The 72,089-nt window shown below is 42.5% G+C and overlaps 1 protein-coding gene across 1 annotated transcript; it reads left to right on the top strand.

The window, feature by feature from the left end:
- Positions 1-32,895: 32,895 nt before the first annotated feature.
- On the top strand, positions 32,896-60,237 carry KLF9 (KLF transcription factor 9). The gene is made up of 2 exons (XM_047767759.1): positions 32,896-33,412; positions 56,826-60,237. Exons 1-2 carry the CDS (start codon positions 32,908-32,910, stop codon positions 57,053-57,055), a joined length of 735 nt encoding a protein of 244 aa, XP_047623715.1. The 5' UTR covers positions 32,896-32,907; the 3' UTR covers positions 57,056-60,237.
- The last annotated feature ends 11,852 nt before the right edge of the window (positions 60,238-72,089 follow it).

Below are 72,089 nucleotides of genomic sequence, written 5' to 3'. Positions count from 1 at the left end.
AAGAAGAATCAGTTTGTCTTAAAGAAGAAAAGTACTGATATACCTAAAGGGCTATTCCTTGGAGTTCTTCTGCCCTTTCTTCCTGCTCTTTGTTTCTAAAGTTCCCCCTCTTCCTATGGAGGGTGCTAGGGGGAAAAAATATCTGCAGCACCTGTAGCAAAGCACCTCATGCAGGGGAGAGAGTGACAACTGTAGGAAAGCACTATGACAGTCTTGGGTGCAGGTACATGAAAAAAGAAAATGGGACTTGTTCCATGAAAACTGGTTAAGGGCTGAATCAAAGAAATACCATCTGCTTGTACTTTTAGCCATTTCACTACCCTTACACCAAACATTAGATCTTGCCTGAAAGTGGTGGAGGGTTTAGCATAACAAAGTAATGTCCAATTTGATTACGTAAAATTAAATGTCTCTCATGAAAGACTGCACAACTTCTGAAGAAGGGCTCATGTGCATTACCCTTGGGTAGGTAAAACCATTCTAAAAAAATATGTGGTGGCTTGAAAAACGTTAAAGGATTGAAAATCTGGATTACACCCTTGATACAGGAGTGACTGCTGACCTGACCATGGCTCTTAGAAAGATGGATTTGTACATTTTTAGACACCATAGATTTCTTTCTGTCTGGGCTGCTTCTGAGCATTGCACATTTTGATAAAATTTTAAAACAACACAGCAGGTAAAAGAATAAAGGCTTTTCTCTCTTTTAGTCTCAATATAACTGTGTATGAAGGGCAGAGAGCCAAAAAGTTCATGTTCAGAAACTCAGGTGCTATTTGTAGCTTTCTAATGAGCAAAAAATTTAAGGCCTTTTACTCATTCATTCATTTTATTATCACAAAACTTGTGAAGATAGGCACACAGTAGGTATTCAGTGAGGGATTTTTGAATAAATGAATGTTTAGAGCTGGAATGAATATCCAGCTTTCCACAAGCACTGAGTGACTTTGGGACTGGCCAGTGATAACTACTGTGTGTATACCCAACCAGGAACTAGAAGCAGAAGTTCTTATGTGCTGACCCCAAAAGGAAGCAATTGACTAGATAAATAGGACAGACTCATTCAGAAAGACTGCTGAACCCAACAAATATAGAACTAATGCATTGGAGAGATGAGAGACCTGGGGGGTTATACACCCAAACTTCCCTGCCATTGCTTGAGGGCTGTTGAGGGACAAGGGAGTATCATGTGGGGCCTAGATTCCTGATCCTTAGAAACTATGAGATGATAAATGTTTGTGATTTTCATCTACTAAACTTTGGTGAAATTTGTTACATGGCGTGGATAACTGATACAGTCGTGATTGCATTGGAAATCCAGTTCAATTATTTTTGTACCCAGAATATTGAGTTTTTTTAAAATGAGCTTTATTTCACAAACCACAACTACTCTCTTCACCCACATTTGTATATGTGCCCCAAAGCATTACATTCTGTCATCTCATGTCTCTTCACCCCATTATGAATCTTCTGACCAGCTCTCTGACTTTGTGTAAGTTAAAACCAACAATTTCCCAGTGGGAAGCAGTCCCCTTTCTGCATCCCTCCAACCTCACCATGGGGCTACCACCAATGATTGTTATGACCAGTTGACCACAATCTCACAGAATCATAAGGGCCCAATGAGATTTCTTTGCTATAAATTTAATAATGTCAAAAATTGTATGCCAAATTAGAGAGGAAATCCTTACTATCTTTTCTCTCCCTTACTAGAGAAGACTAACAGAGGCTAGAGTCCTCTGACGTCTTTCATTTTTATTTATTATTTTTATTTTTATTTTTTTGTCTTTTTAGGCCCGCACCCATGGCATATGGAGGTTCCCAGGCTAGGCGTCTAATCGGAGCTGTAGCCATCTTTCATTTTTATGTTGCATAATGAAACTGTTCACCATAGAGAAGCATAAGAATACAATAAACCCAAAACCCTTTTTTCATCCCTCATCTTCAATAATTATCAACTCAAGGCCAATTGTTATGTCTTTTCTTGCCTCCCTTACTTCACCATACATTTAACCCTCACCCTGACCCTTTGGATTATTTTAAAACAAATTTCAGACATCACATCATTTCATCTGTAAATACTTTGGGAGGTATCTCCAAAAGATGAGAAATTGAGAACTCTTTTTATTTAGCATAATCATGATGCCATTCTTATGCCTAAATTTTTAAAAAGAATTCCCTAATATCATCAAAGGTCCAATCAGTGTTTTATTTCCCACTTGTCTCATGATTTGTTGGGGTTTTTGCACAGTGGGTTTGTCCAAATCAGGATCCAAACAAGGCCTACATGTTGCATTTGGTTGATACGTCTCTCAAATCTGTTTTAATTTAATTCTCCCTCCATCTGCCACTCCCTACCTACCACACCCTGCACCAGAGGTACATTTTGAGGCAATCTTTCCAACCTTAGTAAACATGCTGTTTTCTGATTTCCACTAGTGACTCATCTCTCCTTAGCCACAAATAACAGCACCCTGGACCCCCTTCTTTAAGATATAACTTTAAGAGGTAAGCTTGAACTTGGGTCCATTTTATCAAAGTATCAAAATTTATCAAGGAGAGATCGTCTGATTACACATTACCCTGGAGGAGATAGAAGTCAATTTCACACTACAGTTGATATAACACTTTTAAAAAATGCTACTAGTGGGGGAATGTTTCACGAAAGTCAATATTTTGGTCTGTTGATGCTGCCCTTGCCATAACTTTTAAATAATAAATATGAAACAAGAAGTTGTTTCAATAGCAGTTCACATCAGTTATATCAGGCAGCCCTTCTTCTAAACCTCCTTAAGATTTTTCTTATTTTCTCTGAAGTGGGTTAAAATGAATAGCTTCACAGGAAAAAATCTCACTGAGGCCTCTTCCCAAGTTTTTCCCAAATGTTGATGCATCTGTGGAGAGTTGGTGTGAAGTGAAAACACAGGGAGTAACTGATACCTGCGAATTTATTTGGGTCACCATGATGCTATTAACTGCAGGGTTTTGACAGGAATGCTGTGAAATTTCCTCCCAAGCCTGGTGTCGCTTAGGACCCAGGAGGAAGCACATTCTCAGGGCCTGTTTACTCTTCAAACTTGTCCCCCTGGGCTTGCACTTCACCTCTGCACTTAACACTTGACCAGACAGAGCTGGGCACTGCAAACTTGGAGGTGTGAGCCTCATTATGGCTTTTCCCATAGTGCATGCCTGGGATTTGTCCAGCCTTGGAACAGGCGAGAGTTCAAAGCAGATGGCACCTTTTCATGACTTGAGTCAATTAACAAGGGATTCCAAGCCGGCCTGGAAGGTCCGGCTGCCAGAAGGGCCCTGGAGCAACAGCTGGAATAAAACTAATAAAAACAACTACAGAGCAATTTGCGAAAATGTCAAGGCCAGCACAAACACACTGACCCTCGTAAACCTTGACCTGAACTTGGAGAGGTTGGCCCAGGCTGCCTTCAGGATGGTAGAGGGGTTGGGGGTTGCTGCCTTCTGACCAATTTCCAAAACTGTCTAATGTCTTGCTCCACCGCCTAACCTTCTCCTGATAAGGCTTACTCCAGTGGACCAGACATCTGGGTGTCTACCGTTTCCTCTGGGTAGACCCTCTCTCCCTCTATGATGAATGAAAGTTTCGAATATATCAGAGGTGGCTGGAGCTGGCAATTCTAACAGGCTGTTTAAACACACACACACACACACACACACACACACACACACCCAACCAGCAGCTCCTCAAGCCCATAAAGACACTCAGAACCTAAATAAGTAAATGTTAGGATTCCAGGCTTCTTTTCTCTTCTCCTCCCTCCCTTTAAATGGTCCGGGGTGTACTCACCACTGTTTACACAAAAGCAAATGCCTCTCTCAAGATAAATGAACTTTCTGTAAAGTCACAGCTGTATAAGCTGCAAAAAGTTACAGAGGTGATTAATTGATCAAGACCAGAGCTTAGCTTATATAGACACAGGGCAAAGGGCAGGCCAGTTCACAGCTTTGTAACTACTGTAGGTATTGAACCAAATGACTATTTCAGGACCCCTAAAGTCAGTCAGACTAAGGTGAGAAAAAGTTAACCTAAATAGGAAAATGGAAAACAAGGAGATTTGCTTTTATTTCATATTAATTTGCAAATGGGATTTTTTTTTATGAGGATAGGGGTTCTCCTGGGGTCAGAGGGTAGGTGGCAGGACAAGAGGACAGTGGCTGAGAGAGAGCATGAAAGGCGCTGCTGGGATCCTGACAATGTCACACAATTTCCAGCCCAGCATGATGGTCACACCAAAATTTGCATTGTGATCAATCACAGAGATGTGCATTCCAATTTTGTATGCTTTTCAGTATGTGCAAGTGCTTTGCAATTTTATGTATGTATGTGTGTGTGTTCACATACACACACGTATGTACTTTGTTTCCAAGATTAATTGTTCTAAATAATACACAGTCTCTAAGAACAGTTTGCAAAATCTTACTATTAAGTAGTTTCTTTCTTCTTATGGACTCTCTGTACCTTAAACTGTGTCCCTTGACCACCTGCTTCTGAGTTATCCAGGATGGCTGTTATAGAAGCAGAAAGATATAGGCTTGGGGGAGGCGAGAGAGGCGGGAGAGAAGAGAAGTGGTATCTTTGGAATTCATTATCCAAGCCAGAAAAGCAAGAACCATCCTTTGCGCCTCCCTCTCCTGCACTAGCCACATCCAGCTATCAGATCCATTCTATCACCCAGTACAAAATACAACCCAGCCTCTCCACTGCTGCCTTTCTTCCCTGACCTGCTATGTTTCTTGGTTCCAGTTCTTGCTCTCCACCCATTCAACCTCTGCACTGCTTCCAGGACAGTATCTCTAAAACACAAACATGGCTATAATAAAAGACCCCTTTGCTAACGCTCCCACATACACATACAGCCCAGGTCCTTAGCCAAATCTACAACTGTGCCGCTCCACCCTCCTCTTCCCTGGGTGTACCCATGGCTCCTACATCTCCAGCCTGTTCTGCAGTTCACAAAGGCACCGTGTTCTTTTCCACCTCCTTATCTTAGTTGGTTTTGTCTCCTCTGCCTGGAAGACCTATCCACTCCCCTCTTCTCCAAGAAAAGTCCAATGCAGATGTCTCCTTATCTGCCTTCCTTTCCTGCTGCCTGAGACCCTATAAGTTCCTCCCCTGCCATAGTGTCACCACTAGAAATGTTGCCTCTCTTCTTAGGGAGAACTTCCCTACCAGGTTATAAGTACCTAAAGAAAGAGATCCTGCCTTGTTTCTCTTTGAATTCCTAAAACCTTGCCCAGTTTGAGACACATAGTAGGTGCTCAATATGTTTCTTCCACTGAATTTAATTGACTCTATCAAAAAAACAATAGAACCTATCACTTGCTTCCTCAGCCTTGGGATCTCTTCCCTAAACTCTTTGGTTTGGGTCTCTTTCCAATCAATGTGAACACTTGATCATTTCTGGCCTACAAAGATGCTGCCACTAATGCAGTCTCTAGCTACTAAACCTCTTCTCATTGGCCAAGCTTGGGCCTGAGCAGCCAACACTGGTGCCAGCAGCTATAACCATGACACACTTCTCCTGCCAACAGCACCCATGATCCAGGGGTAAGATGAGCATGGTGACTGGAAAGCATTTGGTCTCTGCCAGCCTTCGATGGAGACTTTTCTGGTCATCAGAGAAGCAGCAAGCAATAGATAGAATTACCCTCACCTGGCGCAGAGGTGACTGGCGGGATAGTTATCTCCTTCTATAACAAACCACCTTTTCTTCCAACTTTGCAATCTAGACTTCTGCCTCCATTGCCTGGAACTCACCTTCTTGGAGGTTGATCTTCTAGTCTAAGAAGGCTAGAGAATCATCTTAAAATGCTTCGAGTTCTGTGGGCAATTGTACTGACTCAGGCTGAGCACAGCATTCATGCTGCTTGGGTACACACATGACTGAAATCTGTGGGATGGGCACTGGGTCCATAAAGTATTATGTTAAAAGATTAGGATAATGGCTAACATTTTGAATTATACATGTTCACGTCAAATAGGACATTGGGTAAACCTCAAGGCATCACAGGAGCAACTTAGAGTTCTATAAGTGCTCCATCCCATTTTACACAGTAGGAAACTGAGGCTCATAGAGGGGGAGTGGCTTGCCCATATCACACAGCAGGTGCATACTAAGCCTCACTCCATTTAAAGTTCTTTAAAGCATCCTTCAATGCTTAAGCTTGAGGATTTACTGGCAAAAACAGAATCCAGGGTGTCCCAACACCTCTGCCTAGTCCATCTTCCTCTGCTCAGTTGCTTTTAAAAGAGTTGCATTTCTGATCCCTGGCCTGTTTTTAAAATATAGAATCCTAGTCCTTATATTACTGTTTTCCATTTCAGTAGGATGAGCTCAAGAATCTGTTCTGTTTTTTGTTTTTGTTTTTGTTTTCAAAAAACAAACAAACAGAAAAACTAAAAACCTAATTCCCCTGTTAGGCAAAATTTCTGGACCACCCTGCTAGCAGCCCTTTTTAGGTCTTTTCCAACCTGAGATTCTATGCTTCTGTGTCATATGGCATCCCTCACCTCTGATATACTGACAATACATCATTCCTAATTTTAAAAAAGAAATATACAATCAGATGTATGGGTTTGCTCTCCAGACTTTCAGGGGAAAGAAAAAAAAAAAAAAGCATCCAGACAGAATGTTAAAGGCATTCAAGGTCACCAGCAGACTGCCTCCAACCATAGAAGAGCCCAGGAGTTTTAACTCACTGACCATGAGGTGATGCTGCCCTATAGAATGAGCAGCAAAAAATGAGACCTGTGACCCTAAATGACTCAGCCATTGCCCTGCAAGGTGAAAGTCAATTAATGTCTGTGCCCCATCTCTTCATCCATGACACGAGAGTGATAATGCTTGCCTCCATTTCAGGTGACAGAGATGCTTATAAAACACCAAAAGTATAAAAGTGTTAAGAGAAGACAGACTGACTGTTGTTTTTTTTTTTAAGTAACTCGCATGCTCTTCCCTCTTAAGTGGCTGTGTCGAGTAAAACTTCCATCTTGATCCGGCATGGTAATAGGAACTATGAGAAAACTCACATCTTAAACCACTGTTCATATAACTTGGCCTTCATGGGTGGCCTCACTCAGTGTGGCTACTTCAATTTATAATTTCTTGAAATCAGCCTAACACCAGAATATGACTTCATCAGGTCAGTTTGTTCTGTTAGTCTCCAGTCAAATCCAACACCCAGTCATAGACCTTGCATTATGGAAGGTGCCTCCAAGGTAAAACCTTTCAATTACAAACACTAGACTCAAGGAGCTGGAAACTGAGAGCTGGCTGAAGACCGTTGCTTACTGATTCAAAGAAAGTTCCTGTAACCAGTGCACATCCTTGGGAGAACTTCTGTATTAGCCTTCTGCACCATCTTTGTCCCAGCTCCCACTAACCAAAGAGCCAATGGGAAACACTTAGGCTGTTCAATAAAATGTGTTAGCTTGAAAAGCTAAAAGCTTAAGAAAGTCTTGAATAAAATTAAACCTTAGAGTATGGAATTTCAGTGGCTACTGTCTTGTGAGATTTAAGACTCTACAATGCTGAAGTTGTTTTGCAATTTATTATGTTCTAATTCTGCTCATGTAATCCTCCTATTCAGAAATTCCTATGGTTTTCCCTTTGGTCTGTGGGATGCGAAACTCTCACCAATCTACACATACATGTAGTGGGAAATTGCAGAGAGAACAAGAGTACAAATAGGCAGAAATGTGAAGGAAATAGAAAAATCTGAAAAAAAAGGGGGGGAGCACCAGGGCAGACCAGGAGCACCAGGACAGACCAGAGAGAGCAAAGTGGACACACAGTGAAACAATAAGGTGATATGTAGAAACCAGAGAAGCAAATGCAAAAACAGAGAAGGGGGAGGGAAAAAAGGCAAAGAGGGGAAAATAAGGTATCCACCTTTCAAGGAACCCACATAGATGGTAGATGGAGATGGAAACAGATCTTTGTTCCCAAATATTCTGAGGTGAGGCAGTAGAAATAGAGGTGGAGAGTGATGTAGTTTTGTGGACTGCAAGGAAAGTAATGTCAGCCTGTGTACTGACCATAGCAACACAGCCCTGGGACAAGAAAGCTACTGACAGAAGGCCTTAGAGTTATTCATTTATTCATTCAGCTTGTATGTTTTCTTTTACATATTAGCAATCCCAGCCTTTGAAAAGTTATACCACTTGATTTATTCACTCTTTGATGTAATAAATTTTGCACTGAAAAATTCACTAAATCAATAATGAACAAGAAGTAATATTTCTTCATTGGGGTTTCAAGCAAAAAACCTCCTCACCAATTTTCTTGACACAGGTTTATTACAGAGAATGTTATTGGGAACTGATTTAAGTTATAAGCCATGTTTTATAAACCCCAAACATTTTGCTTTGTGTACATGGGCCCAAGAAGAGGACCAAAGAGATCGCAGAATCTGTGGCTCTTTGCCCTGTATTTTGAAGCACTCACTCTCATATTTAACTTTTATTTTGCCATAGAAGTGTTTTTCCTTACTGTAATTTTATTTTTAACCCTGTGTAAGTGCCAAAGTCACCAAAAGGTTGAAAAAATGAATAAGAAAGAAGAAAAAGGAGTACGTATAAATGTTTAATATATTATCTTTTATGTAACTTTCCAGTTGTTGGTTATTGCTTACTAAATTTTTCATTGCTAAATTGATATATATATATATTTTTTCTTTATGGCCACACCTGCAGCATATGGACGTTCCCAGGCTACGGGTCAAACTGGAGCTGCAACTGTGACTATGCCACAGCCACAGCAACATGGCATCCCAGCTGCTTCTGCAACCTGTGTTGCAGCTTGCAGTAATGCCAGATCTGTGACCCACTCAACAAGGCCAGGGATTGAACCCAAGTCCTCATGGAGACAACATCAGGTCCTTAACCCACTGAGCAACAACAAGAACTCCCAATACATTTTTCTTTATCTGTAAAATTGTTTAGAATCTTGTGATGGAATACAAAATTTTTTCCACTAAAAGGAATAGAATTTTGTTTTTTTTTTTTTTCATGTAACAGCTTTTCACATAGAAATTTTAGTACAAATTAAAACCATTGTGTGAGAGATGGGTATACTCTGTTCAGAGCACCCTAAAAGGTACTATAAATCCAAAGATGAACTGAATACAGATCCTGCCTCAAATTCATAATCTGATAAAAGACACTGGTGAGTTAGTGGACAACTTAGAAAGCAGTGAGATTAATATTGTACTAAAGAGTCAGGGAGAAAATTTTGTACAACCAGAAGTAGAAGGGTGAACTCTAGGAAAGCCTATGATTTTGAGGTAGTAGATCGTTCTGGGATTTTAGCCCTCTCTCCTTCAGCAAAACAGAAGAGCTTGTATCTTATTCTTTTAGAACTTTACAAAGTTAACTAGGTTGTTAATCTGAAATTAGGTATTTTAAGGTGAGGAGTTAGTGGCTAATAATTATCCAACTGTCTAGGCAACTCCACTGGACTTCAGACACTGCAGAATCAATCTCCCCAAACCTTATTCTTTATCTTCACTTATAAATCTGTATTTTCCACAGTTGTCTAATCCAGAAACCTAGGAGACCTCCTTAGCCCTTCCCTTGACCTTCTCTAACAAATCTGATTCCCAGGCCTTGTCAGTTTTCCATACTAACTGTATCCAGAACCTGCCTACTTCTCTCCATTCCTTTGCCACAGTCCTATTCCAGGCTACTTCCATCTGTTCCCTGGACTCTCCTTTCCCTTCCTCTAATCTTGGTTCCCTTCAATTCATTCTTTAGACTGCAGACAGGGTGGTATTTCTAAGATACAGATCCTTTTCTCTTTCCTGGATAGAGGCCTGAATGACTTACCATTGCCCTTAGGTTAAAGGCCATGAGGGTATTTGCAGTCATTTAGTATCTGACCCATGCCTTCCTTCCCAGCCTCACCTCTCTTCACTGCTGCCTTTCCATGCTACACTTCTTTTGGTCCCTTATATGCAGCCTGATCTCTCTCTTTAGGACCTTTGCACTTGCTATTACCTCTTTAAACATTCCTCCACCCAATTCCTCTCCTTGCTTGCCTACTCAGCTTAGCTCTCAATCCTTCCCTGATGCTCTGATAAAGTGAAGGACCCCTATTATGTTGTCTTTGTAGCACCCTTTAATGCTCTTGTCACAGCATTAATTACACTGTACTGCAATTGATTATCCTCTCCATTCCCTTCTAGGATGTAGGATTGGGAAGACAGGGGTCATGTGTGTTCTGTTCACCATTATATCCCTCATGCCAAGCCCAATGCTGGCATATATAGTATCCCAATCCATTGAAAAATGAATAATGAATAAATGACTTGCTTTGTTTTTGAGTAAGTTTACAAAATTACTTATGGGCTCCATGCTTTAGCTCAAGTAATGGACTCTTAAGGAGGACATTTCAGGGAGTTCCCTGGTGGCCTAATGAATTAAGGATCCAACATTGCCACGGCTGTAGCTTGGAGCACTGCTGTAGCATGAGCTTAATTCCTGGCCTGGGAACTTCCACATGTTGCAAAAAAAAAAAAAAAAAGACATTTCAGACAACAGCAGATACAGTAGTCCCCAGTATCCAAGGTTTCACTGTTTGTGGTTTCAGTTACCCACTGTAAGCTACTGTCCAAAAATATTAAATGGAAAGTTCCAGAAATATAAACAATTCTGTTTTAAACTGTGTGACATTCTAAGTAGTGTAATGAAATCTTGTGCTGTCTGCTCCATCACAGCTTGTCCATGACTCATGCCTTTGTCTTGAGTATCCTGCCATCTTGGTTATCATACACAGTGTCTTGGTGCTTATGCTCAAGTCACCCTTATTTTACTTAATAATGGCCACAAAGCGCAAGAGTATTGATGCTGGTAATTTGGATATGCCAAAAAATAAGTCATAAAGTGCTTTCTTTAAGCAAAAAGGTGAAAGTTCATGAATTAATAAGGAAAGAAAAAAGTTCTCACTGTGGCTCATTCATTAAGAACCCAACATAATTCGTATCCATCCTCGTCACCAAAAAAAAAGAACCCAACATAGTGTCCATAGGGATGCAAGTTCCATCCCTGGCCTTGCTCACTGGGTCAAAGATCCAGCATTGCCACAAGCTGTGGTGTAGGTCGCAAATGTGGCTTAGATCCGGCATTGCTGTGGCTATGGTGTAGGCCTGTAGCTACAGCTCTGATACAACCTCCTAGCCTAGGAACTTCCATATGCCACAGGTGTGGCCCTAAAAGGACCAAAAAAACGGGGGGGGGGGGAGTCATATGCTGAGGTAGCTAAGATCTACAGGTGGGAATGAATCTTCTATCTGTGAAATTGTGAAGAAGGAAAAAGAAATGTGTACTAGTTTTGCTATCACACTTCAAACTGCAAAAGTTACAGCCACAGTGCATGGTAAGTGCTTAGTTAAGATGGAAAAGGCATTAAATTTGTATACTAAGGTATTTTGAGAGAGAGAGACTACATGCACATAAGTTTTATTACAGTATATTGTTAATCTCTTACTGTGCCTAATTTATAAATTAAATTTTACCCTAGGTATGTATGTATGTACAGGAGAAAAAAAACAAAACAGTATATATATGGTTTAGTACTACCAACAGTTTCAGGTATCCATTGGCGTCTTTGAATGTATCCCCAGAGATGGGGAGATTACTGTATAGGAGAGGTGGTATTATCTGAAAGTATCTTATCCCCAAATGGGCTCTTCTTGGTCCCTAAAGGGCTGAGGCTTTGGTTCTGGATTCCTTGTAAGGTCTCTCTACTTCCTCTCCACATCACCTTGTCACCTCCTTCAATGACATGGCACCCTCTGGCCCTTCTGTAGTGTAACTGCCCTGCTCTGAACACCTCCTCCATTCCCATAGTGTTGCTAGATTATTCAGGGCCATTATGAAGACTGGTGTCTATCTCCAGCAGCATGTCCAGGGGCCCTGCACCTGGAAATCAGCCTTCTGAGCCTCACAAAACCCCAGGCGCTGCTGAGTACCTGAATCACCATTTTCTCTGTACCAACAAAGCATAGAAAGAACAATAAAAGATTAATGTAATGGCAGACCAGATATACAAATACAAAAGCAATTATGTGAAGAATTTTATGACAGCCAACACATTCCCCAGTCAAATCTGTTTCCTCCTTGAAGGGGTAAGGTAGGAAAATTACCTATCAAAGCTGAGAGAGTGTTACCTAATCTGACTCTGTGTTGAGAGGCCAGAGAACTAGTTCAACAACTTTTCTGCTGTTGCTTTTGGAACTGTTAGAGACTACTTAGGGGTCTCTAACCTATTGCCTATTAGCACCAAAACTAACTTATGGCTTCCCAGGTAACTCTTTACATTACTAAGTTCAAATTGATATAAACTTTGTAGAGTGAAATTAGGCAACACTTAGCAGTCCTGGCATTTTTCTCATCTGCTCTTAGCTCCATTTTTGTCCTTCCGTGCTCTCCTCTGCAGAACCAAATCCCTAATTTGCAGGGTCAGTGCAAAACAGAAATGCAAGACCCTTTGTTCAAAAAAAATTTTTAAGAGTGACAGCATGGGGCTCTTCTGAGGATGGGGCCCTGTGCAACTGCATAGATCAAATGGCCATGAAGCTGGCCTTGCTTCTCTGTATCAGATGAAGCTGGACTCTGCAAAGTATTTTCCAGATCTCTTTACCATCTTTCTTATAATTAGGTTCAGTCATTGTGAAGCATTGGTGGGGCAGGAAGGGTGACTGGAAAGCAGAAAGAAAGAAGACATGTGTATCCCTTTCTGCTTCTGGCTCTATTTCAGGAAGCAGTGGAGCATCATTTGGCCCCAACAGCTGTAGTGGTAGTGACTGTTGTTCCTGCATCCTGCAATCACTCTAGCTTTAGCATCAGTGGTTTCAGCAGCAAGCGCAGTCTTCATCTCTGTCAGCAGTGAGCATTTCCTGGGTTCTGGCAACACCACCTCCTCCTGTTTACTCCTATAGTCCCAGGGATAGTAGTGGTTTCTGGTAGTTACTAATCTAGGGGTTACCTCACGTTCCCCTTTTTGCCCCTTCAGCCCTCCAAGAGTAATAATTACTCCTTAAATGAGGTTTCCTGATTGAAATGTTGACCATGGTTTCTGTTTTCCTGATGGGACACTGGTTTAAAAGTAGCTAAATTCTTAAAAGTATATCTACCCTTTGACCCAGCTATTTGGCATCTAAGGATTTATATTAAGGATATAACCATGGAAAGGGAAAAGATTTAGCCCAAGAACTGTTTATTACAGCATTGTCTGTATTAGCAGGACCCTGGAAAAACCTAGTTCCCAAATATCCAACAATGCATCCATTAACAATAATGATAGTGGAAAGACAAATATTAAGAAACAGACTATAGGAAGTTCCCTGATGTTCTGGTGGTTAGGATTCGGGGCCTTCACCACTGGGTCCTAAGTTTAATCCCTGGTCTGGGAACTGAGATCCCACATCAAGCCGCTGCATGCCATGGTAAAGAAAGAAAAAAAAAGAAACAGAATGTAATATAAAATCCAGGAATGGACTCAAATACTTATGGAAATTTAGTATATGACTAAAGAGAAATCTCAAATCAATACATAGGAAAACCAATATGAGGGGTACAGATCAACGTCCCTCTTGATAATAATGTAAAAATCCTTAACAAAGTTTTAGCAAATAAAATCTAGCTTTAATATGAAAAGGATACTACACCACAACCAAGTGTGGTTTATTCTGGAAATACAAGCTTGATTTAACATTCAAAAATAAATTAATGTAACTCACCATATTAACAGAATTAAGGTTCTCCCAATATGTATATGAACATCTCCATAGATATAGAAAAAGCACTTGTCAAAGTCATGATAAAAATTCTCAACATAGGAATAGAAGGTATTTTCTCAATCTGATAAAGTGTATAAACAACCTACAGTTATCATCATACTTATCATCATGCTGTGGTTTCCTAGGCAACTCTATACACTTCAGAGTAGTTCATAAACTTTGTGAAAATCAATTTGGCAACACAAAGACTGCTGATCCTTTACCTGTTTGCTCTCAGGTAAAATCAAGAACAAGGCAAAGATGTGCATTCCCCTGCTGCAGTCACCATTTTACTAGAGGTTTTAGCAAGTACAATGAGGTAAGAGAAAGAAATAAAAGGCACAAGGCTAAGAAAAAAGGAAGCAAAACTGTCTTTATTCAGAGAGGACATGATTGTATCTTTAAAAAATAAAATCAACACATAGGTTGGAATAATTGTATATCATCTGGAAAAAATTTTAATGGGATACACACTTTGCAAATGATATCAGAAAAAAAATTTAAATCAATGAAATCATAAGGGCACCAGAGGAAGGCATGGACAATGAGTTGAAAATATGAATGTGGAAGGACTTTCAAATTATGAAATAACATCTAGAGTATAAAAAACTATAAACATTAAAACAATAACCAAAAGAAAACCCTCCACTTCTGCATGGCAAAAGCACAATAAGTGACATTAGAAGGCATATGACAAATTTGGAAAATTCATATCACAGAAGGGCTAATATCCTAATACAGAAAGACTCAGAGGGAAAAAGCCTACAGTCCAAAAGAAAATGGGCAATAGCTATTGGTTAAAAAGGGAACTATCAGAAGGTCTCAAACATATGAAAAGGTTCTCCACCTCATCTCTTGTAAGAGAATGAAAATTAAAATCACCCTGGAATACCATTTTTACCAATCAGAGTGGTAAAGATCAAACTCATTGATGAGGATGTGGAGAAATAGGCACTTTTATACATCACTAATTTATACTTATATATGTTGCTATACAGAGTTTGTACACATGCATGGTACATGGTACAAACACTAAGGAAAGCAATTTGACATCCATCAATATTACAAATGCATGTAGCTTTTAACCTAGCATTACACTTCAAGAACTTTACCCTATAGGTATATTGCTCCAAAGTGAAAGAAGTTTATTTTAAAAGTACTCCTTTTTTGAAACTCCAAGACCCAAAGTAACATAAATGAGCAGCAGGGGACTTATTAAATAAATTTGTATCAGAATTCTATGGCAGCCCTTAAACGTGAGGAAACTATAGGTATTGACCTGTAGTGACCCTTAAGATATAGTGTTAGTAAAGGAAGATGCAGAACATTGCTATGATACTAGCCATTTGGGTGAAAATGTGGGGAAGATAATTATATTTGCTTGGATATGTATAAAATATCTTGGAAAGGACTTACAAAACAAAAATGTGAAATTTAGTTGCTTCTGGAAAGGATAATTAAATAGCTAAAGGACAGGGTAGGAGAAGTGATTTTTTTCATTACATATCCCTTTAAACTTTTTAAATTGAACCATATGAATCTTATTCATAAGTGACCTGATCTCACTTTTATTATTTTTTTAATGTATAGCTTTGCATAAAAGGACAAAACCAATATATACTGAAATATTAACCGTAGTTACCTCTGGGTTTGTGGAATACGATTGATTTTCGTTTCTTTTATTTGGGTTTATCTGTATTTTTTAACTCACCTACAACAAAAATATTATTTGCTTTGTAACAAGAAATACAGGTTATTAAGGAAGCCCCACAAATGCATGGTTTACCATTTCAACCAGGCAGCTGCTGCTGTTTAATGATCCTATTACTCTTATTGAGTAAATTCATTTTTCCAGCAGACAGAAGCTGCCATGTGTCAGGCACAGTGCAGGGAGATGTAAATAAGGTGACTTATTCCAATGACAGGTGTGCCAAACCCTTGCTACTCTCCCCATGGCCTCTGTCACATTCCCCATCATCTCCCATGCACAGACTACCTTGTTTCTACTTCACAAAGAAAGCAGGCGTGAACTCCCAAGGGCTTTCCTCTTTCCACCTCCAAACCTCTCCACATTTCAGCCAGGCTCACATTCTTTCTGCCTCAAACGAAAATACAGCTTCCCTTTTTCCTCCTGGGCTCTCAAGAATCTCTTCCCTTCTGTACCTTGTTTTATCAGTGATCTCCTCCTTCACATATTTTTTATTTCTGCCTAACCACCACTAGCTCTTGCTCACCAATGAAACATACTCAAGTATTTACAATCTAGGAAAAAATGTTCCGATCATCTTTCCTTCTCTCAATATACCCCTACATCTGCTTTTCCCCTTAACTTCCCAACTTCTGGCAAAACCATGCCATTATCTCTGATAATATGTTTACCTATAGTTCACACCTCAGCTTATTAGAATTTGACTAATGTACTACTAATCTACTGAAACGTTTTTTTCCTAAATGTGTCTGTTAGGCTGCAAATAACTAAACATCCAACTGGCAATGGCTTAAACACAAACAGTGTTATTTCTCCTTGTAAACAGTCCCAGAAGTAGGTCACTGCTAGCAATTGAGCACTTAACCGATGACAGAGCTCCGGGCTGGTCCCTCAAATGTCCTCTTGGTCTTCTTCTCACGGTCATAATACATCTAAACATCATAGCCTCACACAATTGTGTGAGGGGATCTGAAGGACACAATGAACAGACTTTCTCCTCCGGTGCTTGCCTTTCAGCCACCTCACCTGCCTTACACCGCAGTGGTCAGAACCAAGTCACGTGCCAACCTCCAGAGCAGAGATAGGCCTACTTTTACTGAGATCAAGAGATCTCTGCCAGGAAGAAGGAGAGGGAAGGAGTAGTTTTCATGTAGGAAATGAAGTGTCTGACTCACCAAGCTACCCCATCACCTCTTAATTTTTAGATCTAGGCCTAACACTATATGACCACTGTGGACCGCTCCCTTTCTCTTGAAGCCCTCTTCCTCTGGCTCTTGTGACATACCTTTTCTCCTGTCCTTCTCCACTTCTGCATATACACAACATTTTCTCTTTTCCCTTAACATCTGCTCCCTGCACATTCTCATCCATTACCATAATCCCAGTCTCAGCCTAGACAATTGACATCTCTAAACCCTAAGACTCTTTGGAGATCCAGTCTTGGCTTTCCAGATGCCCACTGGCTACTTCTATCTAAACAGATCAGTTAGGTTCTTTGTGTTGCAAATACCTAACAAAACTGGCTTTTTAAAATAGAGTGCTGGAGTTCCTGTCTTGGCTCAGTGGTTAACGAATCCGACTAGGAACCATGAGGTGGCAGGTTTGATCCCTGGCTTTGCTCAGTGGGTTAAGGATCTGGCATTGCCATGAGCTGTGGTGTAGGTTGCAGATGTGGCTTGGATCCCGCGTTGCTGTGGCTCTGGCGTAGGCTGGCAGCTACAGCTCCGGTTGTACCTCTAGCCTTGGAATCTCCATATGCCACAGGAGCGGCCCAAGAAATGGCAAAAAGACAAAAAAAAAAAAAAAAAACCTAAAATAAACTACACTAAGATAAAATAAAATAAAATAGAGTGCTTATTGGCTCATGTACCATGAAAATCCACAGGGTGTATAAGCTTTAGGGTCAGTTCAGTTCATCAACTCACTGTCACCAAAGACCCCAACTCCTTTCCAACTCTCTGATCTGACTTCTATCTGTCCAGCTCACCCTAAGACTAGCTTCCCTCATGGTCACAGAATACCTGCAGATCTTCCAGATTCTGTCATCATATGTTACTACCTGATCCAAAAGGAAAGAGGCAAAAGGAGCTTCTTTTCTAGAAGCCCCCAGAAGAATCTCTAGGCTAATTGGTCTCAGATCATATCCCTATTCTTAAAGCACAAGAAGATTAAATTCTTTCAATAAGCTTAGTATAAAGCAAAATGCCCAAGTTCTATATCTTGACATAGAGTTCAGGACACTTGGACTGCCTGAGGAGGCACGGGTACCCAAAGAGAAAATGAGGCCTGATCCCAAGAGAAGGGAGAATTGCTAATGTGGCAGCAATCAGTGTCCACCCAGTGTCCCTCAGGCTCATCCAAGTGTCAAAACCAAGTTACTTACTCCAGTCCCTGCTCCCGTGTCTGAATTTGCTCCTCTAGAGTTTTTTTCTCTCTTAGTTAACAGTTCCCACACTCATAAACCTGAGATTTACTCTGGATCCCTCTCAATATCTAGTTGGTTACTAAGTCTGGCTAGTGACATTTTCTGACCCCCTCCCCCATCATTCCCTCATCCCTCATCCCTGGTCCTACTGCTATAGCCTTTGTTCAGGTCCTCATCATCTTTTATAAGGATTTGTACAATCACCTTCCAATTCTTTTCTTGCCTCCAGCTTCTCTCTGCCTCAATCTGTCCTCCGTATTCACCCTACAATGACCTTTCCTATTGAGGCCTTTCCTAACAGGTTCAGAGAATTAGATGATTCCTGGTGCCCTAAACACATTCTGCATTATCTTGCCCTCACATCTGTGTTCACACTGTTTGCCATGTGCAGGATGCCTTTCTTCTTCTCATCTTTTAATCATCCTTCATGACCCAGCTCAAATATAACTTCTGCCATGAAGCCTTTACTTAGCTGCCCCCAAGGAGAGCTAATTACAGATTCCCTGGAATTCCAGAACTCTTTGTACAACCTATTTTGTGGGAACATACCACGCTGTGTTGTAATTTTTTGGCCATGTCTTCTTCCACCATACTGTGAACTCTTTGGGAAGGTACTCCATAGTAGTCATCAATTTGCTGTACATCAAATATGTCTGCTTAGAATTAATATTATACCACTTCACAGCAAATTTAGAAAACATGTCATATATATGTTCACTTACCCTATCTTTTATGCTATAATTATTATATGTAATACACATATATTATAGTGAGCTACACAAGACAGTGTTATAAATTTTGCCTTAAACAATATGTAAAGAAATGTTATAAATCTTTTATATTTACCCTCATATTTTCCATTCCTAATTGTCTTTATTCCTTCCTAAAGATCTAAGTCTCCATAAGGTTTCATTTTCCTTCATTCTGAAGAACTTCTTTTAGCACTTTTTTTTTTTTTTTTTTTTGCCATGCTCATGGATCGTGGAAGTTCCTGAGTCAGGAATCAAACCCATACCACAGCAGTGACAATGCTGGATCCTTAACTGCTAGGCCACTAGGGAATTCCTTCCTTTAGAATTTGTTTTTGTTTGGGATTTTTTTGGTCACACCTCAGCATGTGGAACTTCCCTGGCCAGGGATCAAACCCATGCCATAGCAGTTGCACTGTTGTATCCTTAACTGCTAGACCATTAAGGAACTTCCCTTTAGCACTTCTTGTGGTGCACACCTTCTGGTAGCAAATACTCTTGGTTTTCTTTCATCTGAAACAATCTTTATTTTGCCTTCATTTTTGAAGGATATTTTCACTTCATAGAGAAATGTGGTTTCACAGGAGTTTTTTCTTTCAGTACCTTAAAGATATCATATATTGTATTCTGGTCTCTATTGCTTCCAATGAGAAGTCAGTGGTATTCAAATCATTATTCCTCTAGATACAATATGACTTTTTTTCTGGCAGTTTTTATGATTTTGTTTTTAGGTTTCAGGAATCTGATTATAATGTGCTTAGGTGTTATTTTCTTTGTATTAATGCTGCTTAGTATTCACTGACCTTTTTGAATATGTCAATTTATGTCTCACTATTATTTTTTTCAAGTATAATGCCTGTCTCATTCTCTCTCTCTTTCCCTGGGACTCCAAGTACACATGTATCAGTCTGATATTGACCCACAGGTACCTGAGGCTTTTTCCCCATTTTTTTGTGTATTCTGATTGGTTATTTCTATTGATATCATCAAGTTCACTGACTCATTCTATTGTCATTCCCACCTACTATTTTTAAATTTTACAAATTTCCACTTGAAGCTCCCTGGTAGCTCAGCAGGTTAAGGATCCAGCATTGTCACTGCTATGGCTCAGGTCACTACTGTGGCATGGGTTCAATCCCTGGGTGTAGCCTAAATAAATAAATAAATTTACACTTAATTTTTTTGTTTCTATTTCTCTACTGAGATTTCGTATCCATTCCTTACAGGCATATATTCCTACAAGTATAATAGCTACTTTAAAATCTGTATCTGCAGTAGCAAACATCTGAATTATCCAGGGGTTGATGTCCATTGACTATCTTTTCAGACATGAATGGGCTTGTTCACCTGTCAAATAAATTTGGAACATATCCTGGATATCGTGGATAGCAGATTGTAGAGACTGTGGATTCTGCTATTTTCCTCCAAAGAGTATTGATTTTTAAAAAAGTTTAAGTGAATTGTTAACTTGGCTGAACTCAAACTGCAAAACTCCATTTGAGTGACTGTTCAAATTTCAATTTGCTCATGTTGTCTTACCTGGGCTGCTTGAGGTTTGCCATGTACATGTATAATTTAGCAGTCAGTCAAAGATTTGGGCAGCGTTTATACTCAGAATTTCAGGATTCCTTTTTCCTAGCCCTTTCTTTTCTGAAATTTCTTCCTTTACTTTCTAGCACTTGTGGGCACCCCAGAACTTATCCTCTGGCTCTTCAATAAGACTATTGCCTTTCTATCAGTACTTTGACCATTGTAAATAGTACAAAATAGGACCTACACTCAAGCTAAAAGCAAAATAAATAGGAAGTTCTCCTCATGCTATGCCCTTCTTTCAAATGCCAACCCCCTTCCACTATCTACCTGCTATTGTTCACTATCCAGAAACCTCAGGTAATTGTTTGCTATATTTTATCCAGTTATAGTTGGTATTTATAGGCGCTTAGTCATACTGGACATGGACCCAAAGAATATTTCTAGCTCTCTGCCACTTGGGCATCTAGAAGGATTGTGCTTCTTCTTGTTCCCCTTATGGATAGGATGGTGACATATGAATTGTAAGTAGAAACTGTGACTTGAATAGTGGCTGTTCCATCAACCTGGATCCTGAATTAATAGAGACCCCAACCAGTGCTTATTGAAAATGTATGATGAACAAGAAACAAATCTCCTGAACCATACTGCCTCTGTTCTACAAGTATGCACAACATCTTCATAAGTATCCAAAATATTCTAGTGCAAGCTAAATACATGGCCATGTCCTTGCCCATCACCCTCACTCCCTCTTCAGCACAAACGTCTAGAGTAAGGGACGCTTACTCTAGGTGACCCACCTTGCTTCCATACACTCAGGTGACATCTCCTATCAAAATGTGCTCCTCTACAGATGGCTGCAGCCACAGCTGAAAGAGCTCACTGTTGGCCTTACAGCTTACTCTTATTCTGGGGCCTGAAATGAGTGCTAAAGAACATGGTCTCTAGGAGTTCCCGTCGTGGCGCAGTGGTTAACGAATCCGACTAGGAACCATGAGGTTGCGGGTTCGGTCCCTGCCCTTGCTCATTGGGTTAACGATCCAGCGTTGCCGTGAGTTGGCTCTGGCGTAGGCCGACAGCCACAGCTCTGATTAGACCCCTAGCCTGGGATCCTCCATATGCCATGGGAGCAGCCCAAAGAAATAGCAAACAGACAAAAAAATAAAAAAGAAAAAAAAATTAAAAAAAAAAAAAAAAGAACATGGTCTCTCTAGATTCAGAGTCCTGAGATAAAATTCTATCTTTGCCACCAGGTGAACCCGGATTTGTCATTTATTCTCTCTGTACCTTTTCTAATTTCCTCAACTATAAACTGGGAGTACTAAGACTACACAGAGTATATTTTGGAGTGTCTGGCACATAGCAAGCTTTCAAAAAAATTATAGATGTTTAACTCCTGTTTATTCAACATTCAGCAAAATTTACTGAGAGCTTATTAATCTGCCAGTTCCTGTTCTAGACACTAAGAATACATGAGTGAACAAACAGTTTGTATTTAGTAGGAGATAGACCATAAACAACAAATACAATAAATAAACAAACTATGGAGCATTGCAGAATATGCCAAATGTCAGGGGAAAAGAAAGGTAGAAAAGGACAAGTGTAGGAGTTGCAACTACAAATAGGATGGCCAAGGCAGACCTCTCTTAGAAGGGACATTGGAGCAAAGGCTTGCAGAAGGTGAGGAAGTGAGCCATGCAGATATCTTGGAGAAGAGGGTCCAAGTAGAAGAAGGAGCCACTGCAAATGCTTTAAGGTAGGAATGTGGCTGGAAAGTTTGCGGCTGAGCAAGGTGGGCAGTGTAGCTGGGGTGGAGTAAGGAAGCAGGTGCAAGGAGGAGAAGAGGTCAGAGAGCCACCTTTCAGGCAGTTAGTATGGGTCCTATCCCCATTGTGAGGACTTTAACAGTTATTCTAAGATGGGAGTCACAGTGGAGTTTTGAGCAGAGAAGAGATGTGACCTGACACGTATTTTTAAAAGAGCTCTATGGCAGTTGTGTTGAGAAAAGAAGCCAGGGCAGGGGGGAAGCATTTAGACCACTGAAGTTATCCATGCAAGAGGTGAGGGTGGTAGCAGGAAAGGTGACCAGCAGTGTCAAATTCTGGCTGTATTTGGAAAATGCAGCTAATGGCAGTTCCTAATGAGTTATCTGTGAGTATAAATAAAAGAGAGGAATAAAGAATTACTCCTTGGTTTTGGGCCTGAACAACCTGAAGCACAGGAATGCCTTTCTCTAAGATGGGGACGGCTTGGGAGAAAGACTCAGTAGTTTGGTTTTATTTATTTTTATTGAAGTATAGTTAATTTACAATGTTGTGTTGTGTTCGTTTCAGGTACACAGCAAAGTGATCCAGTTTGTACATATATAGTTTTTCAGATTTTTTTCCATTATATGTTATTACAAAATATTGGGTACAGTTCCCTGTGCTATACTCAGGCATTCACTTTTAATATATTAAATATTTGAGATGCCTGATAGATATTCAGGTGGAGATGATGAATAGATGGTTGGATAGTCAAGTGTGACATTCAGGAGAGAGGTCTGGACTGAAGGTAAAACTTGGGAGTCATTGGCACACAGAAAGTGTTAACGCTTCAAGGGTGGATAAAGTTACCAAGACAGTGAATGTAAATGTAGAAAAGGGTGAAGGCTAGGGCCCTGGGGCACTCCAACTCTTAGAGAGCCAGGAGAAGAGTTGAAAAGGAGTCCAACAAGAAGACTAAGAAGAAATTAAACTGTTTCTTCCTTGAAACAGTTTCTCTTGGCGACCAGGATTCCACATTTTCCTGTTTTCCTCTTACTTTGCTGCCCAATCTTTCTTAATTTTCTTTGCTTCGAGGTGGATGAAATGAAATAATGGTCCAGTAGATTTGATAGGGTGACGATCATTTGTGACCTTGACAAGAGCAGTCTTGGTGGAGCAATGGGAGTGAAAGTCTGATTGGCATTAATCAAGAGAGAATAGGAGGTATGGACATACAAGGAACTCTGAAAGTGCTTGCAGCCAAGGAAAAATGGCTAATAGTAATATTGGTGGGGAATATAGGGCTAAAGGGATATGTACACACACATATACATGTAAACAGGAGGGACCACCACTGTGTTTTGTTTTTTTTGTTTTTTTGCTTAAGTGAATTATTTAGGAGAGACAATCAATGAGCAGGAGATGAGGACCTAATTTAAGGAGCGGTCATCAAATAGTCAAGAGGGGAAGGGACTTTGGTGCCAAATAGAAGGGCTTACCTTAGATAAGAGCAAGGACACTACACATATGAGACAGGAGAGGAGGCAGGGTCTGAGCAGAGAGGCAGGTAGGATGGAAGCCACGGTGGTAGGAAAATGAAGCAGTTCTTCTGAAACTGCATTTATTTTTCTCAGTGAAAGGAGAAGTAAGGTTTTCAGCTTCCAGAGTGAGGAAGGGAAGAAGTGTTGGATATTTGAGGATAGAAGGTGCGATGTAGTCATTTCAGAGTGTGGGAAAGTAAACCGACCGGGGAAAAGCAGAAGGACAGTGTTGAGAGCCCACTTGAGATTTATGATCATAAATCTAGTGACAACAGTTAGCACTGTTATTTTTGTCCATTGTGTTAAGCTGGCCAAGATCAGGGTTTTGCCAGGCAGGTGGTCCCAAGAACAAGGAAGTGAGTGTATACAAAGGAATGATACAGTGATTGACTCTGAAATCTAAAGTGGGTAGGAGAGATGTGAGAATATAAGGGCAGTGATGAACGGTGGGAAAGTATGTTGGAGATCATATGAGGGGCAAAGAATTGTGCAAATGGCGTTATTAAAAGAAGCTGGAAGAGAAAGAGGTATTGACCAGGGAACAGGATGCTTGAAATGAGAAGTTCAGAGGTGGTGTTGTTATTTGCTGATGCAGAGGTCCAGGGTACCCGTGTGACAGGAGGGTAAAGGGAGAAATGAGTACAGTTTAGATACTAGGGTTTCAGGTGCCCCCTTATTCACAGGGAATAATACATTCACAGAAAATGTTAACAGGAATGAGATGGGGGTGGGGGACTGTGAATCAAGTATTGGAATATCCAGGGTATCAGGGGGAGAGTTTCACAGGAGAGAGATCTGGCAGAATGCAGCAAAAAGCAAGATATGGTGTAGTCTGATGGTGGCAGGTACTTCGGAGTAGCTGGGGGCTTTAAAGCTGGAGGGCAGAGGGGAAAAATAGTCTCACTTGCGTGGAAGTAATTCTCCAGCTGTAGGTGGATCTGCTCTGCTCTGAATTCCACTCTCTTGCATTTCCATAAGCTCTCTTCCTTGCCTTGGCTCCGAGAGGCCTTCCAGAGTGAGGGATTTATTAGGGGTTATAGGGTCAGAAGGAAACCAGGGAACTGTTGGGACTTTCATTCCCTCTTGTCTGCTACCAAAATACCAAGGCAGTGTTTTGGATATTTAAAAGAACATTTAAGAAGCCCTTGTTTGTTTCTGCCACTGTGCAACATTTGTGCTTCTGAAGGACAGGGAGCTGGTAACCATGGCAGTGGTGTAGAGCAGTGGCGAAGAGGTGGCTTTTAAATGGGGGAACTTGAGGCAGGGAGCACCTCAGAGCTCAACCCTCATGGCCTCGTCAGAGCTCTGTGTTCATTCAGCTTACTTAGGGAGAGAGGTTGAATCCTTCCCCACTGGGAAGCAAGCTTTGAAAGGGAAGGTTTTGCCAGACTCCATATGGAGAGGGTGTGTGCCTGTAAGCAGGTTTCAGGGATCCGCCTGAAAACCTTGGGTCAGCAGGGAAGTTTGGGCACTCTTTCACGAACAGGACAGCCTGTGATGGCAAATGAGGCAGCACTGCGGCATCCTGGATGCCGAAATCTTACACACTGTCAGCTCTCTCACTGCCCAGCCCTGGACAGGTGGCCACTCACGGGGGTGGCCCAGAGCCCTGGCCAAAAAGGCAGCCAGGCCATCCCCCACAGGATGATATCTTGTGCCAAGAGGGGGAGAGGAAGAGGGAGAAAAGGAGGAAGGGAGGCCTCTTCCACATTCCTTGACAGGGAGCCCCAAGAGCCTTTCCAGGACGAAGAAGTGCCCCAAGTGGATCCAGGGCAAGGCAGGGCAAGGCAGGGCAAGGCAGGCGAGGGCAGGGCAAACCCAGGCCACAGCTCCGGTCCAGGGAAATCTCATGACTGCAGTGTTTTGCTGCAGGTTTCCCAGCTGCTGGGGCGGGTGGAGGCAGCATGGGGTGGTGGGGGTGAGGAGGAGGGAAGTAAACAGGAGACCACAGAGAGAGCCAGTTCCCTGTGTTCAGAGAACACCAGCCGCCTCCGGTCCCCGGTGGGTGGCTGTATGTGTGGAAACGAAACTGGGAGGGGAAGGGAGAGCGGGAAGAGTAAGCAAGGGCTTCTCGGCTGTTATCCACCCACCTCGCCTTTCCTGACCCACCAGCCCACTCCCCTCCGTGGTGAGAGGGAGACGGTTCACAAAGCGCCCACCCCCAAGTATGCGCAGCTGGTTCAGCTGTCGGTGATTCAGACACTGTCTCAGCAGCTTGTCACCCGCGCTCAGGAGGGGAAAGGGGGGGGGGGGCTTGGGAAGGGGAAGGAAGGGTGAGTGGTACTCACCAGCATTGGCCTGGGCATGGGGTGCCGCCTGGGGCTGGGAACAAGGGGTATCTACCTTCCAACACCTACACATTTCTCCGCCGGGTCCCCACGACCACGGGGTAGCAAGGGTGGGATGAGAGCATGGGGTCACATCCTAAGGGGGAACTGAAAACAAGGAAGGCGATGGGAGGGAGGTGGGGGTGTAATGCAGCGAGAAGCAATGCGGTGCGGGGCTGGCGGGGGCCGCAGGGCAGGCTGCTGCCCGGCGCCTGCCCGCGCGGGGTTATGCGAGGTAACCGCGAGCCGGGAGAGGGAGGGAGGCGGCGGGGGCCGCGGGCCGGGGTGTCTGGCGCTCGTTGGACAAAGAGATGATGAAACGTGAGCGCTATATTTACCAAGGGGGTGGAGACCGGGCGGGGGGCGGGGGTAAAAAGGACAAACTGTTCCACAACAACCACAGGAAACACAGCCCATCTGACTCACCGGGAGGGCCGCGCCGACCCCCTCGCAGGCTTAGCCTAGAGGCTGGCGCGGGACTGGAGGGCGCACAGGGTTCCCGACCGACCAAACCAGGCACTACCGCTGGGGGATGGGTTGGCTTATATAAATAAAGGCACCTTAGATCCTAGAGCTGCTTGCGTGTGTGTGGCTTTTATGGGGCAGGTTAGAGCGCGGAACGGCACGAATGTTTCCTAACCTCGTGGCCCGGCCATCGCGGGAGAGGTTGGCCTGCAAACTCTGCGAGCACGATTCCTGCAAAGTCATCTCCTCCCGCACAGCCCGGCCAGCCGGCCTGCCCCGCCCGCGGCCAGCAGTACACGCCTCCCCCGCTTCCCTCTCCCTCGCCTGCCGGAGCCCTGCTCGCGCGCTCAGAGTTGGGGTGCGGTATGGGCTATGTTTAGAAGCTGATGTCATCCGACACCCTACTCCGCAATGTTCCCAGGGGGACCGCAGGGCAGGTTTTCCTCTTCCTCCCGGGCTTGGGTGATGGAAAAGGTGCCTCACCCCCTTGACCCCCCCCCACATACCTATCTTACCCCGAATCAAAAAAAAAAAAAAAAAAAAAAATCCCTGCAACCCCGCCAGAGTTATAAAACAGGGTAGTGAGGGCTGTATAAGCACACAGAGGGCACAAACCTTATTTGGGGCTTCGGCCGCGAGGGCCAACCAGTTCCCCCCTCCCTCCCGGGGGTGCGGGGGCTAATCTCAAGGTTAGCTCACGTGGGCGCGGGCGCCCGGAGCTTCTTGCACGAGTTTGGGGCGGGTTCCTCATCCCCCAATCTAGGGCAGTTTGTTCAACTGCAGTAAAGGGAGCTTGATGTTCCAGCAGGGAAGGGATTTCTGAGAACTGGGACTGTCCTCAGATGAACTCGCCTCCTCCGGCTGCTGCTGCTGCTGCGGCGGCCGCCTGCGGAAGACTTTTTAAAAGGGCGATGCCAGGCCGAAGCGCGCGGCCGGCGAGTGGCTGCGCCGCCCGCCAGTCTGCGGCCCCAGCCGAGCGCCCGCCCCCGAGCTAGGGTGATTCACTGTACGCGGCGCGCGGAGCTCCTCGGAGCGCTGGGGGCTGTGAGCTAAACTTATCCTGCTGCATATGCATGAACGGGTGGCCTTTCTGCTCGGTAGAGGAGAGGCCTGGAGTTTTGCGGAAGGCTGTTAAGTGGAGCGAGAGCAAAGTAGGGCGTCGTGCAAGTTTTCGCGCGGCCCGGAGCCCCGCCCCCCCCCGCTCCAGCCCCTGGGTGGTTAATTGTTGTTATGACCAAGGGCGTTTCCCCGATAGGAATCTACCTTGATTGTATTTCAGATTCAGGCGCATCGCCATTGTTGGAAGCCCATTCTCTTCAGCCCCTCCTTCCTCCTCCCCAAACTCGCCACCTTCCCTTGATTCTCCAGCTTTCGCTAAAATGAACACTGCTTCTCTCCTCACCCCCATATTCCCAGTACGCCAAAGTGGGATCACTAAAGCCGAAGGGCCTGGGTCCTGAAAGAAGTCTGGATCCAGCCCAGAGTGAGGTCCGACACGTGATCCCCTACCCCCAGCGGGCCATCTGTTCTCCTTCCTTCCCGCCTGGAGGCTGGCAGTTCTGCCCAGCACCGTCCACGCCTCTCAGCAGGAAAGAGTGACAAAAACCAGCGTTGGCGGAACCCACTACCTACAGAGTGCGATTTTAACCTAAACCTCTCTGGGTCTTGGGCAGGGGTGAGACTGAGCAATGTATATTTTAGATTAAACTCCAGGTGATTAGCTCACCGGGAAGTTGGGGAAATTGCCTGGGGCTCCAGGTGAATTAAAACCTGCCAGGGAGGAGCCTGGGAATGGGCTGCATTTGCCTAGAATCACCTCACTTAGAGCTAGGGTGAAACACTTGCCTAGGAAGAAGGGTGGGATTCTGTGACCCCTTCCCCACCCCAGGCCTCTTCCCACAAACTAACTTGAAGAAAGAAAAACCAGTAAATTAAGGAGTAAAGAATTTAAGGGATTTTGGATGAGTTTATATTTGTGCCTGCTATCCCATTAATTTTTGATTTAAGGTCTTCTGTCTTTCACTGCCTTAAAGAGCCGTGTTTGTAAATGCACAGCAGATGAGGTTATACGGTGTTTAAAAAAACCCAAGTCTTGCCCAGCTTTTTCCCCTAGAATTTGTTTGGAGGGTGGGGGGACCCTTAGACTCTTTGGAGTTTGGAAGGGAGTACAAGATGTATTAATCTAATCCCATTAACTCATGGATAAGGAAATAGCTCTAAGAGGTTGCCTGAGGTCATAAAGCCCTGCTCAGGCCCTGGGGGCCAGTTCCCTGCCCCTTGCTGGCCTAATCATCTGCTAAAAATCAGCTCACTGTAGGCACTATCTCTTAGGAGAGGTGATAATGATAATAATTACTTTAAAATGCACAGAAAATCCGGACTTAGATATTCTAGCTACAGGCCATTGTTCTTGAGAACTTGGATAATAAAGCCAAGGTTTAGGCATAATTTAGGGGGGAACCCATACCTATAAACTGTAAGACTCTACTACAGCTTTGAATGCTTGTGCTTCTCCCAGTTGGTTTGTATGGATTTGAAATGTGTATTTACAAGGACTAACTTGGGAGAAAACAGACCTCTGATGTATTTATGTGGAGTAATATATACTTTACTGATAAATTATTCATTGTAATTGGGAATGATTCACATTAATCTGGGATAATTTATTTTGCCAGAATTTTAATTGGGACAGCCACATGCTGGCAAAACAGCATAAATTGGTTTTAATCACAAAACTATTATAACATGCATCCCCAAACAGAAAGGAAACCCTGTTGTTGAAAATACAAGAGAAAAATATTCTGATATAGGACTTATTACATGTGAGATATCTATCTTTTAACATATAAGCCTCAGTGAGGACAGACTGTCTTTTCATTTCTGTATTCCCCCATGCCTAGCTCATTGACAAACAAATATCTGCAGAATAGGAGAGAAAGGAGAAAGCATTCTGCAATTCCAGAATTGCTGGGTAGGCTCTTACAAAAATAAATAAATAAAGGACATTAGCGGTAGAATAGGCTCTGTTTGTGAATACGTTGTATGTGATAGCAATGAATTATATCACTTCTGTTTAAATGAAACAAAAATCCATAATTCTATACTGATATATATTTGATATATATTAGAGAGATTTAATTATACACATAGACATGAAAGAATAAATAAATGGTATAGAAGCTAAGTGGCAACTATTAGCTAAAGAAGGAATAATGTATTTAAATTATAACAGATGCTAAAAATGGAAGTTTGATGAGAAATATAGCTGCAGAAATTATACATGGTTTATGTTCACTGATAGATACATTTTGCGTGTATTCTCAACTACTTACATAAAGGGAGTCTGAGTTGATTGACTATTTCAGTTGATACATTATATACAAATGCAAATAAACATAAGAAACTTAAAAGTCTTAAGTAGCAATTATGTTTGTGAGTGTATGAGAGAAATTCATGTGGATGAAATCTCGGTTTAATTTTATTACTTTCTTGTATAACTCTGAAATGAATGAGTTGGAAGAGTTCAGGTTTATGTCCCGTCCAAACACAATTAAAGGGAGTTAGAGAGGGCAGGAAGTAAGGAAAGGGAAAGTCTGTATTGAAAAAAAAAAACAAACCTATGATGGTTGACTTATTCAAGTTCCTGGATTACAATCTTAAAGGAAAGACAGAGACATTCCTCCTCTTAGGGTACCCTGATGATAACTCTAGGGTTATCTGAAGCTGCCTAGGGCAGTGCCAGTTACAATGCAAGTCTGTGAGACTGTACAGGCCGTGATCATAGGAGGCCCGGAGATACCCTTCTAATTTTTGTGCTGGACCTTAAAGAGGCAAGCAAATGTGAAATTTCCAAGTGATCATATATCCCTGGATACAGAGTTTGTCCCAGAAAAAAATCATGAAGTAGGGAAACTCCTTTGGGCTTTAGTGAATTATTTTCTAAAATTAACAGGATTAGAATTCAAGAACTCTAAGACAGCTTCACTTTACATGTAACTACCTTACTACATGTAGGTGATGGTGATGATATTCTTGGTTGACTAGAACTTTCTTTCTTTCTTTTCTTTTTTTTTTTCCACTTTTTAGGGCCGTACCCACAGCATGTGGAGGTTCCCAGGCTAGGATTTGCATCAGAGCCACAGATACCCACTTATGCCACAGCCACAGAAACACAGGATACAAGCCATGTCTGCGACCTATACCACAGCTCACAGCAATGCTCACAGTGAGGCCAGGGATCAACCTGGCAACCTCGTTTCCACTGAGCCACAATGGGACCTCCAGCACTTTCTTTCTAAGCTTCCCTTTCCAGTGTAATACCCCTTTCTCTTCCCGAAATATCTTTCTTTCCCACTCCAAAAACAAAGTAGAAATAAACTGCACTTGCCTTCGTACTAGGAGGGTAAATTTGAGACCCTTCCTTTAGAGACCAGGAACCTGGTGTCACATTCCTGAAGGCTAATAGCCAGCAGGGGTTATAGTTGGACCTCCTGGATCTACATCACATAGAAGCAGGTACCTCCCACACCCACTTAGGAAAGTAAACATATTTTTAATCAATTCTGCTGACAGTACACCTCCTGCAAGAGACATTGGCCCTAGTTTCTTTTTCCAGCTATCAAGATGGAAAACAACTCCATCATTCCTTCAGAGGGAGAGGCAGACCTAGTTAATCAGACTCCAAGAGCTGTACTAATTGTTGATCAAGTAATGCCACAATATTCAATGTCTAAAGATCTCTGGCTGGTTCCAGTTTTCAAGAATCTGTTTAGCAAAGTTAATATTTCACAAAACCAAAGAATTCAGTTGTAAAGCCCAAAGAGCTAGGAATCAGATTTATGTTTTCAATGGAGTTCTTTATCTACCTGATAATGCAGACAAGTCACTTCCTTACATCTCAGTCTTCACATCTGTTAAGTGAGGGAAAGGAAACGCCCTAACATCCCCCAGGGGTCTGTGGAAAGGAAATGAGCTAAGAATAATGTTGGTTTTTAAATTATACAGATGAGGGATTTTAGTCTCTATTTATTTGAGGGAGGTTACAATAGTTTCAAAGCAAAATGAAGACAGCTTATTTAGAATAAATTGCACGAGGGAAGGAGAGGAATTAAGAGGTATCACAAAAGTAAAGATGGGGTGTTTCAAAGTAAGGATAGCCAGGCAGTATAAAAACTATGCTTTAAAACAGAACTTTTGTCAGCTCTGCATTTATAAGAGGAATTAGTCATAGTTAATGCATTGGATGGAAAAATCTTCCCCAAAGTATTCTGTATCCTAAAACAGAAAAACAAAACAAAACAAAACCAGATTGATGTTTTCTCATTTGTGTTTATTCTTGAGCAACTTGGCCTGACATATTTAGTTGTTTTTTTAATTATAAACTCACGATGCACTTATTCATCACCCATGCTTTCCCATACATATCTCAGTTTTACTACTAACAACACAAAGTACAAGGATATGTTCAGTTTCACTACAGCTCTTCGCGTTTACAAGTGTGGAGCGCTTGCCTTCAGAACGCCCTTCTGATTGGCTGAGCCTATGTCAGTGACATCAACCAACTTACTTTTGATTGGAAGGTTGGTTGCTGGGACTGTAGCGTTTGCAGGAAGTCACTTAACTCTTTGAGAGCTGGAAAACAAACTGAAGTTCTCTTTTGTCATTAAGAACGAGCGCAACTGAGTAGGGAAGGTGTGTCCCACAGCTCTGAAAGCTGGATTGTGAGCCAGGAGGTCTAGACCAGCTAAGGGGTTGAGAAGCACTCCAGAAGATGCGAGACTGCTTTTTTGCAACCTCTCGGCTGTTACCCTTTTAAATGTCAGCGTTCGAGGCTGTAGGGGTAGCACGAGGCATCGAAACGGAACAGTCGGATTGGCCGCATGTCTCAGTTCTAGACGCACCTCTCCACCGAAAGGCCGTTCTGACTGGCAGGGGGAGAAAGTAAACAGAGTTGAATCACCCTCCCCACTGGCCAATTGGAGGGGGTTTGGATTGTGACGTGATGGGATTCTGCGAAATTGTTACTGAGCGAGAGAATGCCGGAACGGTGCGGACCGGCAAGAGCAGGGTCTCAGAAGCCGTCAGTGGACTGGGGGAAAAGTGTCTCTTAGACCTGGAGCTAGGTCCGGCCCTTGCCACCCGCATCCAGGTGGTCGGGTGAATGTCCTGGGGCTTTGGCTCGACGGAGAGGCGGCTGAGGGCGTGTACCTCTCTTGCAGTTTCCTCTCTCAGCGCCTCGGGGGCGTTTTTGGTCGAATAAACTTGCGACCGCCACGTGTGGCACCTTTCCAAGGGAGCCGGCTCAGAGCGGCCGGCGCGCCCGTCGGGGGTATAGCGCCCGGCGCGGGGCACCATCGGCGGCGAGAGGCGGCGGCGCAGCGAAGCCCGGGGCCGTGGATGCTGCGTGCGGAGGCGCTGCCGGTTACGTAAAGATGAGGGGCTGAGGTCGCCTCGGCGCTCCTGCGAGTCGGAAGCGCCCCGCGCCCCCGCCCCCTTGGCCACCGCGCAGCGCCGCGCTCATCGTCCGAGGCCAGGGCACAGCGAGCCGAACCTCTGCAGCCACCACCAAGTTTGGCCGCGTCGCCGGGGCTGCTGTCGCCCGCACCATGTCCGCGGCCGCCTACATGGACTTCGTGGCTGCCCAGTGTCTGGTTTCCATTTCGAACCGCGCTGCGGTGCCGGAGCATGGGGGCGCTCCGGACGCCGAGCGGCTGCGACTACCTGAGCGTGAGGTGACCAAGGAGCACGGTGACCCGGGGGACACCTGGAAGGATTATTGCACGCTGGTCACCATCGCCAAGAGCTTGTTGGACCTGAACAAGTACCGACCCATCCAGACCCCTTCGGTGTGCAGCGACAGCCTGGAGAGTCCTGATGAGGATATGGGATCCGACAGCGACGTGACCACCGAATCTGGGTCGAGTCCTTCCCACAGCCCGGAGGAGAGACAGGATCCTGGCAGCGCGCCCAGCCCGCTCTCCCTCCTCCACCCTGGAGTGGCTGCGAAGGGGAAACACGCCTCCGAAAAGAGGCACAAGTGCCCCTACAGTGGCTGTGGGAAAGTCTATGGAAAATCCTCCCATCTCAAAGCCCATTACAGAGTGCATACAGGTTAGCGGCGTCTCCTTCTTCCCGCAAGCTCTGGGGTTAGTTAACCTTTGGCCGGGCAGCCTTTCTGGGAGTTAAGAACAACGCACTTGGCCGAAAGGGTGCAAAAATTTTGGATAAGATGCTGTTTAACTCTTTTTAAAAAATTGAACCGTGTAGAGACGGAAAGCTCACTCTCTTCTTAATCGTCCCCAGCCTCTAGAAGCCATGGAGAGCATTAACCTGGCGGGGCGGAGTGAGTGCTGAGCGCCAGCCCCCGTGCGTGGCCACGCGGGGAGTGGTGCCTCCCCTCCCTGTCCCGCCCCGCCCCCCCCCCCCGCCGGACTCCAGCACCCGGCGGCAGTGGGGCCACCCCACCTGGGCAGACGCTGACGGGGGTTGAGGGACACAGTCAAACCACTGTGTTATCTTTTATTTTATTCTCTTGTGGGATTGCAGTGAAGTGGCCAAACCTGGGGAGAAGCGGGGCACTTTGCAGGGAACCTTTTAGGAATGACTAAGGGTTCGCTGGTTTAGCTGTATGCCTGCTACTTTTCAGGCCTTGCCAAGGTGCTTTTAAATTTGGCCAAGAGTCCCCAGAGAGCTTTAAAATAATACTGCTTCAGGCAGCAGATGAGTTTGATCAAGTGATGGTTGGTTAACTTCACGACTAGTTATCCTTTTAAATGAGCGATTCAGAGAGGATTTTTCTCCACGTGATTTAGGTCGCACCGGGCAGCCCTTAGCAAGGAGGTGTGGTCCTTGCCGAGGTCAAGGCTGGTAATGAAGGTTGGGATGTTCTGGAGGCTCCAAGGAAGGTTATTTCCCAGGGAAAGCGAAAGGCAGGGCTGACCAGAGGCATGTGGCTGAGACATCCGCAGTATAAAATGAGCTTTAGAGACTTACAGGGGCCTTGGTCAGCCAATTCTATTGGTTCTGTTTAACATATTCAGAAAAAGTTGGAAAGCATTCACACTTGGCCATGCTGTCTCACCATCTTTAGTAAGGGTCCTTTACAGTGCTGTTCCAGTAAGGAAGCCCAGTGCTTGGTCTTCTCATGAAACTCCTTTTCCCTCTGTCCTATGACACCATGTTTAAGAGGAGGTTATTGGAGTTACTTGGAAAGTATTGTTGTTTTTTGGGATAATTGTTGGTACTTTTAAGATGAGGCCCTGGGCTTGTGGTTTCAACATGATCATTGGTTGGTTTGGTTCTGTTTTGCTTTTTTTAAAAAAGGCCACGTAACTGTATCTCGTATTTTATTTCCTTTGGAAAGTGTTTCTTGTGGAGGTGGCTGCTGGCACAGGAGTAAAGCTGAATTTCCTCCGTGGTTAGTGCAAAATCAGGTTCTGTTTGGGGTAGTCATCTAGGTTGCCATAAAACAGCACATTTCAAAGTTTCTATCTGTAAGTGTTGTTGTGCCTGAATTGGGGCATGTGACCTTTAGAGTGGCTCCCGGGGTGAAGTAGGGGTATATTAACTGGAGGGTGTTACTCACCAACAGCTGTTGGGCGGGCCTGGCTGTGTCAGCCATGTTCCCGAAGTTCAGTTCACAGGGACACCCACTGCCACCTTGAGCAAAGGCACTTTCTCCTTCAGGGAGCTGCCCAGTCGTGCAGTTGGGGAGGCCTGCAGGGCTTCTGTGTGAGCTCCCTGAGTCTGTCCAACTCAAAAATGATTCCGGCATTCTGGACCACTCGGCTGAGTGATTTTCTCAGGCATTTATAGAAATGGCTGCTTATGTGTGCGTGCATGCGTGGTGCTCTTTAATTCTCCATGAGGCAAGTCAGCTCCGCTGTTTCAGGAGAACCTTTTACACAGTCCAAAGTGGAAAACGAAGTAAATGCTAATCCCATTTTAAATGCTACACTCTTTTGAAACTAGTGATACGGCGATTGCAGGTGTCTTATTTGTTTGGAGGCTTTGTAATGCTAGGACACAGTTCAACAAAAACCTTGGCCTCCATAGAGACTAACAGAAGTGTACTCCTGCTAGAGAAGGTATGTGTAAAGGATACTCTAAATAAGAGACTTGAAGGAGGGCTCACGCATTTAGAAGTTTCCATTCAGCTTCGAGGTAGATTGTCTTTGGGATGGCATATCAGCTTGATGGGGGGGGGGGGCAGGTATTAAACCCAAAAGGTAGCCAAGAGATAGCAGTTGAAATGTCTGCATTCTGTGAAGATTTTAAGAATTAAAATTCCAGCCACGCCCCCTGCTCATGGCCCAAAGAATCCCTCCTATTGCTTACTCACCTCCTCCTAGATAGGGCCTGACACAGCTGCCACTTCTGTAGAACCAATGGCTTTAGAAGTTGAGCCACTTAAACAAAATTGTGTTTAATTCAGTGCAGTTAATTCTAGAGTACCTAAGAGAAAAAAACAGTTTTGAGGTGGACTGAGCTAGGTTCTTGATTTGTCCTCCTCTTTCCCAGTTGTGAGACCTTAAGCAAGTTCCTTGAATTCTGAGTTTGTAAGCTACAGGTCTGAGGCTGAATTTTCTTTACAAATTTGTTTGGCCTGGCCAGCCCAGGGTTTATAAAAATTCAGTTACTAACATGGAAAAAAATCAGGATTTCCGGACAAATCCAGATTTCTGGCTTGGAAAATCCAGTGATCTGGCAGTAGTGGGCCTGAATTCCTGCCCAGCAACAGTTGGCTTGAACTGACCATTCTTTATGTGGGGCAGTGTCCCTTACTGTTCATCATTAATGTGGTCTCTGTTGGCAGTTAAGTTTGTAGTCTCTTTGTTTGAGCCTCAGTTTTTTAATCCACAAAACAGGGTACTATCTCTGAATTCAGGTTCTTGTACAAAGATGAGATCATAGTTTGTATGTAATAGGCAGAGCTTAAAAGCAGGAGACCTAGGAGAAACTTATTTTTAAGCAGTATGATACCTTACATTTTCTAACACTATGCTTACCTTGTTTTTCTTCAGCCTCTAGATCAGATATCTTCTTGGGTGATGTATCTCTAAAGTTTAAGCAGTGAATCCATGGTTAATCTGAAAAAAAGGGCAACAAATACGAGCTTTTCTGTCTCCAGACTTTTTGGACACCTTAGGATATATTTATTGTTTCAGATTAAGTATTAGACTCACTGGAGTACTTTGCCTGAAAAAATATTGAGCTTATTAATTGAAAATACAGCCAACTTTATCTTGGCATACCCACATCCACACCCACATGCTCCCCCCACCTCTGGGCACACACCCCAGATTCGCCTACTCAAACTCACTCCCAAACCCACCAACTCTCAGACCCTATCCCATGTCCTCTTAACGTCTCTAAGAGCATGACAAAGAAAAGAAAAATAGAATTACCCTAAGTTTCCTGACTTTGCAGTCACCTTGCACAGAGAGAGAGGGAGAGAGGGAATCTTTTGGAGAAGTAAACAACTACATCCACATTCCAGATTGGAAGTCATCAGAACCAGCTGATATATAGAGTCATGCTAGGTGGACGTCCCAGTGATGGAAACCTTAGCCCTTATTTCCACACCAGGTACCATTTTACGGTCTTTTTGGAGGGACTTAAACCCCCAGATGGTGATAGTGGGTAGAGCTTAAGGGTACTGGTTACAGGATTCTGAAAACCAGAAAGCCCTCAATCCCAATCCTCACACCCAAGTTCTAGAGAAACAAAATTTTTTTAAACGGTACTTTTTTTTTTTTTTTAATAGAACAGAAGGAAGTTTATGTAAAACAAGAAGAGAAAAGAGCTCCAAAAAGCCAAACAGTGGCTGTTTATATTTCTGTTTCTCCTATTTAAACATTCCCCTGGGCTACTCAGACTATCTGGTGGAGGAGGCCTTGGGAGGTCCCACCACGGAAGTTATCCTCTGAAAAGGAAATGGATTTTCTGGCCTCTCCAGGAATGCCCATCACTGACTAGCTCTAGCTCAGGTGGACTTCCTCCCCTGAAACTAAAGTTTTAAAATTTTGCTCATGGAGTTCCCATTGTGGCACAGCGGAACCGAATCTGGTGTTGCCGTGAGCGGTGGTGTGGGTCACAGACATGGCTCGGATCCTGTGTTGCTCTGGCTGTGGTGTAGGCCGGCAGCTGTAGCTCTCATTAGCCCTCTAGCCTGGGAACCTCCATATGCTTCAAGTGCAGCCCCCTGCCCCCCAAAAAGCAAAATTTTGCTCACATAGGAGCCAGGCCTGCTCTGTGCCTCATGAACTCCTCTTCCTAAATTGCTGCAAAAAGCTTTGGCTTTTTGGTTCAGGACTATCTAGTACCATCAGAGGTATGAGAAGGATCTACTTCCACTACCCAGTAGGCAGGAGTTCAGGGACAGGGCAAGGTCTTGAAGTGGCCCCTGGGCAGCCCATTAATTAGCACCTGCCCATTTGTTACCATTTTACCACTTCTCTTCATGAGTAGAAAGGAAGCCCTGTGCCTTGATCCTTAAGGAAACATCCTCTCTGCCCGATTCTTCTTTCCAGAAGTCTGCCCAAAGTGATGTGAGTGGTGTTTCATAGCCTGACATGCTTCATCCAAGAGGGGCCTGCACAGATGATTGTTTTCCTACTCTTTTTTCCACTTTCTCTCCTCCAAGGAGATTAGCCTTTCCTCCCCCATAATTCCCCCCACCCCATGACGTTTTAGTACCACAGATATACTGTAGAGGTGTTTCTGTACTGTGCACCTTTAGAAGGCCACAAACCATTCTAGCAGCCAAGACTTTTTTCACCTGCCAAAAATTCAACTTTTGCCCCAATGGGGGCAATTTCACTCCTTGCAGCAAAACTGTCTAGACATAGTCTCACGTACCCTGTCAGGAAAAAAATGAGAGCAAAGGACTGCAAATGGGCTCTAGCTGTAGATTTCATGGATGGCCTGAGAGGTTTGCTTCTGGGTTTCAGACAAGAGGCTAGAAACTTGCTTGATTCTAGGGAAGGATGGCCCACAGCTGCTTGAGCCCAGGCCCACTGCTGCTGGACTCTTCCCCATGGATTGAGGACTGTGGGAAGACCTAACAGTCTGGTCCTGGAGGTGGAAAGGACTGGTTGCTTCCACTTTACTTCCCGTCTTGGCCTTCATCATCCACCATCTAGGGCCCTAGCAAAGGCAATGTGTCTCAGAAGACCTGCTGCTGCTGCTGGCAGGATGACTGTTTCACAACAGTAAAGATAAGCAGAGTAGAATTACAGAGTAAAACCATTATTTCCCATGATTTTCCTCCCAAATCTTCTGTGAGTGGTGAGAAGAGAGAGGGGAGGTGTGCAAGTGGGGCCCTGGTCGGAGAGGGAGGCACAAGAGTGCATATAGTGCTATTTTGATGGTAACACCCCATTACCTTCAGACGCAAAGATGTAACCTGAGGGAAATAAATTCTTGGGACTCTGAACATAAGGGTCAGGTTTACATTCCTGGCTCAATTGTTGATGCTTATCCCAAGAACTAGTCATTCCGCAATGTCTGTGGGAAATTCCCAGATTGAACTTCCCAGGGAGAAACATCATATGACATATCGGAAAAGTGGCTGACAATGGTCTTCCTTAATAAGCTCATTGAGAAGAAGAGTGGGCGGGTGATTTCCCAGTATTCACTTGTTCAGGAGTCCCCAAAACAACCTGACATCGTGCCCTGGGTAGAGTCGGATTTCTTGACCATCATTTTGATTTCTGAATGCCTTATAATCATTAGCATTCTTGATTTAAAAAAAAAAAAGCCAGCTTTGTCATTTTCCTTAGTCTTGACTTCCAAAATTTTTCCTTTTTTTTTTTTTTCCCTTTCCTCTCAGTAGCTGTTCTCTGGCTTGGAGAAAAAGCTTGCAGCATTCCAGGCCTCTGCTGCTAGAATCCTCCCCCACATCCGACCCTCCCACCTTTTCCTAATGTTTCTCCAGCAAGCCCAGCGCCCACTGAAGAACGTAAATTAGTGCCTAGTAATTGGTACAAAAGCACTTTCTGTTTCTATGCAACACACGCAAATAGGAGGGGCAAAGGGAAGGAAAAAACCCACAGATGGTTAAAAGGGAAAGAAATAGGATCCTCTGCAGTGGTCTTTGAGCATGCCTGTTTCTTGCTCCGCCCCACTTTTTGTTGGGAAGTTAGTCACAGGCCTAAGCCTAACTGAGAGCACTTGTTGGCGGCCGTTGTTAATATCAAAAGAATAGAATTTGGAGGTCGAAAATGACCTTGAGGGGTCATCACATCCATCATTTTGTCTGTTAAAAAAAAAAAGTGTATGCTTTTCTTTTCTCTTCTTTTCTTCCTTTTTTTTTTTTTTTTTTTTTAAATCATCTCTGATAGACCAGGATTGTTCCACTGAAACTTGGGAGGCAAGGGGAAGGGCCTGGAGGGTTTGAGAACATACCACCTGGATTCAGAGGCTGGCTGTCTGTCCTGTTTGCCCGTGACATTGGACAGAGTCCTGGAATCTTCTGGAGCTTCAGTTTCCTCAGAGGTACCATGAGTACCATGAAGTCCTTTGAAGATGAAGTGCTCCAGGCCAGAGCTTAGCCAAATGGAGATCTTCTTCGTGAATTCTTGGCAATTCTTAGATTTGAATTCTTTTCTGCCGTGGTCTCCTGAGGATTTCAATCTGGTTAACTATTTTTTTTTTTTTTTTCTAACTGGTTTAGAGGGCTGCTTTGCATTAACCAAATCAGTGGAGTGAAAGGGCAGAGGTAAAGTCAGCCCAGGGGACCTCTGCCCTCTTATTATGGAAGCAGCACTCTGAAACAGCCCAAGGCCAGCGCCTGTGAGATTTCTTCCTCCTCCCTTCCTGGACCCCTCCTGAAACTTTAATACCTTTTTGGTGCATTAAGGCCAAGAGTAAACATTTGTCTTACCCCAGCCTCAAGCAAATAATAGAACTAATGTTATTATTCCTAGAAAATGCCTTCCCCACTAAGGGAATGAGATGCATCCATTTTTTATGTGTGGGATCTTCTGAGGCCTCCTTGCCATTTGTGCTTAATCATGTTTACGATCGTGCACCCACAGGCTTCCCTTATAATCTCGGTTTATCACAAGGTATGGCAGCCTTTGGAGGCCTGAGATGAGAATTGAACATCTAGATCTACAGTCCAAAGGTTCTAGAGCTGTAAGAACCAGTAAGATCACTGTCTATGCCCAGGGCCACTGGGCCTTTGAAATTTTTTTTTTTTAACTGAAATTGAAAATGATCACAGATTTGAACAGCAAAATGAAGTTCATCCCTGATTGAGCCTTTTTTAAAAAGTGAGAAGGTTATTTAAATAGATTGAAATAAAGAGATGGGTCCTTAAACCGTACAAAATTAATGACAAGGATTTGAAAAGCAGGCAGCAGTATTTCATATTAAACAAAGTGTAAATGTTTTTCCAAGGCGAGTCTCCATACTTTTGGAAGTGAGTGCCTCTCAAAGGACCTGACTTGAACCAAAGTGGGAACCCGTGAGTCAGGCAATGGACAAAAACACAAAGATCCTGCCTAAGAATTATGGACATTTCAGAACTAGAAGGAATCTCTTTTTTTTTTTTTTTGGCTTTTTGGCTTTTTGGCTTTTCTAGGGCCGCTTCCACAGCACATGGAGGTTCCCAGGCTAGGGGTCTAATCGGAGCTGTTGCTGCTGTCCCATGCCAGAGCCACAGCAATGCGGGATCCGAGCCATGTCTGCGACCCACACCACAGCTCATGGCAACGCCGGATTCTTAACCCACTGAGTGAGGCCAGGGATCGAACCTGCAACCTCATGGTTCCTAGTTGGATTCATTAACCACTGTGCCATGACAGCAACTCTTGGAAGGAATCTTATAGATCCTTTTTGTTCAAATAGATGGAGGCCAGGGGGGTTTTACCATCTCTCCCTTCTAGGGAGCCAGCTTGGATGAGACAGGCAGTCAGAAAAGCAGAATAAGGCTGTGATAAGGAAGCCAGTGCACCGTAAGGAGCTTGAATGTGAGGGTTCTCCAGAGAGGTCTTTACCTTCAGCAGGGAGGCAGGTGGAGCCAGTAGAACATGGGCTTTGGGGTCCCCCAGATTTGTGTTTGAATCCTGCCTCTGCCACTTTCTAATTATGAGAATTCTCTGAGCCTCATTTTTCCCATCTGTAAAATAGAGTTCAATAATTATATGCCCCTGGATTTTTATGAGACTTAGTCCAGATGAGGTATTCAAAGATTTAGGACAGTGTCTCCATATACCACGTATTATAATTAAAAATAATTTGTATGTGTTGCCCAGACGCCCTTGATTTTGTCTGCAATTCCACATTAATCCAGCAGCAGCTCGTGCATTTAAATGGTACTTATTCATTGGGTGACTGTTCCATGCAAAGAACTGTTCTAGATTTTGATAGCAGGCACTGTGAATGTTGTGAATAACAGAGATGATGATAGGAGTTCCCACTGTAGTGCAGCGGGATTAGCTGTGTGTGTTAGGTGTGCTGGGATGTGGATTTGAGCCACACAGTGGGTTAAGTGGTTTAGGCTACAACTGTGGCTCGATTCTGATCATTAGCCTGGGAGTGCTATGTGCCTCAGGACAGCCAAGAAAGAAAAAAATGATAATGATAGTGATAATTATAAATTATTAATATTAGTGGTAACTATATTAATTGTATTAATAATGATAACATCCGGCATGTATTACATGCCAAGATCCAAGCCAAATGGTTTACATACATTGTCACATTTAAACTCCCAGAAGTCCTATGAGATGGGGAAAGTACTCATTCTCATTTTACAGGAGGAATTGTAGTTAGTTAACTTAGTCCAAGGTTACTCTAAAGTTTTCCTAATATGTTTCTAGGTGCTTGGAGCTGCACATGAATACTTGTTGACCAGGACCCTTTGGGTTTTTGCCAGTGGGAAGAGACCCTGTGTTTTTGCAAGACTCTCTTGGATTTGCCCCAAAGCCACCATTGTCTCAACTCTTGAGGCCTAGCTCTGACTTGGGATTGGTTTTTATGAACCTTGGTAGCAATATCTGCAGAAACCATAGACCTGTCCAAACCTATCCTGTATTTTCCAACAGCTATCCAAAACATGGGTCCTTCCACTTGAAAAAGACCCAGTTCTGGATCCACAGCTCTTTTAATCAGGCCTTTTGGTTGTAAGCAACAGAACTCCAACTTGGACTGGCTTAGTAAAAATTAGCACTTTATTGGTTGCAGTTACTCTTGCTTTCGGGGGTAGCTCTTGCTTCAGGGATCTCTGGATGCAAGTGCTCAGTGTCTGCCTCTCTTCCTGGCTCAGCTTTGCTGTCCTCTGCTTTGGCTTCATTCATGGGCTGGCTGTCTCTGAATGGTGGTAAGATGGCTGCCAGCAGTTCAGACTCCCATTCTGCCAATTCAGCAAGCCCAGTGGAAAGTCAGCTCCCCTTTCCTAATGATTCTAGCAAAGTCCCGGGCTTCAAGCTTCATAAATGAATTTGAATTTTGTGCCTGTTTCTGAAACTCAGTCACTGTGGCACGGCTGGGTCACAGCCAACCTCTGGGCTGGGGCGTGGAGTCACCACCCCTGAGATTACATAGACTCAGAGTGGAAAAGGGGTGCTTTCCAAAAGGAAATTCAAGGTGTGCTTTTTATTGCCAGAGAGGCAAAACCAATGGCTGGTCACTCTGTCTACACATTTGGAACTAAACTGAACTACTGGGTTTTCTTGCTCGCTTTCTTTTTTTTTACCACCTGGTAGTATATGGAGTTCTTTCTTTTTTTTTTTTACCACCCGGTGGTATATGGACTTCCCTCAGTTGAGACCTACGCATGTCAGATCCTTGTCTCACTGTCCCACTGTGCCCCACCAGGCCTCAAACCTGTGACACAGAGCTCTAGAGATGCTGCCAATCCCTTTGTGCCACAGTGGGAACTCCTGAAACTACTGTCTTTTTGGGGTTTTTTTGTTTGTTTGTTACTCCAAAAGACAATGACAATGTTTTTCCTCCACAATTTTTTTCGTGTTTGAAGAGAAAGAGCTCTGAACTATCTCTGTAGTTCAACCAGTAATATAGCTACCAGGACATATACTAAGTGGTCTTTGTAGAAGATGGATTATTATTGTCATTATTATTTGTCTTTTTGCCTTTTCTTGAGCTGCTCCCGCGGCATATGGAGGTTCCCAGGCTAGGGGTCGAATTGGAGCTGTAGCCACTGGCCTACGCCAGAGCCACAGCAATGCAGGATCCAAGCCGCATCTGCGACCGACACCAGAGCTCACGGCAACGCTGGATCCTTAACCCACTGAGCAAGGCCAGGGATTGAACCCGCAACCTCATGGTTCCTAGTCGGATTCGTTAACCACTGTGCCACGATGGGAACTCCAGAAGATGGATTATTTCAACAAGTATTTCTTAGGCTCAGGCTCAGGCCCAGAGGCCCTCCTCAGTGGATGTTCTAAGCCGGCACCCAAAGCCTCACATGGAACATGTGTGGTGACAGCAATGTGATCCGCAGAACCATTCACTGGGTCTTAATTCCAGTCTGTCTATTTTAATGCCCAGAGAAATGAATTGTGTTTACAGGAATGTTTGTCCCCCTGTGTGCTAATGGATAGAGGTCTTGTCTTTACAAAGATGAGCTGTTTATATGGTGGTTCCCATTGGGATTCAGAAGTCTATTCAGTGTGCATAATGCCCAACAAAAACACCATAATAAATCGTAAGAGGCAAAAATTAGATCTTAAAAATAACTTACAAAAACACATAAAAATGACTTAAATCCCCATGCTGCCATCATTCTCCAGTGCTTTTGTACCATTGCTGTTTTAATGAAAATAAGCAGAATGACAACCAAACAGCTGCTTTCTCTCTTTGGTGTTGCAAATCATAGCCTAGGCCAGCCATAGGATGCTTATCTGCTGAGCATTAGCCACTGAAGCAGGGGTTCCCTGGTGTGAAAGAAACATGGGCTGTGCCCCTCTGACCTGTGTCATTCCTTCTCAATGTCCTGCTTGTGCCCAGATTTTAAAGTACTGTCCAGGCATGCCTGCCCCCAGAGGGCTGAGAGAGTTAGGCGGGATCTGTTTGGTAAGAGTTGGACAGCTCAACCCTGCCATTCTTCATGGTCTTTGGTGACTATTAGTGGCTCACTCTATTAAAGCTAGAAAGATCTGCTTTATGGTGACCCATGTGGCATGTATGAATAGATTCTATAGTCATCGCAGCCTTACTCTGGTGCTAGCAGTGTCAGAGGTTGAGCCCAGAGAGAAAAAGCTGGACACATGTGCTGGAGAAACAGCACTGGTCACCCTGAGTGCCATGACCTGGCTGGCAGGTAGAGGAGGTATTCGCCGACCAGGCAGTTGTCTTGTCTCTTGTGTTTTCCTGTTTTTCTCGTCGTCTTTTCTGAGTCAAAGGCTTCAGCTCTCTGGATGGCAGTTGCCACCAGGCTGGAAGCTGAGGGTGCTACATATAATGTTACCTAAATACATACACGGAGAGGTTATCCTTGTGTTTGCTAAGGCTGCCAAAAGTCTCGGTGGCCCTTGGAAGGCAACCATGTGCATTGGGTAAGAATTTCCCAGTCATAAGCCTGCGGTGTACAAAATGGGAACTGCTAGTAGCCAGAACTGAGTTCTCAAGCCCTCCCACCCCACCACCATTTCTGCTTTTGGTTGACCAACTTTATCTTGGCAATTCAGGGTCCCTCAGTCTCTTTGTGTTGTTTTATTCTCTTTTGGGTACATGTTGACAAGATCAGAGTTCTCTGTCCCTCTCCTTTTGCCTTTCTTCCTGGGAGTGAACTGTTTGATGGGCAAGAGCCTCACCTCTTAGCATCAGTGGAGGGCTGTCCACTCGCATGGCATTCTTTGACCTTGGCGGTCTCTCCCAGGTTATCATGCACCAGGTGGGGGTCCCGGTCCTCACATGTAGGCGTCTTCTGTACAGGGGTGCAGGCATTAGATCCCTGCTGTGTGCCTCATCCTCTTGTGGCATCCTCCCAACTTGTACCATCTCAGGAACACCCCTCCCCTACCCACATGAGGAGGGATGGGAAAGAAACTTTGAGGCATCCACTTGAGACCCTTTTCTCAGCATGACTGCCCAACTCCTTGGGTGCCCTGGCGTGGGTGGGGACTTCCCTATGGGGACAGGCTGCAGGCATGGGGTGGGCCATGCAGCCCTGGCTGCTCTGCCTGGTGCTACCCAAGCCTGTTTCTAAAAGGAGAGCAGAGAACACCTGCACTTCTCAAGAAACCTCTGCCTCTGTTCCCTAAACACAGCCCCTCCAATTTCTCTCTCTCCAGCTCAGATCTCAATAGGAAGCTCTGGCAAATTAAGAGAGTTTAAGGATTTCAAGGTATGCCTAACATTTTTAAAACTCTGTCTTGAAACTTCATGCATAGCAACAACTTACTTGTTTTAACCTGTCTTTGCCCTCCCCGAGGCAATGTATGTGGAAGGGAGAGCCTAGGAGTAAGATGTTTAGAGAAATAGGAAAAAGGTTCTCTCTACACTTAGTTAGGTCTTGTGTTCTTCTTTCACTTCTAAACTCAATACTAAAGCAGGAATTTGAAAACTGGTTCTGATTTAAAGTTGTCCTGGGCAAGTCAGCAGCCCTCTGACTGGGCTTCATTTGAAACAGGACAGATTTGAATTAGATGTCATTAAAAAAAAAATCACTCAAAATGCAAAGATTCTAAGAATCTACCTTCCTCAGCCTTATTTTGGCATCAAACATATGTCCTGTTCAACATTTAGTGCCTAGTAGATTATTTATTTATTATCTCTCTTTCCCACAAAGAACTGGGCAGAGGCAGCACAGTCTGAGATAGGAGCAATAACGCACATGTAGTAATTGGCCAATCTGGGCCTGGACCTAGCCGTGTGGACATGGGGCGTGGTCCCCTCACCTCTCTGCCATTGCGGAGTTGCTGAGGTGGGGGCCAGGTAACAGAGACATCAAGTCACAATAATACACAGGAGGTCCTGCCATGGCTCAGCAGTAACGAACCCCACTAGTATCCATGAGGATGCGGATTCGATCCCTAGCTTTGCTCAGTGAGTTAAGGATCTGGTGTTGCTGTGAGCTGTGGTGTAGGTCACTGACACAGCTTGGATCCCACATGGCTGTGGCTGTGGCCTAGGCCAGCCGCTACAGCTCCAATTCAACCCCTAGCCTGAGAACTTCCATATGCTGCATGAGTGACCCTAAAAAGCAAAAAAAAAAAAAAAAGTAATGGTATATAAAAAAATTTTTTAACTTATAAAAAGAAAAAAGGCATAATGACATATGTCTTGCTGACCTAAACAGTCAAGACTCTATTGTCTGCCACCTTTATTTCTGAGTTTCTGGCATCATCTCACAGGTAAGTTGAGTTTGGGGATGTGGAAGCAATACTTGGACAGACTTGCTTCCGAATACCTAGACACCAGCTTCCAGTGAGGACGTACTGCAGGACAGATGTTACAGACGCCCACTTTTCAGTGCAGAACCTCAAGAATGGGACGGGCTGCTTTCCACAGATAAACACAGGGACCAGGAAGTAAAATCTCACATCCAAACTCTATAGTGACTCTGTTGTATCAACAAATGAAATGTAAAAGGAAACCAAATCACAATAAGGATTCAGAGAGAGAGGCCAGAGGCAAGTGGTAATGGAATGAGATGACATTGGGGCAGGCATTTATTCTTCTAAAGCTATCAAGAATTTTTACTTTTTTAGGACATCAACCTGTGTAGGTAGTAGCAAATATTTCTGGAAAACAGGAGGTTTTTACTTCTTGATTTTTTTTTTTTTTTTTTTTTTTTTAGTTTTTTAGAGCCACACCTGCGGCTTATGGAGGTTCCTAGGCTAGAGGTCAAATCAGAGCTGTAGCTGCTGGCCACAGCCACAGCCACAGCCACAGCCACAGCAATGCAGTGATCCAAGCCATGTCTCTGACCTACATCATAACTCACAGCAATGCCAGATCCTTAACCCACTGAGTGAGGCCAGGGATCGAACCTGCATCCTCAGGCGTACTAGTCAGATTCGTTTCTGCTGAGCCACAATGAGGACTCCTACTTTTTTTTTTTTTTTTTGTCTTTTTGCCATTTCTTGGGCTGCTCCTGCGGCATATGGAGGTTCCCGGGCTAGGGGTCGAATCGGAACTGTAGCTGCCAGCCTACGCCAGAGCCACAGCAACGCAGGATCCGAGCCATGTCTGCGACCTACACCACAGCTCATGGCAACGCCGGAACCTTGATCCACTGAGCAAGGGCAGGGATCGAACCCGCAACCTCATGGTTCCTAGTCAGATTCGTTAACCACTGCGCCAGGACGGGAACTCCAGGACTCCTACTTTCTTGATTTTTGAGCTCTATATTAATTGGGACAATTTATGTAGGACAATGCAGAGTTGGCCGAATGCAGATGATGCCTACCTCCTGTCAAGTGAGTGTGTGCTTCTGCATGTGGGTAATGGAAATGAAAAACAGTAAAGCAAAGGCTCACATTTTGTACCTGCAAGTTAGCATTGCTTTATTTTTGGGGAATAAGGACTGATGGTAATGGACAAGGGGGTTTCAGTGGCCTGGGGAGAGGACTAGTGCCCTCCCCACCCTGGAACACTGCACAGGGCTGTGGGCTTTGCATGTCTGCTCCTCTCCCTCCCCCTACTTCCTGAGTAGCACACTCCTTGGTGGGGCAGTCCTGCCATCTCTGCCTGTATCACTCAGTATTTGAAGAGAGATTCCTGTTTGTTCTGTAGGGGCCATTTTCCTTTCACATATGGAAGAAGCAGGAGAGGAAGAGTGAGAAAACATGTAGTTTATCCTGAAAGTTTCTCACTTTCTAGCAATTTAAGAAGGAAACAGAACTATTCTCCTTCCTTTGGTTTCGGACACTGGAGTCTATTTCGCAGTAGCGTGTAAACTCTCCCTCCCCCACCACCCTTGTCGCCACCCGACTCCCCACATGGAGTAGATTCTTGATCAACACATTCGTGGAAAAATCTGAACTCGTATGCATCACTGTTGCCTTTGTTTTGTGTAAGGCTTTTCTGACTTCTCATTATAAAAGCAGTTTGTACTTTCGCTTTTAAAAAATTCAGAAAATATAGGGGAAATATTATAAAAAAGAGGTTATCTTCATCTGTAGGTAATTACAGTTCATATTTTGTATATGTTCTTCCAATATTTTTTTTTCTCCGTAGATATTCATAATATACATACACAGCCAATCATACACTTCTTCCTTCCTTCCTTCCTCTCTCTCTCTTTTTCTTTTTCAGCCACACCCATGGCATATGGAAGTTCCTGGGCCAGGGATTGAATCCGATCTGGAGCTGCGACTTAAACCACAGCTGCAGCAATTTCGGAGCCTTAGCCCACTGCGCTAGCTGGAGATCGAACCTGCACTGCTGCAGAGACAATGCCACATCATTAACCCAGTGTGCCACATCAGGAACTCCGCTGCTCCTTTCACTTAGCTGTGAAAAGATTGTTCATATCTTTTGTACAGAACAGTCTAGTACTTTTTTGAACAGGTATGTATTATTCTGCTGTATGGATCACTATCAAGTATTAAGGTAGTTCTTTACTGTTAGACATTTAGGCTGTTACCAAGTTTTACTTTTCATAAACAGTGCTGCTATCCTTGTATATTTCTGTGATCCTGTATAATTGTTACCACAAATAATTCCTGGGCAAATATATTGCCAGATGGTCCTAGAACAATTATAAATCCCGTTCATGCAGTAGGGGGCTCTTTTCTCAGGTCACCACCAATGACAGGTACATGAACATACTTTTTAACATTTTCACCAGCCTGATTTCATTGGTGTCTTGAATGGCATGTTTTGATTACTTCTGTGATTGAGTGTATCTCATGTTTATATTATTTGGTCATTATTTGTTATTTTATAAATTATTTGCATCCTTGCCCAATTTTATTAAGTTGGGCTATTTAATTTGCTAGTGTTCTTTTTTTACTACAGATTTAACTTTTTGTCATATGCTGCAATTTCCTTTATTCACTGATTTGGTTCTTAACTTTTTTGACTGTATATATATATATATATATTTTGCCATGAGGTTTTAATTTTTTTTTTTAATATTTCAAAACTACCCTTCAGCTAAGATTCTACCATTGGTTTTATGTTTAGAAAATCTTTCCCCATTCCAGGATTCTAAAAATACTCACCTATATTTTCTTTTACCTTTATGGTTTTATTTTTTTACACTTATATATATAGCCCATTTGGAATTTAAGTGAAAGGTATAAGGTAGGGATCCAGATTTAATTTTTTTTTTAACCAGATATCTATGCCATTTATTGTATTAAACATTCCTTTTTCTTCACTAATTTGAAATGAAGTCTTGGATTTATTTTCAGGCTTGACTCTGCTCCACTGATTTGTCTTTTCCTGTGCTGGTATCACACTATCTTAATTATTACAGCTTTAATCATACATTTTAATAACTGGTATTGTAAGTACTCATTTATTATTATTCTACTGCAAAATTTTCTTGGCAAGTTGAACATATTTATTCTTCCCAATGAACTTTAAAATGATTTTGTCAAGTTCAAGAAAAAGAATTTCTATGGTGTGTGTTAATTTCATAGATGAATTTCTGCAGAATTGCCATAGTCACACCACTGGGCCTTGCCATCCAAGAACATGGGAAATGTCCCATTTATTCATTTCCTTTTGTATCATAGTTTTGTGGTTTTCTTCACACAGGTCCTGAACTTTATTGTTAGGCTTATCCTGACTGACCAAGGTTAGCATATAAGAAAACCATTGCTGTTTCAGATGCTTAACACCTATGAATGCCTTTTTAATTTTTACTAGTTTTTCAGTTATTTAAGACTTTGCAAATAGAAAGTTGTATCCATTTGCAAGTAATTCTTTTTTGTTGTTTTTGCTTTTGCTGACAAAGCAGAAGACTTTATTGGGAAGGGGTGCCCAAGTGGAGAGCAGCAGGGTAAAGGATCCCAGGAGAACTGCTCCGCTTGAGGCTTGTAGCCTCAAGTTTTCCGGGAATGGAGTTAGTTTTTGGGTTGTCTGCTTGGTCCGTACTTGGTCTGGTTCAGGGTCCTTCTTGGTGTCGTGTGCATCTCTCAGCCAATTGCACGTCATTCTTATTTTGCCTCCTCCTTGCCACAGTTTACTTCGTATTTTGTTATCTGATTGCACCCACTATATTACCTGAACAACATTAAATAGCTGTAATGTTTGGAGCAGGAGTCCATTCCTGCCTTGAGCTTGACCTCAGTGAGAATGCTATCTTCATTTTAACTATTTGACCTTGCCGGAGAAAGGTTTAGATCTGTTTTTTATCCTGTTGAGAATTTATTCTTCTGATGCCCCAAAAGCTTTTATTAGGGATGGATGTTGAATTTTATGAAATACTGTGCTGGATTTATGAAGGCGGGATGTGCGTGGAGGGTGGAGGTTGGGGGGTGAATTTAGCCTGCGAAAATGAGGCATAATATCGGCATGATTTTCAAATGTCAAATTATCCTTTTATCACTGGAATCCTAGTAGCTTTTTTGTAATTAAGAAAAACACAGTTTTTCCTCAAGAAACAGCCTTGATTTTGTACATCTGTGAGGAGAAGCTATGATTATTAATTGGCATTTTTAGAGTCCTGTTCTGAAAAGGAGGCCTAATTCCCTTAGATTTGTTTTACTAGATTGAGTTACTTTTGCTTGAAGCAATGGAAGCTTCAGAGTTTGTATTTTTAACCCTCTTGCCCATTTTAAGTTTAGGCCATTTTAGGCTCTTCCATAAAATTGTGGAAGGAGGAATGAAAGAACCAGATGGGGGAGGGGGGGGTCAGGAGAACAGGTGCTCTGACCCCAGGCCAGGACCTCAGTGGCAGTCCATCTGAACTCTTGGGGGCCTGGACAGTGTTGGATATAGCTAGTTAGCAGTCCCCACACTTGCCCTTTCTCCCTCTGTATGGACAACTCACCACTGTTTATTTCAAGACTTTACTGAGAATAAGCTTCACTTGGTATTGTCAACGAATCACCAGGTAAAGTGGAGGCGCCTTAAAGGAAATGAGTCATCGTTTGTGCTAAGTCAGCACGTGCAAAGCCAGCAGACCCCACTCCTCTTCTCTTGAACCCACTGGAGGCCCAGGAGACTTCTGGAGGCCTGACGTGTCTCTGCACAGAAAGTCTTTTACACATTTGGTACAGTGTTCAGTAGCCGTTTTGATCCAGTTTATTTTATACTCAGAGCTGCGTCTGTCAGTGAGAGGTGCTTAGCTTGTTGCTTAAAGGGGAGGGGAGTGGTGTATAAATAATGAGAATGCAGAGAAACTTGTGCCATTAACAGCTCTGCTCCAGTAAAGCAGACTTTATTGTGTCACTGCCTCTGGGTGTGTTTTCCTGTGAGGGCCAGAAATAAAGCACTAGGACTTGTCTGTTCTTTTTTATTTATTTATTTTTTTCCTCTAGGAGAATGGTAACTCTCTCATTAATACAAAAGACAAGTTTAAATATTCTTTAGCTGGCACTTGCTTTGTTCTATATGAAGAAGGTTAACCATTCTTTTGGGGCCCTTAGCCCTGAGCTGAAAGGGAGGATTGGACTTGATTTTCTGCCAACTTCAGGATGAAGGGCAGATCACAGCCCCTCCAAGCCCTCTCTTTTCCTCTCTACACATCATTTCTGGTTCCATTCAGCCTTAAATTCTCTTCCTTCTTTACGTATGATTTCCCCATTCCATACTTTTTTAGGTTGAAAACATGTATCATTTTCTAGATATCTTCAATTGTTTGTATCTGTCACTAACCAACATGCAGGAATGTATCCCATAGTAGCTTGTATAGACTCGCCACTGACTTAACGAGGTGGATGACTGGGAGTTCCCTGGTTGTCTAGTGGTTAGGATTCAGCACTTCTATCACTGAGGCCCTGCTCTGGGAACTGAGATTCTGCATCAGGCTGCAACACAGACAAAAAGAAGTAAATAAATAAAGAAGTGGATGATTTGAAAGGGCTGCAAACTGTAAATCCCCAAGAAGAATCCAGGTCCCCTGCCCACACAACTGCTTGGCTGGAGCAATGTTTTATCAGGTGTTGATCTGAGTGCTTTTCCATGGGGAAGACACTCCCCACTTGGCCCAGGATTCCTCCAAAACCCATGAGCTAACATACTTGGCTTTTATTCACCCAATTTTATTATGCGTCTGTCTCCTGAAAACATTTGGATTTACAAATTCTAGGCAACACCGGATAGAAGTTCAGGTCTTCAGCTTGAGATCAGGAGTCAGCCAGCTTTCTACGAAGGACCAGATAGTAAATATTTTAGGTCTTATGGTCCATATGGTCTCTGTTACAACTACTCTGCACTGCTGTTGTAGTGGAAAAGCAGCCATAGATAATACATAAACAAAGGAGCGTGACTTTGTTCCAGTAAAACTTTGTATATGGACGTGAACACTTGAACTTTGTATAACTTTCCCCTGTGGCAAAATATTATTCTTCGCTTTGTTTCAACCATTTGGTAAAAACCAAGTGTAAGAGTAGTGTTTATTCCAGGTCAGATTTGGCCTGTGGATTTGCTAACCCTTAATTTAGACCATTGACCAAAAAGCCCCTAATGCTTCTCCAAAGGGTTGGAGCAAAATCAAAATGTTCCTTGAGCTCTTATACTAGCATCTCACTTCCAAGTAGATCTATTTTTAAATGCTTGGAAAATGTAAGCTTGAATTATACACATTGTATGACTCTAACAAAGGGTACAGTTGGCTCTCATTTGCTCTAGGCTCTGTGGGTGGCCCTCTCCTCTTTGAAGCACTCAGGGGAAAAGGATGCTAGGTCAAGGACAGCACCTGGATTAGAAGCAGTAAGAACAGTTACATGACAATTCTGAGGGGCAGTGAAGAGAGTGTAACCATAAGCTAGATTGAAAGTGAATTCATTGGGAATGGACCCTGATTATATTTGAAATACATGTAAATCTAAGCATAAGTACTTAATAGTTTTCCATCATACACAGCTGATTCAGGTTTCATGACAATTTTCTACTGACTGTCGCTTCCAACTTCCTAAAACAGGAAGTGCCTTATTTCTTTTCCAATCTTAGCACACAGTAGAGTGGTCTTCTGACCCACTTTTCCCACAGTGGACATAGATTCATTCAGATAAATTAATCTTCCCTCATGACTCACTTGAAAGAAACATGCGCCAGTGAATAACTAAACCACATTACCACTCCTTCGAGAAAACCACCCCTGATGGCATTGAGAAAACACAGAGGTTTTCCTTTGCATCGCTTTCCTCCCCACCAAATTATCAAGCAGCGGAAAGAGGACTCTAATATAGAAGAAACAGAGAGGGGCTTTTGGTTTGTTTTGGTTGGGTTTTTTACACCTTATGCTGTGAATTCTGACCATTCCTCGTATTTTTTAACAGAATATGTTTAAAAGAACATTTCTTCCATCGATTCTTCATTAGGGTTAGAGAGGACTTTGCTGTAGTCTGATTCTGAAATTCCCAGTGATTCAGGAACTTGAGAGCAAGCTTCGGTCATAGGAGTGATCCGAAGGATGAGCAAATGCAGTGCGTGCCCCCACACCCGCACCACACACAGTTGAGGCATTTACTAAATGCTTGGCAGCACAAGTAGCCAAAGTCAGTTGTGACCTTGTCCTTGCCCCAAGAAGCTCAGCCTTGTTGGATTATGACCACCTGCATTTCTCCTTTTGCTCAAAGTTTTTCTTAATTGGGTAAAAATGCATTTTGATCCAACAGAAATTGCAAAAGTACAGTTTTCAACTCCATGTCATTGGGTTTTTCAGAGGGTTCTGTTTGAAGCTCTTTCTCTTCTTTCCTTTTGGCCCTACCAGAAACTCTTGAGCGTCCTCATGCATCATCCACCTTGGGTAGGGCCCGGCATTCATCGGCTCGCTATTGCCTTTTGCTGCTGTGGCTTTCAGCTTAGAGCTCGGTGAGGAAATATTTATATCTAGACCTACCTATAGGGAATCCGCTTATACAGATTTGTTTTGCCCACTTCAGGTTTCCCATAGGAGCAAGCAGGTTATATATGGCACGGTGACCATTGCTCTGCTTAGAGAACAGCAACTAACACCTTAGTTATGTATAGATTGTCACGAAGGTGATAGAGGTATTTTGTTGTTGCTATTGTTGTTTTCAAATCTCCGGCCCAGGTTAGGAGAAGCTGGGAGGACAGAATCATTTCTGCATGACTCAGATGCACTACGCTGGACAGCTCCCAGCCCTTTGAGTCTCTCTCTGGTTCCGAAAGGTGGGAACAGGAGTGACAAAATATTCTCTCTTCCCACCTACCTAAAGAGTGTCTGGAGAGTTCTCCAGAAACAAGAGTCTGTGCCCTGAGTCTGTGAAGCAGCTGCAATGGGCTGTGCTTGGACAGGTTTGAAGAGTAGGCAGGCAGGTGCTCAGAGCTAGGGGGCAGGGGGTGATACTCACAAGACAAGCAAGCAAGACACCCATCTTAGCAGCTCTTTCTGCTTGTGTGTATTCCCCACAAACATGGACACAGATCCTCCCCTGCCAATCCAGGGATCAAGAAGCCCCTAATGCTAGCCTGATGGTGTCTACAGGGCGGGGCTTAGCTGCGTTTAAAAGGGTCAAGGAGGAGTTCCCGTTGTGGTGCAGTGGTTAACGAATCCGACTAGGAACCATGAGGTTGCGGGTTCGGTCCCTGCCCTTGCTCAGTGGGTTAATGATCCGGCGTTGCCGTGAGCTGTGAGGTAGGTTGCAGACGCGGCTCGGATCCCGCGTTGCTGTGGCTCTGGTGTAGGCCAGTGGCTACAGCTCCGATTCTGGAGATCCCCATTCTGGCTGCTCGCCTCCGATTCCCTAGCCTGGGAACCTCCATATGCCGAGGGAGCGGACCAAAGAAATAGCAAAAAGACAAAAAAAAAAAAAAAAAAGGGTCAAGGAGACAAAAGCATGAATCTGAGGCAAGCAGCCAGAATGGGGAGGGATGTGGAAACACTGAAAAGTGTTAAGCCTCTGTCTCCTCATCTGTAAAAATGGGTCACATCTGTGGAGTGTCTTCTAAAAATTCAGTGAGATAATCCATGTAAACCCCTTGACTCTGTGCCTGCACCTATTATTTTAGAATAATGTTAGTTATTTTATGAGAAATACAGAAGAAAGTAGGACGGTTCATTGGGACAAGAAAAGCTTAGAGAAAGGCATGATAGCATTCTTCAGATAGTTAAGGAATCCTCACGTGGCAAAGGGAATACACTACTTTTTAGTGTTTATTTTTTAAGCTATTTTATTTTATTTATTTTGTGGCTGTACCACAGCATATGGAAGTTCCCGGGGCAGGAATTGAACCTGTGTCTCTCCAGCAACCCGAGCCACTGCAGTTGGATTCTTAACCCACTGTGCCATAGCAGGAACTCAAATTTTTAGTGTTTAGACAATATGACTTAAAATATGGCCTTTGCAGGGAGGCAGGTTTCACATCAGTAAGAGTGTGCTCAGAGATGCTCAGAAACAAGCAGGCTTCCTGGTCAGGTGTGGGGTTCTGCCACCAGACTTGTTCAGGCAGTGGCTGGGTGGCCAAGCACTCAGGAGCTTGAGAGGAAATGCCTGCCTCTGCTGGGAGGCTAGTTGGATGAGATGCCTCAGTTCTCGCCCATCTGTATGACGCTGGGAAATTTAGCAAAGGGCTAAGTATTTTGACTCCTTGGAGAGAATGTGTTAAACCACCAACCGCATAAGAAAAAAACTGGAAAATTTAGCTTCCAAGTCTCTTGGGGATCCATTGGGTACAAAATAGCAAGCTCACATGCTTCACTTGGAGAAGATGATTCTCAGCCATCAGTGTTAGTTTATTTGGGGTGCCACAACAGAGTACCACACAGTAAAGTACCTGGGTGGCTTAAACAATGGAAATTTATTTTTCACAGTATTGGAGGCTGGAAGTCCAAGATTAAGATGTTGGCAAACAGAATTCCCATTGTGGCACAGCAGAAATGAATCTGACTAGTATCGACGAGGATGCGGGTTCGATCCCTGGCCTTGCTCAGTGGGTTGGGTATCTGGAGTTGCCGTGAGCTGTGCTTCAGGTCAAGATGCTGTGGCTGTGATGTAGGCCAGCAGCTGTAGCTCCGATTTAGCCCTTAGCCTGGGAACTTGCACATGCTGCAGGTATGGCCCTAAAAAGCCAAAAAAAAAAAAAAAAGATGTTGGCAGAGTCAGTTTCCTCTGAGGCAGGTCTCCTTGGCTTAGCTTATAGATGGCCATCTTCTCCCAGTGTCTTCACAGAGCCTTTGTTCTATGTATCTGTGACCTAACCTTTTCCTATAAGGACACCAGTCATTGGATTAGGACCCAGGCTAATAACCTCGTGCAACCTCAGTCACCTCAGTAAATACAGACACATCCTGGGGTACTGGGAGTTGGGGCTTAAGCATATGCGGTGGGGAAGAGGCACACAATTCAGCCCAGAACGCTGGTGTAGAAAGGATTTATCCTGAGTGGTGGGGATTATTGACCAGGACCAACCTTGAGCATTTTGGTTCCAGGTTCTTTAACCTGCATCCTTGATTCCCTTCTTTTAGGTGAACGGCCCTTTCCTTGCACGTGGCCAGACTGCCTTAAAAAGTTCTCACGCTCAGATGAGCTGACCCGCCACTACCGGACCCACACTGGGGAGAAGCAGTTCCGCTGTCCGCTGTGTGAGAAGCGCTTCATGCGGAGTGACCACCTGACCAAGCACGCCCGGAGGCACACGGAGTTCCACCCCAGCATGATCAAGCGATCAAAAAAGGCGCTGGCCAACCCTTTGTGAGGTGCTGCCCCCCCGAAGCCAGGGAGGGACTGACCGGGAAGGACAGAGCTACTCCCAGCAAATGGACAGACACGTGGGAATCACGGCCCGAAGAGGCACACAGCCCGCACAGGAAGTCACTGTTCTTTGGTCACTAGTCTAATTTTCCTCTCCCTGCGTTGTTTTTAAAAAGCACATTGTAGCCTAAGATCAAAGTCAACACTTGGTCCCCTTGCAGAGGCAACTTGGAACCACCGTCTCTGACTGTTGGAGGGAAGGCAAATGTTCTTTGTTTTTTTTCCTCTCTCCTTCAATTTTTTTTTTTTTTTTTTTTTGGCAGGGGCGGTGGGTGGGGGGTGGGGGGAGGGGTTAGGCCAAGTCTGGGGTAGAATTTTAAAGATTCAACACTGGTGTACATATGTCTGACTGGGTGAATTGACCTGTGGCGTCACACAGTGATTCTGGGCCCTTTCTGCTTGCTGTCTCAAAATTGTTTTCTTACCTTCTAATGTAATGACGAGTGTGCTTCGGTTTCTTTAGCAAAACCACTCTCTTGAATCACGTTACCTTTTGAGATACAAAACGCCATAGCACAGCTGTCTTTATGCAAGCAAGAGCACATCTACTCCAGCATGATCTGTCATCTAAAGACTTGAAAACAAAAGTTACTTCTAGTCAATGGGTAAGCAGTCTGAATTTATACTAATCAAGACAAACCTTTGAAAGGTTACACTAAGTACAGAACTTTCAAACCTTGCTTTGTATGAATTGTACTTTTTGAACATAAGCTGCACTTTTATTTTCTAACGCAGAGGATAAGTTAAATACATGCTTTAAGGGTAGAAGCAGACATTCTGTTTGGAACCACGTTATAATCTGCTTATTTTATAGTATACACGTTTTCCTAGGAAATCATGGCAGAGATGTGAGGGCAGAAGATATACAACAGATGCTAAAGGAGAAGGAGGGTAGTATTTGTTTATTTTAAAAAGAGCAAACAATTCTAACTCTATTAACTTTTCCAAATTTTCCAATCCTTTTAATTAACCTCATCTTACTGTACCATAATGCCACGGAGGGAGAGGGCTTTGACTCTGTTGGGTTTTATTTGAATGGGTGCAAAACAGTCACTAGCTGTGGAAACGTCTATTTTTGGGGGGAAATGTTTATTGGTTACTTTCCCATATTCCTACAAAACTCCCACTAACAGTGCAGGAGTTATGTAAAAGGAAAAGGGAGCTGCAATGTGAAAAGAAAAATAACATACCCCTATTGGTAGTGAGTGCTAAGGGAAAATGCCACGATGATTTCAGAGAAGACTGCAAAATTATCCCTTCTGGAGAAGGAAGGCACATGGAGTCTGTAGGAATGAGAAGGCATCACTGTATCTTTCGCGTCAGTAGCCTCACCACTATAGATCTTCTATCCAGGTGTCTAAAATGGCCTCAACCACTACATCCATAATATGCCATTTACCTGAAAACTTCATTTTGGCCTTTACATGGTCAGAAAAATGAACTGAGTTCTCATCGTTAAAAGAAACCTCAAATAGAGGAGTCAGCAGTGATCGTGGGGGAAATGTTTACATTTTTTTTTTCATCAGAAACGATGTTTTCTGACAATTTTATCTGATATTTAAAACAGGGAGCTCTGATGCACTCTTGTTTATACGTGTGCTATAAGATGTGGTGTGTAAACGTGTGGGGTGCCCACCTATGGGTAATTTCACCTGACACATGCGAGTTTCCAGTTCAGAACCAGCATGGGCGCCTGCAGCCGGCATGGGTCACAGCTGACTCCAACTTCCAATACAATAGCCATCACTAGCACGGTGTGTTTTCTCTTTTTGTTTGTTTAACCAACGTAGTTGTATTAGCAGTTCTATAAAGAGAACCGCTTTTAACATTAGGGACTGGGAGCAGTCCATGGGATAAAAAGGAAAGTGTTTTCTCACGGGAAAACATGTCAGGAAAAATAAAGAACACTTTCTACCTCTGTTTCAGATTTTTGAAACGCTTATTTTAAACCAAATTTTAATTTCTGTGTCCAAAATAAGTTTTAAGGACATCTGTTCTTCCATATGAAATAGGTTAGGCTGCCTATTTCTTACTGAACTCATGGAATGGTTCTGCTTGTGATCCTCTGCACGCTGCCTTTTAGTGAGTGAGGAGTTTGGGGTTGCCTTAGCAACCCACTAACTTGTACAAACTCATCTTTCCCTCACAGAATGAAAGGAAGGAAAACCAAGCAAAGTCAGTGAAAGACAATCCTTGTAGTTTCAGGAGTAAATCTATATGTGGCTTTTGTCCAGCACTTAGATGGATGTAAGTGCAGCAACTTGTTTAAAAAAAAAATGCACAATTTACTTCCCAAAAAAAGTTGCTACTTGCCTTTTTGAGTTGTTAAGGAACACACATTTGATATTCTCTTATATGTTATAGTAACGTAACGTATAAACTCAAGGCTTTTTATTCTTTGTGATAAATCCTGTTTTAAAATGTCACAAAACAGGAACCAGCATTCTAATTAGATTTACTCTATCAAGATATGGTTCAAATAGGACTACTAGAGTTCGTTGAACACTAAAACTATGAAACAATTACTTTTTATATTAAAAAGACCATGGATTTAACTTAAAAAAATCCAAATGCAGGATAGTAATTTTTGTTTACTTTTTTAACCAAACTGAATTTTTTGAAAGACTATTGCAGGTGTTTAAAAAGAAAGAAAAATTGTTTTATCTAATACTGTAAGTAGTTGTCATATTCTGGACAATTTCCTAGTTTTAGAGTTAAGATAACTCCTCTCCTTGGTTAGGGAAGAAGAAAGCCCTTCACCACTGTGGAATGATGCCCTGGCTTTAAGGTGTAGCTCTACATCATGCTTCTTCTTTTGAGAATTATATTTGGTAGTTATACTTACAGACACTGATTAGTTGTCAGTTTGCAGGTAGATTTAGCACAGTACTCATCACTCTGGATAGATTGAGATGTTCTTTCACAACAGATGAACGATCTGTATCACTGTAAGACACGGATCTTTACAACTGTTTAATCAGTTTTATTTTTGTACAGTATTAGTGACCTAAGTTATTTTGTTGTCCCGTTTTTGTAAATCAAATGAAATTATAAAAGAGGATTCTGACAGTAGGTATTTTGTACATATGTATATATGTTGTCCAAATAAAAATAATAAATGATAAAGATTGACTTGCTCCAGCCATTATGTGTTGTAAAAGGGCCATATTTTGGTCATAATGGGGGTTCCTTTTTTAACCTGTGCTCACAGGGTTATTTGCATTTGATCCATTTTATCAAGCAACTCTTAAGTGCCATGCATTGTGGTCAGAGAGGACACAAGAGTGACAAAAACAGACAAGCTCTCTACATTCAAGGGGTTTATATGTTAGTGGATGGAAACACATAAACAAGTAAGCAAATTATCCATGTAATTTTGGATAGTGATAAGCCTTATGATGAAAACAGAGTTGGGTGACTTGAGTGTGGTAGAAAGACTACTTTGAATTGAGTCTCCCTGTGGGGAATTTCAACATTTGAGCTGGGACCAGGGTGACACAGAGGACCCTGGCCTGCAGATGTTGAGGAAGTGGGGAGAGCCAGTGTGAGGCATTCAGCAGGAAGGCGATCAGGGTTTGGGGAGAACTCAAAGATGGGGTAGCTGGAGTATAAACAGGGAAGCTGAGGTGGATAGGCATTTGGGTGGTTGGCAAGGGCCATGTCATGGGGCCTTGCATTGCAGGATATAATGAGATGTTTGATTTTGATTCTAAGGGCAGAGGAATCTTATGGGAGCTTATAAGCAGAAGAAGGCTATTATCATATATATTTCAAGAAGTGCTTTCCGGGTGCTGTGTGGAAAATAGATTTTAGAGGGGCAGGAGTAGAAGCAGGGAGACTAGTGTTTCTCCAGGGAAGAGACAGGTATTAACAGTGGAGGTATGAATACGAATAACTGAGGCAGAATCACTTAGACTTGGAGATGTTAGGACGTTGGGGAGAATGATAAAAAGGTCCAGTCATGACCCTTGGGTTATTATGGCCTGAGAAACAGGTTAATGTCGTTTGATGTGATGGAGGAAGGGAAAGGGCTGGTGTGAAGGGAAGTCATGTGCTCATCTGTGGATGTGTCGAGGTTGCTATGCCCATCGGATGTAACGTGGGCATGTCGAGGAAACAATGATGTCCAATGGTATAGACTGGAGATTTGGAAGTCATGGTCATGTTTGATGGTTATTGAAGCCACAAAAGTGGGTGAGATCTCCTGTGGTAGAATAGAGGGTTAGAACCTGGGATGGAGGAAAAGTAGGAAGGGGAGAAGAAGTGAGGGGCTTGGGGACAGAAAGGTGGTTCAAGAAGCAACAAAACTTAGAAAACTGCAGGATCCTAGAATAAGGGGCAGTGGAGGAGGCAGAGTAACCCATTTTGTTATGTCACTGGGGGCTGTAGTAAAACTAGTGCTGAAATGTGTCCAGTGTATTTAGGTATCTGAGGTTATTGGTGATTTATTAGAGCTACGTTAGAATGGTGGAAATAGGCATCTGGTTGTGTAGAGGGAAGAGTAACAAGGAGGTAGAAAATCATAGGAAGTATAGTCATTGTTTGCACAACCTGCAGAAAATGAAAACAAAAGCAGCCTTGATCAATACACAGCACAAGTTAGGGGAGAAAAAAAAGAGGAAACACAAGGAAAACAGACAAAATAAGACGGAAAATAGAATCCACATGTTACCCAAATCTCTTTATTTAGATTTTTCAATTTGTATCAAAAATCGTGCGCGTGTGTGTGTGTGCGTGCACATGGTTGTGCACGTGTGTCTGTGTGAGTGTATGCATATTTCACTAGAAGCTCACCTGAAATGGTAAGAATTAAACAAAGTGACTAGTATAAAGATAAGCAAGGCAGAGGTCAGTCAACAAAAAATAATTCAGGAATAGTCATATTGAAATCAGAAAAGAATAGAATGTAATGAATAAAACTGGATGAAAGGGGATTAGTTTATATTGGCACATTCTATGTTGAAGGTGTAACAGTGGCTAGTAACATTCCATCAAAAATACATAAAGCAAAAGTGCAAAAAAGAAAAAACTAGGAAAATTTAATGAAAACTACAGTTTTACCCAAAATAGAGAGAGGGGATTTCAGGTATATGGATATTCTTTTCAAATATCCATAGAATATGTACACAAATATAAGTAAAATTAAAGTGGGATTGACCTATAAACCTAAGAGGTGGATCTTTGAAAAGGCAAATAAAAGTAACTTTTGACAAAGTCAAACCAGAAAAATAGAAATCCCAAGCATAATATATGTTATTAGTGAAAAGAAAGATTAACTACAGATATAATCTAATAATTTTGGATGTTTTGATTAAATGGCTTTCCTATGAAAGGAGCAATTTTAATGGATAGTACAGTATAGACCAATAACTATAAAAAGAAGATGACAAATGTCAGAGAATTTCAGCACCCAGATAATTTTATAGGCAAAATCTTTCAAACCTTTAAGGAACCAATATCTCTTTTAGAATTTAAACTGTCATAACATACAGCATAGAAAATGATAGGAAACATCTCAATTCACTGTGAGAAACTAGTTTAGCCCTGACTTATAAGAACAGTAGAGAATATTCTGAAGAACAAAGGTAAGTAGGCAAATTTGCCCTACCAGGAATTATAGCCTATTTTGAAGACATTAGAATTTAATGTATTTTGTAAGAGTGGTCTTCCAAATCAATGGGGAAAGCATAAATTATCCATTTTGTTTAGCCAATTGACTATCTGAAAACAATTAAGGTACATCATACTATATACCAGATTAAATCCTATCTCAGTTAAAGATTTAAATAAAATGATTAAAGCACTTGAAGGAAGTATAGGTGAAGATTCATAAATCATGATTTGGGGAAGAACTCAAACATACAAATCTAATAGAAAGGTAGAAACTAATAACAGAAAGATGAATAGATTTAGCTATTTAATAGTGTGGAACTATTATAAATAAAATATTTGCTTAAACAAAATTAAAAGGCACAGCTATGGAAAAATGCACTTTGAAAGAGTATCTTTAACATATAACTTCTTACAAGTCAGTATAAAAAAAACATATACTTGGGAAAATCCAGCAAGTGACATGAATTGACATTTTATAAAATGAGAAAAACAAACATTAAAAAATGTTCACTGTGCTTTCCATCAGAAACACAATATATAACACTGTAATGAGGTACAATTATATTTGTCTATACAATTAACAAACATTTAAAGAATAAAGCACCCATTTTGTCAAGAGTTGGGGTAGACAGACATATTATTAGTGGGAATCCAGATTGGCACATCTTTTCCAGGGGACAATTAGGTGATAAGAATTTAAAATTATAAAAATGTTCTTAAGACTTTAGTTAGAGGAGTTCCCATTGTGGCTCAGCAGTTAACGAACCCAACTAGTATCCATGAGGACACGGGTTCAATCCCTGTGCTCACTCAGTGGGTTAAGGATCTGGTATTGCTGTGAGCTGTGGTGTAGGTCACAGACTTGGCTTGGATCCCATGTTGCTGATTTGACCCCTAGCCAGGGAAACTCCATGTGCCATAGGTGCAAACCTAAAAAGAAAAATTAAATTAAATTAAATTTAAAAAAAGATTTTAGTTAGAAATGTCTGCAAGGGAGGTGGCTACGTGACATCCATGCTGCCCTGTTGTTCCTCTTCCTCTTCACCCAAGCTAATTCAGGCTCCCATCATCTCTCACCTGTGTTTAGATAGCCACCTAACTAGTCTAGTTTCCTACATAATTTCCTTTTTAAAATTTTTTTAATTTCCTCTTTTTAAATATCATCTTCTACTTTTCAGTGTCACTGACCCCAACTATGAACTGTCCATGTTCTTCCTTTTGTAAGGACCTCCCATGTCCCCATCACCTACTGGATTAAGGTCCGTCTTCTTAATATGACTTGCAAAGTTCTCCATGTTCTAACCCCTGTCAAATTCGCTAGGCACAGCTTTTTCCCCACTGCTTTCCATCCATGTGTAATACTCATCTTCTTATAATTTTTGCATATATATTACCTCTGTTCATTATATTCTTTCAATTTTAAATTCATGCCTGTCCTCCCATCCCCCCACCACTCACTCTTTTTGCAGTGAAAGATGTACCTTCTCTGAGAAAGCTTTCTATGATTTTCTGGGCTTGGTTAGGTACCCCTCCATTTGCTCCCATAAAACACTGTTATTATCTGCTTACTCCACATTATATTTGTAAGATTCATTCATGTCATCATAAGCAGTTATAGATTGTTCACTCTCATTTCTGTATGCAATTATAAGAATATTCCACAATTGTTGTTGAATAATTTCTCTAGATTTTGGTTAAGATGAGTAGTGCTTCTGTTAGCATTCTTGTGCATGTATTTTGGGGAACATGTGTACTCATTTCTGTCAAGTATAAATCTAGGACTGGAACTGCTCAGTCGTGGGAAGAGGTAGGCAGAATACAAAAATAGCCCCCCAGAATCCATGCCCTAATGATAGGGAGATTTTCCAGGTGGGCTTTATGATGGGGAGATATCCAGGTGCACCTAATATAATCACACCACCTTTAAAATCAAGAGTTTTCTCAGCTGGGAGCAGAAGAGGTAGTTGGATCTGAAGTATGGGGGAGGCTTGCTGCCACAGAGGTCCACCTGCAAGGACTGGAAAGTGGCCTCAAGGAGCTGAGGGTGGCCCTCAGTTGAGAGCCAGGAAGGAAATGGCCTCAGTCCTACAACCTCAAGGACCTGAATTTTGCCCACAGTGAGCTAGGATGTGGATTTCTCCCCAAAGCCTCTAGATGAGAAATCAATCCTCCCAGTGCCTTGATTTCAGCCTTGTGATAACGTGAGCAGTTAACTCAGCCACACTGTGTTGGACTTCTGATCTACAGAACCGTGAGCTAATAATGATTTTGTTTTAAGTTTGTGGTAATTTTGTATACAGCAATAGAATACTAATACATTACAGTTTGCATGTATTTGTTTTAGTAGATGCTGCCAAAGGCTGTGTATGAGAGTTTCAGGTGCTCTGTAAAATCGACACATACTGTTGTTAGCATCTAGAATACAGATGCATCTGTATTCAACAGAATACAAAGCATCTAGTAAAAATTTGTGTGATTAAAAGTCTAAATGGGAGTTCCCGTCGTGGCGCAGTGGTTGACGAATCCGACTAGGAACCATGAGGTTGCGGGTTTGGTCCCTGCCCTTGCTCAGTGGGTTAACGATCCGGCGTTGCCGTGAGCTGTGGTGTAGGTTGCAGACGCGGCTTGGTTCCCGCGTTGCTGTGGCTCTGGTGTGGGCTGGCAGCCACAGCTCCGATTCGACCCCTAGCCTGGGAACCTCCATATGCCGCGGGAGCGGCCCAAGAAATGGCAAAAAGACCAAAAAAAAAAAAAAAGTCTAAATGTTAATCATTTGTGAAATAAAAAGTGAAATACAGCATTCAGTTTCTCATGTAAAACAAGGAAAATTCTATAAATTATAACACTCATTTCTTAAAAGCTATATAAAAAAAGTTCATATCCTTGATCAAGAAATTGTATGTCCAAAGAATTATCATGAATGTCTGTGAAGATTTAGTTGCAATAATGTATGTGGTGGTATTGTTTATAAGAGTGAAGATTTGAAAAATCTCAATATTTAGTTCAAACGGATCCTTTAAATAACAATGAGATATGGATGCATCCATTACAAATGATATAGAACAGCTTTTCACCAAGGATATTCTGTAGAACATTAATTTTCCAAATGTAACATTATAGAAGGATCCCATGCATGATTAAATAAGTTAAATAAGGTGGAGCAGTTCTCTCAATTGGAGCTCTTTGTAAGCCTTTGCTCTCTAATCTGATAGGCATTGTGAACAGCTGAGGCTCTGACAGTGGAGAATTGCAGGAACCTATTTGATTATCGTCAGTTTGCTTCATTTTTGGAGGGACATTTTGCAAATGTATGGCACAAAAAAAAGTGGCATGAATAGCATAGTCCCACTTTAAAACACATAGAAGAAGGCTAGAAGAATTTAAAGGATATTACACAAAAAATGCTAAACGTGATTATCTTGATGGACAATTTTTATATTCCTTATCTATACTTTGCTAAAGTTTCTATAAAGTGAATATAGATTACATTCGTAAAAAGGGGGAAAAAGGAAATGCCAGAAGTCAATCTAAATAACATCTCTCTGAATAGCAATGTTAAAGCCCTAGCTCTTGTACTGGGGTTAACTTGCTACATGACCTGGGGGGTGGGGGGGGCACACCCCCCCCAGTCGGTTTCGGTTGATTTGGGCTGGCCTCTGAGGATGCTGAGTTAGCAAAGCAGTGAATTCTCGCATTTTCTCACCTGCTCTAATTTAGCTGTTCACTCTGACATCTAAGCTCTTGTTTCTTGAGTTTCATCTCTTCCCATTGCAGCTTCTGCTCCTCCCTCTTCACTATCAACTCAGTTCTTCCCAGGTCATGTTACCACCATGAAGCTTTTCTGAAAAGATGAACCCATGTTCAAATCCTAGCTGGGAACCTGTGGAGGCAGGACACTTCCGTTTTCTGAGTCTCACTTTCCTAGACTATGAAAAGCATGCATACATATGTAATACCCCCTATAATTGTTAGGAAGATTTAAGCACAGTGCTAGGTTTGCAAGAAACATTTGTTCTTTCCATCTCTCACCCCTAGAGTTACCATGGCCTTCAGTTAATGCTAGGAGTTACCACCCTGTTTCTCCCTTGTGGGTGGGTCCTGTTTTCTTATCACAGCCTTTGCTTATTGAAAGAGCATCCTTATTGGATGGGCAGATGGTGTTGGTGTTGGCAAACAGCGACCCTTGGTCAAATCTGATCCACAACCCATTTTATAGAGCCAGCAAGCTAAGAATGGCTGCTACAGTTTTACATGGTTGAAGAAATCAAGAAGAATTTGATATCAGACACATGAAAATTATATAAAATTCAAAATTTCAGTGTTTGTGAATAAATTTTTCTTGATACACAACCACTCATTTATTTACATGTTGTCTGTGGTTGCTGTCACAACCTGTCATCATTGGGTATTGGTGACAGATACTGTACAGCCTGCAAAGCCACATTTATGATCTGCCTCTTTCCAGAAAATGTCTGTCACATCCATTTTAGCCTATTTCTTATCTAAGTATTTCTTGAAGATAAGCTTTAAGTATGAGATGTGTTGCTTATTGGACTGCATTCTTATTTTTAAATTTTTTATTTTATTAAAAATTTTTAAAATAGGTTATTACAAGATACTGAATATGGTTCCCTATGCTGTATAGTACATTGCTGTTTATTTTATATATAGTGGTGTATAGATTGCATTTTTATCATTAATCAAAGTAAATTTATGTAAACCAACTATAATGGAAAAAATGAAAATCATTAAAATATAAATGAAAATTGGATAATTTTTAAAAAGTAAATATCTTTAGAAGAGTTAAGTTTTGAAGTTTCCATGTCCATCCCTTTTCTTCAACCCTGGTGAAGTCTGTGATAGGTTTGGGTTCACAAGTCTGACACAACTAAGGCTGCATGTTTCTTTCTAGATATTCTGCCTGTCCTTTGGTTAAAAGCCACCAGGCTAGTGGTCCAGACTAGCTTTTAGGTTATATTCCTATTTTAAAATAATCAATTCAGATTTTTTTATCATGGGTTCTAGTTGATTTTAATTAGCAGTGCCTTAGAACATTTCCTTTGTCGCCGATCTCCCTTGTTATGTAATTTATAAACTGGCATTTGAGAGCCGTGCTGCTTTTTTTTTTTTTTTTTTTTTTTTTTGCTATTTCTTGGGCCGCTCCCTCGGCACATGGAGGTTCCCAAGCTAGGGGTCGAATCGGAGCTGCAGCCGCCGGCCTACACCACAGCCACAGCAATGCGGGATCCGAGCCGCGTCTGCAGTCTGCACCACAGCTCACGGCAATGCCAGATCCTTAACCCACTGAGCAAGGGCAGGGACTGAACCCGCAACCTCAAGGTTCCTAGTCGGATTCGTTAACCACTGCGCCACGACGGGAACTCCAAACGGTGCTGCTTTAAAGGAACACAGTGATCCTGTGTAGTGTGACTACTGTCACCTTCATGTTTCTCGGTGGGTGAGATGTTCAGATAGTAATGCTAAGTGTTCTGTTGTATGGTGCAAAAGGCAGTGGCCTAACAGGAATAGCAGAGTGTCTTGGGTAGAGCCTCTGCAGAAAGATTTTTTTTTTTTCTCCTTTCCTCTCTGAGAATGGGTATTTTGGTGGAGACTGTCTGCAACCTGGCCAGCTCTGGCTGTGTAACTTATAGCTACAGTGCACCTAAGAAATTAGAGGGATAGTCCAGCACATCATCCATCTGTTAGGTTCTTCTGTAAAAGTAAAAATCTTTATTGAATGCACCTAAATCTAAGTGGTACAAATGAGAGCAGAATTTAAAGGGCCACAGCTCCTGTGTTCAAATGATGAAATAACACCAAACCAAATTCAATTTTGCTTATTCTACTAGAGACCTTTTTCTTGTTATCAGGCAAAATAAACCACACCCTCAGGAATGGGATGCAGGTTTTCTTCTGAACCTAGGTTTCAACACACAAACTTATCGAGTTTTAGGGTACATATGTTCACTTTCTATTAGTCCTAGACCTTAGGGTCTTATATCTTTTTAAAATTTTATTTATTAATTTTAAAAAATTTTATTGGTGTATAGTTGACTTACAATGTTGAATTAGTTTCAGGTGTACAGCAAAGTAAATCAGTTATACATATACATATATCTGTTATTTTCTCCCTTATAGGTTATTACAAACTATTAGGTACATTTCCATGTGCTGTACAGAAAGTTCATATTAATAATTATCTATTTTATGCGGTAGTGTGTGTATGTTATTCCCATCCTTCTAATTCACCCCCCACAACAAGGTTTCCCCTTTGGTAACCATGTTTGATTTCAAAATCTGTGTTTGTTTCTATTTTATAAATAAGTTCTTTTGTATCATTTTTATTAGATTCCACATATGTGATATCATATGGTATTTGTCTTTCTCTGACTTAACTTAGTATGATAATCTCTAGGACCACCATGTTGCTGCAGATGGTATTATTTCATTCCTTTTTTTTTTTCCGGTCTTTTTGTCTTTTTAGGGCCTCATCTGCGGCATATGGAGGTTCCCAGGCTAGGGGTTTAATTGGAGCTGTTGCTGCCGGCCTATGCCACAGCCACAGCAATGCCAGATCTGAGCCATGTCTGCGACCTACATCACAGCTCACAGCAACGCTGGATCCTCCACCCACTGAATGAGGCCAGGGATCGAACCCGCAACCTCATGGTTCCTAGTCAGATTCGTTTCCACTGCGCCACCACAGGAACTCCTCTTTCACTCTTTTTCATTGCTGAGTAACATTCCATTGTATATATGTACCACATCTTCTTTCTTTGTTGCTCTGTTGATGGATATTTATATTGCTTATACTTGGCTATTTTAAATAGTCCAGCAGTGACCATTGGGGTACATGTACCTTTTGAATTATGGTTTTCTCCAGAGAGATGCCCAGGAGTGGGATTGATGGATCATATGGTAGTTCTATATTCAGTTTTTTAAAAACCTTCCTACTGTCCTCCATCATGGTTGCACAATGTACATTCCCACTAACTGTAAGGGAGATCCCTCTTTTCTCCACACCCTCTCCAGCATTTACTGCATATAGACTTTTTGATTATGGCCATTTTGACTGATGTGAGGTGATATCTCATTGCTGTTTTGATTGGCATTTCTCTAATAATTAGTAATGCTAAGCATCTTTTCATGTGTTTTTTGGCCACCTGTCTTCTTTGGAGAAATGTCTACTTAGATCTTCTGCCCATTTTTGATTGTGTTCTTGTTGCTGTTTTGACATAAAGCTGCAGTCATCAAAACAGTATGGTACTGGAGTTCCTGTTGTGGTGCAGTGGTTAATGAATCGACTAGGAACTATGAGGTTGCAGTTTCGATCCCTGGCCTTGCTCAGTGGGTTAAGGATCTGGCATTGCCATGAGCTGTGGTGTAGGTCGCAGATACAGCTCAGACCCCGCTTTGCTGTGGCTCTGGCATAGGCCAACGGGTACAGCTCCGATTGGACCCCTAGCCTGGAAACCTCTATATGCTGTGGGTTCGGCCCTAAAAAGCAAAAAAAACAAAAATAAAAACAAAAACAAAACAAAACAAAAAAACAGTATGGTACTGTCACAAAAACAGAAATACAGATCAGTGAAACAGCATAAAAAGCCCAGAAATAAACCCACATACATTTGGTCAACTAATCTATGACAAAAAAGGCAAGAATATACAATGGAGGAAAGACAGTCTCTTCAAGTGGTCCTCAGAAAACTAGACAGCTGCATGTAAAGAATGAAATTAGAACATTCTCTTATACCATACACAAAAATAAACTCAAAACAAATTAAAGACCTAAATGTAAGGCTGGTTACTATAACTTCTAGAGGAAAACATAGACAGAACACTCTTTGACATAAATTGCAGCAATGCCTTTTTTGACCCACCTCCTAGAGTAATAAAAATAAAAAACAAAAATTAACAAATGAGGAAATTAAACTCAAAAAGGTTTTGCATAGCAAAAGAAACCACAAAACAAAACAAAACAAAAAGACAACCCATGGAATGAGAGAAAAATCTTTCCAAATGAAACAGCAGACAAGGGATTAATCTCCAAAATACAAAAACATCTCTTGTATCTTCTTGGCATTTTCACTAGCTTCAAACCATCAATAGTTGCAGAATTTCCCCATTTTACTACAGCAGCAGGATACTAGCCTTTCCCAACTCCTTCAGCCCCTTCCATTTCAGTGTCTTGTCTCTATTAGGGTCTTTCCTTAGTAATTCCTACAGATTTTATTTATTTGTTGTTTATTTAAATGAAGTATAGTTGATTAAAAATATTGTGTTAGTTTCAGGTGTAAGCAAGTGATTCATATTTTTTTCAGATTATTTTCCATTATAGATTATTACAAGATATTGAATATTGTTCCCTGTGCTGTACAGTAAATCCTTGTTGCTATTGAGGTCCTTCCCTAGCAGTTCCTGCAGATTTTAGACCCCTGCATAGGCCAGACTTTTTCTTCTTTTGCTTAACAGTTCTAAATGGACAGGGATCTCCTACAGAGGAAGTACTAAGTTGTTTATAGCTTCTCCAAGCTTTTATTATTTTCTAGGAAGAATTGAGTAATTTCATTATATAGTGTTTATGGTGCCCAAGATTCCAGCTATATTCCCCCATTTTTAAGGGACCCATGGGTAAGTGCATTCTAAATGGCTTGTATTTCTATCTTTCTTGGTCAAGATCAGTGTTGATGTACAATGTATTGTTCCCAACTACCTCTGGTAATGGTTAAAAATATGTTTTCTTTTTCTATAGAAATCAAAGTCACTTTTTAAAAGCCTACAATTGCTTTCTATCTTTCTCTGCTGGTCTTAGGTAATCAGCTTTGGGCATCCTAAAAAAATGATTTTCTGTCCCATTACCCATGAAATACCAATTGTTCTCTTAGAAATTTACCTAAATGAATCAACCTTTATGCATGTTTCAGTTCTATTTATTTTTATTATCAAGTCCTATCATTTGTATTTTTTTTCCTCTTCAGAGTCCTATGAAGGAATGTCTCAACATTTAAATAATTTACTTTTTAAGTGTCTTCCAATTTAAATATCTGAGATTTTATATGTACTCCAAAAGACATTTCAGAATGAGGCTGCTTGAAGTTTACTTTTGAAACTAGCATTTATTTAGTTTTTCTTGTTCTTCTGTATCCCACCCCCTTCCTCCTCAAATACTATTTGAAATCTTAGTGGATGATAACATATACAGAAACACAACTGAAAAAATAAACTCAACATATTCTGGGGGAATAAATCAACTAGCAAACATTGCTCATTTGGAAGTCAGAATAAGCATCTTTTATCTTCTTGAGATGGGGGAGTGGAGAATGGGAGTGAAAGTGGAGGAAGGGGGCTGAGTAAACTACTATGCA

Source organism: Phacochoerus africanus, chromosome 2, assembly GCF_016906955.1.
Source record: "Phacochoerus africanus isolate WHEZ1 chromosome 2, ROS_Pafr_v1, whole genome shotgun sequence".
NCBI lineage: Eukaryota > Metazoa > Chordata > Mammalia > Artiodactyla > Suidae > Phacochoerus > Phacochoerus africanus.
Note: the sequence above shows the minus strand (reverse complement) of the source record. Positions and strands in the feature narration are given on the sequence as shown.

Bases quoted from the DNA above. Each gene is read 5' to 3' on its own strand.
- KLF9 (XM_047767759.1), top strand. From the start codon at position 32,908: ATGTCCGCGGCCGCCTACATGGACTTCGTGGCTGCCCAGTGTCTGGTT. The intron at 33,413-56,825 runs GTTAGCGGCGTC...CCCTTCTTTTAG, and splicing joins CCATTACAGAGTGCATACAG to GTGAACGGCCCTTTCCTTGC.